The 72,089-nt window shown below is 47.3% G+C and overlaps 1 pseudogene; it reads left to right on the forward strand.

The window, feature by feature from the left end:
- Nucleotides 1–13,600: 13,600 nt before the first annotated feature.
- On the forward strand, nt 13,601–27,929 carry LOC147697079 (uncharacterized; annotated as a pseudogene).
- The last annotated feature ends 44,160 nt before the right edge of the window (nt 27,930–72,089 follow it).

The following is a 72,089-nucleotide window of genomic DNA, read 5'->3' on the forward strand; positions in this document are numbered from 1 at the left end:
CCCTGAATGGGAAACATCACTTACAACGCAACTTTTACAACGAGATACCATTACAACGCAACTTTTACATCGCAAAAACTTTTACAACGCATGTATTTACAACAAATGTTTTTACAACGCAGGTACCTTTACAACGCATACCATTACAACGTAAGTATTGGTAAGTATATAATTATATTTTAAATGTTATATGTTTGGGGTAAAGGGGTATTTTTAGGGTTCAGGGTCAGTTTAGGGTTTTTGGGTAAAGGGGTATTTTTGGGGTTCAGGGTCAGTTTTTAGTTTTTGGGTAAAGGGGTATTTTTGGGGTTCAGGGTCAGTTTTTAGTTTTTGGGTAAAGGGGTATTTTTGGGGTTCAGGGTCAGTTTTTAGTTTTTGGGTAAAGGAGTATTTTTGGGGTTCAGGGTCAGTTTTTAGTTTTTGGGTAATGGGGTATTTTTGGGGTTCAGGGTCAGTTTTTAGTTTTTGGGTAAAGGGGTATTTTTGGGGTTCAGGGTCAGTTTTTAGTGTTTGGGTAAAGGGGTATTTTTGGGGTTCAGGGTCAGTTTTTAGTTTTTGGGTAAAGGGGTATTTTTGGGGTTCAGGGTCAGTTTTTAGTTTTTGGGTAAAGGGGTATTTTTGGGGTTCAGGGTCAGTTTTTAGTTTTTGGGTAAAGGGGTATTTTTGGGGTTCAGGGTCAGTTTTTGGTTTTTGGGTAAAGGGGTATTTTTGGGGTTCAGGGTCAGTTTTTAGTTTTTGGGTAAAGGGGTATTTTTGGGGTTTAGGGTCAGTTTTTAGTTTTTGGGTAAAGGGGTATTTTTGGGGTTCAGGGTCACTTTTTAGTTTTTGGGTAAAGGGGTATTTTTGGGGTTCAGGGTCAGTTTTGGGTTTTGGGGGTACAGGGGTACAGGGTAAAAATAAATTAAAATTACATTTAAATTAAATTACATTAAATTATATTTTTTTAAATTAATTTACGATTATAAAATTAATATATATTTAACAATACTTACGTTGTAATGGTATGCGTTGTAAAGGTACCTGCGTTGTAAAAACATTCGTTGTAAATACATGCGTTGTAAAAGTTTTTGCGTTGTAAAAAATGCGATGTAAAAGCATGCGTTGTAATAACATGCGTTGTATCGACATAGATCCTTCCTGAATCTGTAGGTGCGCACTGTGTGTCCAATATGTAGCGCTTCGGGAGCACGAATGCCAATCAAAGCAGCATTGAGCATTCTCTATGCTTCTGAATTGGTAATTGGCCTGGTGCACAAACAATACTGCGTATAATGTGTAATGTACAGAAGAAAGCTTGTAAAGTAGTTCCAGAAGCTGTACATCATGCCTCTCACCCAACTGTCCAAAAAAACCATAGGTTTCAGGGGTGTTATAGTTAGCTGGGCATTTCACTTGTATAAAACCATTGAAATTCCCCCGTTATAGTTAGTTGTACTAACTAAAACTCGCGTGCCCGCAATCCACTGCTGATGATGTCACATATTACCTTTGAAATTCACTGAAAAAACATAGGTTTCAAACAAGTTATAGTTAGAAATTAGCATTTAAAAAACTTACAAATTTACTGAAAAAACCATAGGTTTCAGGGGTTATAGTTAGCTGAACATTTCACTCGTATAAAACCATTGAAATTCCTCCGTTATAGTTAGTTGTACTAACTATAACTCGCGCGCCCGCAATCCACTGCTGATGATGTCACATATTACATCATTCATGACATGGTCAGTGACATCACTGATGACATCACTGATGACATCTCAAATGAAGGGACACATTCCTGCACAAAAACAATCAGTAAAGGCATTTTTCTCCTTCAATATATGCTGTGCATTCCAGCATATATTGAAAGTGAAAAAATGAGAAGTGAAAACAATTTTTCTCATTGTGCTTTGCTACACCAATAGAACAGTGGTTCCCAAACATTTGACTCCTGAGGACCCCCACTAAATCACTACTGGAAGCTGGGGACCCCCAAGCAATTTGTACAATTTAAATTTCTTTTTAAAAACGCCTTTTGAAGCAGAGGCAATTTCAAGAAGGAGACAGCCTGAATTGGGTCTATTGGTATGGACATATATGCATACAGCAGTGTATTTTTTAGTGCTAAGTGAGTAATTAGACAGCAGTACGAAAATCCTACTGCTGATCCTGGCTGCATCTATTTTTACCTGCCTGCCAAGTAACGATAACCTATACACATGTGCCTTTCAACGTTTTATTGCTTTTATTGTATTGCCTGTATTTTCATTGTTGTGTCTGTGACTGCTGTTGTCTGTCTTCCCCCGCTGCCTGTATGTGTTCCGTGACCCTTTTTCTTCCCTCTGTTCCCCTCGCTGTCCCCGTACTCTCTCTGCCCGGTCTTTCCTTCTGTACCTCTCCCTCCCCTGTGTCTCTGCCCGGTTTTCCCCTCTGTTCCCCTCGCTGCCCCCGTGCCTTTCTGCCCATTCTGCCTTCTGTTCTTAGCTGCCCCTATATATGTTTCTGTATTCTGTATTTTGCCTCCGTGCCACTCGTTTTTGTGCCCCTTTTGCCTTCTGTTCCACTCGTTTTCCCCTCGTCTTTTGTGACTTTCTGTCCCTCTGTTCCACTCGTATTTTGTGCCTTTTTGCTCTCTGTTCCACTCGTTTTTCCCTCGTTTTTTGTGCCTTTCTGCCCTATGTTCCACTTGTTTTTTGTGCTTTCTGCCCTGTTCCACTCGCTTTTCCCTCATTTTCTTGTGCCCTTCTGCCCTTTATTCCACTCATTTTTTGTGCCTTTTTGCCCTCTGTTCCACTTCGCTTTCCCCTTGTTTTTTTTGCCCTGCTGCCCTCTGTTCCACTCATTTTTTTGTGCCCTTCTGCCTTCTGTGCCACTTGTTTTTCCTTGTTTTTGTGCCCCTTTTGCCTTCTGTTCCGCTCGTTTCCCCAGCCGCTGTGCCCCCTGCGGCCCGCCCCCTGACTGCCCACTGCCCATTCGCTGCCCCTGCCTCTTGATTGTATAGTTGTGGTCTTCCCCGCCCCTGCGCCAACATTCACAGCTCTTGTGTGCTGTGAGGACGCATGGGCGTTTCATTTTTTACTATGACAGGCACTTGAGTCCTGCGGACCCCCTGGGAATGTCTCACGGACCCCTGGGGGTCCGCGGACCACAGTTTGGGAAACGCTGCAATAGAAGGATGGTGTAGCATTCACAAACATGCCGAGATTTATGATTTCTGATAAATCTGGAAATGTGTCTTCTTTCATGAGTGCTCTGTGCAAACACGCACAACAAAAGCTATAGAACACCTTTTCAACACAAAGTACTGTGTATAATGAGATTATATTTACATGGAAAAGAAAAGGTATACAGAATGCCTTTTCCTCACCTTATAAATAAGATAGAGAGTTAATGGCTAGGCCATTTGTTATTATAGGAGTAAATTTCGGTACTGATAACAGAGAACAAGATACATTTACAACTATTTACTTTTTAGGGAACTAATAGGACATGTTTATATATTACTGAAAGGAAGAGATGCGACCTAATATAACATTTGCTAAAACATTGACTGATGTGGTTTAAATTAAACAGTTTCATTTCTTTTAAATATAAATTACCAAGACCTGCAAAAGAACCATATTAGTCTAGTCTGTAGTATACCACATATCTTGCAGACAGGTGTTCTGAAGCTGTCCCCTATTTTATACCTTTTTGCATTCCAATTATCTGACAGAAATCTAGTCCATCCATGTTCCTTTTCTTCCACTGTGTGGAAACACAGTTCATTCTCCATTTTAAGACTTACTAAAACTTACCTCAACACTAATACACGTAAAAAACAGAACACATTTTATTCACTTGTTTTTGATAATCTAAATGGGTGTAAATATGATAAGATCTGTAAAGCAAAGAAAAAATAGTTATAACATATAATAATACATTTTTAACAGCACAGCATAATTTGAACATTTTACAAAGTAATTTCTTTGCCTTTTTTGCTGTTCTCAGAATATATTGAATTTCACTAGACACAGTGATTTCAATTGTACTCATCACATGGTATCATCAAAATCAATCAAAAACAAACCAGATAATGTTCTGACTCTGGACAAAGCAACATATGCCATAACCTCTTTAAAAACAGTACTTCCAATGTTCACCAAAGCACTGTCAACACTTAAACCTTGAGATTTATGAATAGTCACTGCATGTGCCAGAGAAAATAGAAACTGTTTTCTACGGACATATAAATCTTTAAGAAGCAAAAAACGAACAGAACAACAACCAATTTGTTTCACTTCTTCAATCTGATCAAATTTAATCTTTAAGAATTTATTACCATCTTTATTTTGATAATTAAAAAATCCACAACTTTGCCCATTGCTCCATTAACTAAACCTTTTTCTACATCCAAATTACGCCTTAAAATGATCCGACAGTTCCTACATGCATAAAGATTCTTTTCTAAACCAGCAGTTTTAGATATTGATTTTTCTAAAGAATTCAATTTTGTCTTCAATTTTTCATTCAAAATGATAGTGATTCCTTCATGTTCTATTTTATCGCTGGCTTCCAATTTTATTATTTCTTCATTTTCCAGTTTCAAAAGTTTTTTATCTGCAATTTCCATGTATATTTTCTCAGGAACTATATTTTTATTTGGAAACTAATTAGAAAGTAATCGAGTCTGTAAAGCTTGTTTGCCATGTTCTGCCAGTAGTCCAATTCTTATATCTTGGAGAATAGTTCCATAATCAACATCATTTGCCTGTCGCATATTTGTAATGAGTTCTTAGTATTCAAAATATGACCAAATGTTCACGTTTCCAACACTACCCAGAGATTTTCTGGTGTCTTCATGCGCAAGTGTTTTAAAAACTGATTGTCCTTTTACAGGAGTCAGTTGCAGTAGATCTCCAAAAACTATGAATTGTTTTCCTCCAAATATTACGTCATACTCTGTTTTAAGAATTTGCTGCATTCTTAAATGCACAAAGGCAAGCATTAAGTTTGAGACCATGCTTACCTCATCAATAATGAGAAGTTTTATTTTCTTCAAGACTCTTGAAACTTCACAGCAAGCTTCTCCAGATAGCTTGTGATATTCCAATTTGTTTTCATGCTCTACTGGTTGCATTAGTAAACGATGTAAAGTAATTCCTTTAATGTTGTGTGCTGCCAACCCAGTTGGATCAGTGACAACACAAAACAAATGTGACTCATTTGTTTTCTGTAGATAACTTGTAATTACTTTAATTAAAAAAGTTTTCCTGTTCCAGCTTGTCCACTCACGTACATTCGGATAGGTTGAAATGACGTACATGAGCACTCTTTCTTTTCATGAAGTAATCCATGGTCAATCTGTTGTCTCACTTGCTCATATATTTCTTTCTGCTCAACATTTAGTTTTTCTTCCAAATTTCCTAAGTTTGTTACATCTTCTTGAGCTTGATACATTGCTGTTTCCACCTCATTCATGGCGATTGCTGCTTCGTTTTCAACAATTGGTTGTCCTAGTGGATCTTGACTCTGCGCAGCAGAACTTAGACTGTCCTGAGAACTGCCTCTAGCAATCTCAGCTGCAATTGTAGCTTCTTGATCAATTTCATCTTTTAACATTTTCACATAATTTGCAAAAGCACTGCATTGTATGCTATCTGTACAAGCATTAAAGGAATCTTCATAGCTCTGGAAATCTCCAAGTAATTTCAGTTCTGAACGCCATGGTTTGAATAGTTGTAAATAGTAAAATTCCCTTTTATCAGCAGTGTCACAACTCAGCTTCCTGTGATTATTCAAATTTCCTTTTGTTTGTTTCACCAAACATCCTTCGGAACCAATGACTCCATATTTTCCATCTTTGATGTTCTCTGTCGTATTCCGTTTAAAAGTGTAGTTTTCCAGCACTTCTTAGAGACACATGTTCTAAAGATGATGACTTCTGTTTGGGTAATATGTGTCCAACATATTCGTTTTCAAAATATCTCTACTTTCTGGATCTTTTATCTGCTAAATATTCAATTTCTTGAACAGATTTCAGTACCCGATTTCGCATTGCTGCAAGACCTAGACTCACATAAAGGAGTCTTCTAGCTTTGGAGTATAGACTTGCCGATGATAATGATCTGAGCATTCATATGCTACGATTTCTCGATGCGATAACATCTTCAAACTGAAACTGTATAATTTCTTACTTAGAGTCTTCTCGTGAGAAATCTCTTCCCACATTTCTCTCAATTCTGTCTTTTCTGATTTTGTAATATAAGATGTTACATGTCGAGCAACATCAATGAAAGTGTCTGCAACATATTGAATGTCCATGTTAGCATTCCACATGGACAAAATGACTAGGTTGCAGTAATTTATGTATTTTGACTCTTCATTTCTTCCTAAGTTGTAGGTATTTTTTGAAGAATTTCTTGTGATAGTATGTTGCAAAGATAACAAAAAACTATTCACTCTTCCTTTTGATATTACAGGACGTGGAAATACAAAGCGACATTTTGGTGTAGAACTTGTCCTTATATTTGTACTTGTCGTCGACAGTATTTTCCACATCGGTGGCTTTGGAATCGTAACACTTGTGCTCTTAAGTTGTTTTCTTCTGTGCATTTGGGTACAGCACATGTTGCATATTCTTCAATAAAACTCAAAATGGTATCATCCACATTTGTTCCAAATTTGGGAGCGTCCTTAATCCATAAGAGCATATGTATATGAGGAGCACCTCTGGCTTGATACTTCTTTCTCAAAAAGAAATCCACAACTTCTCTAAGAGGAGGATTTTTTTTATTGCAGATAAAAGACATCATAGCCTCAAATCTATGATTGAAATACCTGCATACATTAACAGGATCCAAAGAGCACAATTCTCCAGGTGTCTTGTATTGTATTCAATGTTTTTTTATATTCGAATTTGCCTCTTGAAGAAATTCTAGCAAATCATCCCAAGCGTACTCAGCACAGCTTAGGGTAAGGAACCATGTTGGAGTTCCTAAGTTCCGTAGAATACATTTCAGTTCTCCATGACAACGGTACCAATATTCATTAGTCCCACGCTGACATGCCATCAGATTAATGAGCTGAGATTCTAGATGATCATCTCTCTGGTGCACTTTATCCATAAAATCTTTTGTAGATACATTGTGCAGATGTATTCCAGATTTTAGAATATGGTTGACTGCATATGAAAGTCCAGACAAGTCACTTTCAAACAAAAGATGAAATATATAAGGGATACATTGTCGAATTCTTGGATCTTCTGCATATAATCTTGTTGTCCGATATTCAGATGCAGGAATCTGCACAGGACGTTCATCATATCGTCCTCCTTTTTCAGTTGGGAACAACTGTGGAAAACAACGAGCTTCCAAGCTCTCTTCCCATACACTCATGGGACTTCCTTTTGCCTTTTTCATTTGGAACAAATCAAGTGTGTTTCCCATCACTTCTTTTAGTTTCAAAAGTGTTTTTATTGAAAATTTTAACAGGCATATAGTAAGACATCTCTGCGAGAAAAGTAAGCTTGGAGCATACATTGCGGGCGGGACAGACAAGCATGTCTTCCCTTGTGCATCAGAATAAGCAATGAAGATATGCCCAATAAGTGATTTGACATCATGCGTGGAAGGGCAAAAGAGTGACAGGAGAAAAACAACACGAACCAAAAACCCCCTCCCCCTCCCCACGAAATCCCCCTTCCCTCCACCCCGACCAGTGTGCCCATGAAAGTCAGTGTCATCCACATTATGTCGCGGAAGTGCGACGAGACCAAGAGTAAAGTCACCGGGAGTCGTCGGTGGCGTTAGTGAGATGCAAAACCCGAAGGTATTTGGGGCAAGTAATCTCATTGAACTCCTTGGACAGGAGGGTCAGCAATGGAAGCCACGTTTTGCGAAAGGCGTCTGTGGAGTTGGTGAGAGTGGCGTGAATACGTTCCATCCCAAGGGTGAACCATAGTTTGTGGAGCCATCCCGTATGTGTGGGTTTAGTCGTAGTGCCCCATAGCGACAGGATATGTTGTGTGGCTGCCTGCATAGCAATGCCCATCTGTCGACCTCGCAATGACTTGAGGGGGAACATTAAGGCATTGGGTAGGCCCAACACGGTGTATGGAGGGAATCTCGGGACTTCAGTTTCGAAAGTGGAGTCTATCTCGTCCAGGACTTGTTTCCAAAAGTCTTCCAGCTCCGGGCAGTCCCAGAGGATGTGAGTGAGGGTACCCCGGTCCCCGCACCCCCTCCAGCAAAGGTCGCTGCGCTTCGAGTTCCCCTGGTGTAATCGAACTGGAGTAAGGTGCCAATATATGGCGAGTTTGACTGCCGTTTCCCTTGCTTTGGTGTTTCGTGTGGTGTGTGAGGCTCTATAGTAAATGTACCCCCATTCTTTGGATGACAAAGTTCTCCCCAGTTCAGCCTCCCAACGTCTTTGACTGGGTGATTTGGCCTGAGAGGGAGAAGGTGCAAGCATTTTATAGAGTTTGGAGATGAGGCTTTTGTCTGTGGTTTTAGTAAGCAGCCACTTCTCGAAGTCCGTCATGGGGCGGCCTACTAGGGTGACGACGTTTGGGTCAGTGAGCCAGTGTCGGAGTTGAAGGTATTGGAAGAGATGGGGACGTTCTATCCCGTATCCTTGTTTAATATCCTCGAAGGGAAGAAATCCGTTCAGGTCAAAAAGGTCACCCGCAGCTTGGCATGCCGAGCTCCGCCACTGAGAAAATGCGCCCGGGCCTTCCCCTGGGGGGAAGTCAGGGTTGTCCAGCAGGGGAGTGAAAGGGGAAGGGAAAGTAGTCAGCCCATGTTTAAGTGCCACCCGATTCCACACCTGTAGGGTCGTGCGAGTGATGGGGGACCGTGACATGTAGCTAGGCCTGTGGCGTTTAGCCAGGAATGGAACCCGCCACAGCGGCGATTGCGCCATAGCTCTATCTTGGAAGAGCCATCTCTTCTCCCATTCGGGTCTGTACCACTCCACTAGGTACCTGAGTTGGGATGCCTGGAAATACCGCACTAAGTCCGGGACTCCGAGACCGCCTTCGTCCATGCTCCTGTACGCTAGCAATTTGTGAAGTCGGGCTCTCTTCCCCTCCCAAATAAAGCCAGACAGCAAGTCTTGCAGGGTTTTCAATGTGCCTTTTGGGGGCATAATCGGGATTGTTTGAAACAAATATAAAATCCGCGGCAGGACTGACATTTTTACCGCCGCCACCCTCCCTAGCAGAGAAAGAGGTTGTTTGGACCATCTCGTCAGGTCTGATCGTATCTGGGTGTTGAGAGCGGCGTAATTAGTGGAGACCGTGAGGTCCGTTGAGGGAGTCAAGGTAATACCTAGGTATGGTATCCGGTCGGCCAACTGTAGGCCGCTGTAGTGGCCCAACGCCGGGGCCTGCGGGCGCGCATGTTTGCCCAGAGGTAAAATGAGGGATTTTGCGATATTAATGCGGAAGCCTGAGACTGCCCCAAATGAGTCAAGTTCCTCCATGAAGGCAGGTATAGAAGTATCAGGGCTGTTTAGAGTGGCTATGACGTCATCCGCATATAAACTGATAGAGTGGGGTTCGTGCCCAAAGTCAATGCCCTCTATTCTTGGGTTATCCCGGACTTTCTGTGCTAGCGGCTCGATATACATCGCGAATAGGAGGGGGGAAAAGGGGCACCCCCGCCTGGTGCCTCGCTGGATCTCGAACGGGAGCGAGTGCAAGCTCCCCAAGCGAACTGTGGCCTGCGGGTGATGGTAGCAGGCCGCTATACGCGAGCAAAAACGGTCACTGAGACTGAACCGACGGAGTACGTGTTGTAGGTAATTCCAGTTCACGCGATCGAACGCTTTCTCCGCGTCGATAGCAAGAAGCGCAGAGTCCGAAGCTCGAAAATGTGTCTTATCAATAAGGTGGAGCACCCGTTTAGTGTTGTCGCTACATTGGCGGCCAGGAACGAAGCCAGATTGATCCGGTTCTAACAGACCAGGTAGGCACGGGCCAAGGTGGGCTGCAAGAATACCTGTAAAAAGTTTTAGGTCCAAGTTTAGCAATGAGATGGGGCGGAACGCGGAGCAGTGCGTGGGCTTTTTCCCCGGTTCAGGAAGTACCACCACTTCAGCGGCTAGCATGTCCGGAGGTATGGCTGCCGCCCCCTCAAAGGAGTTGAAGAGGCGAGCAAGCACCGGGGCCAAACGCCGATTGAAGAGCTTATAGAAGCCCGCTGAGAAGCCGTCCGGTCCCGGGGATTTGAGTGGGCAAAAACGAGATATGGCAGCTAGGACTTCTTCTTGGCTATGGGGGCGTCGGGAGCTTCCGCAGTAGATTCAGGGAGTGCGGAGATGGCCGCAGTGTTTAGGTATGCCTCAATATCCCTAGATGAGGCTTCCTCCTCCCCGTATAGGGAAGCGTAGTAGGAACGAAACGCCTCGGCCACCTGGGCGTCGTCCGTGAGCAACTCACCATTGGCACCAACCAAAGTAGTGATTTTGGCCCGTTGGGTCTTGGCTTTTAGAGCGCTAGCCAGTAGACGACCCGTTTTGTTCCCTCCGACATAGTAAGTATGTCGTAGGCGGAGAGCTGCAAATTCCGCCCTATCTGTATCCAGACTGGCGAGTTGGGTCCGGGCCGCTTTTAGCTGTTTCCACACGCGAGGGGCGCATGTGCGGCTGTGTACTCGTTCCAGCTCCGCCACCCGCGCCGCAAGGTCCTCTCTTTTGCTTTTGCAGTCTTTAGCTTCCGCAGCAGCAATAGCTATGAGTTCGCCCCGCACGACCGATTTCAGGGCCCCCCAAAGAGCCGTCGCTGAGATGCCCGGTGTATCGTTGGTAGATAGGTAAGAATCAATGCAATCCCCAATACGTTTAGTGACAGCAGGGCATTGTAGCAAGGTTTCACGGAGGCGCCACGGGCCTCGGGGGCGGCGGGGTGCGCTGAGAGCGAGGGAGAGTTCCACCGCGTCATGGTCAGAGAGGGCTGCAGGTATAATGGAAATGTCCTCAAGGATTTTAAGAAGGTCTGAGGAACCCAGGAAATGGTCAAGCCTGGCGTAGGTATGGTGCACATGCGAGTAGAATGTGAATTGTGAGGCAGTCGGGTGTCGCACCCTCCAGAGGTCCACCAGGCCCCTATCCAACAGCCATTCATGTCCGGCAGACGACAAGGCCCCAGTATCTCCGTAGCGGTGTCCAGACCGATCGGCATGTGTGTCCATGACGACGTTAATGTCCCCGCCCAGGAGTAGGGGTGTATGTGGGGTGTGGAGGGCTTCGGAAATGGTGCCTTTTAAGAAAACTTCTTGACCCGTGTTCGGGGCATACAGGGAGCCAATTGTGAGTGTTGTGTCACCTATAGTGAGAGTGTGTGCCAGGAGACGGCCTTTGATTTCCCCCACCTTGTTACCCACCCTCCCCCTAAAAGATCTAGAGATCAGGATCGCAACTCCGGCGTTCTTTGTTGGAAGGGAGGAAAAGAGTTGCTGTGGGAAGGCTCGCGAGCGCATTCTGTGCCAGTCCTTCTGGAGGAGATGCGTCTCCTGTAGCAAGCAGATGTCAGCTTTAGAGTTTTCTAAGTAGGAGAGAACAGCTCTCCTCTTGATCGGGTTGTTAAGCCCCTTCACATTAAGCGTTATAATCTTAAGGGTATTGTCTGTCATCGCGCAGGGGGTGTGTGGTGCAGCGCAGATCAGGCTATGGGCACGCCAAGGGAGCACGTGGTGGTCCTTGGCGAGTAGTGTATGGTTCGGTCTTTAGTTGTATCTGGGTGTGATCCTCGTGTGTGGGTGAGTACCCCAAGTCGACATTTGCACCCCGGTGAAGGGTCTCTTCGCGCGAGGACAGAATTAGCGTGGCACACTGGTCCCCACCCCGGGTCCCTCTCTAACCCAACATCCCCCCCCAAAACAACCCACAGCCACCAAAGTATGCAAGGTAATACATGTAGATAAGGACAGTAGTGGGCCGCAGCATAATAACAAAACCCCCAACCCCGCTCCCCCCAACCCAGCCCCAACAACCCTGAAACCTGTAGTCCCAATCCTGTCAAGGGACACAGGATCGTGGTAAAGAACAATGAAGGGGTCATCTCCGATGGCGGCTCCTCCGGACCCCCCACCCGACCCACCCGCCGGTAAGGCTGAGCAGTTGCGGTACACAGTCTCCCTAGCAAAAGCCATTATCACTCTGGGGAAGAAGTCTCCTTGACCACCTCTGCCACCGCAGTCTCACGTTCCCGGGAAATGACAGAGGCATCTGGTTTGAGGCGCTGAAAAGGGGACCTTTTGCGGTGTACAGTCTGCCAACCCCCCCTGGAAGAGCCCTGCGAGCTTCTGAATACCGGTTCAGTGTCAACTTGGTCTAGGCCCAGGAGATCACATGTGTCTTTAAGAGACTGTAGCTGTTGTAGTCGTCCGTTCCACTTGAATATGATCCGGAAGGGATGCCCCCAGGAATATGAAACTTCCTTTTCCCGCAAGAAGTCCGTGACTGGCTTGAATTCCTTCCTTTTCTGGAGAGTAGTGGCAGAAAGATCTTGGTAGAGGGCAATGGAATGGCCCCGAAACTGAATGGGCTGAGCTCTCCGGGCCTCCCGGAGGATCCGTTCCTTTAGCGGGAAATCCGGAAGGAAAGCCAGTATGTCCGGCGGCGGGGCTGGGGCTCTACGGGGCAGTCCCACTCGATGTGCCCTGTCGATGCAGATGTGGAAGTCGTCTGCCTCACCCAGAATGCTCCTGAAGAGGGTTTGCAGGTACGCGGTGACATCAGCCCCCTCGTCCTTCTGAGGGACCCCCCGGACCCGTATGTTATTCCGGCGGGAGCAGTTTTCCAGGTCCTCCGTATGGGCCTGGAGGTCTAGGTGCTGGTCAGTGAGCCGCAGGACCTCTTGCTGGAGTAGTTCGATTTCGGCGCTCCTGGCTTGATCAGCTTCCTCGACTGCGACCACTCGCTCACCGAGGTCCTCCACATCTCGCCGGAGTTCCCTGACTTCTCCCGCCACCTCCTGCTTCAGAGATTTGAAATCTTCCCGGAGTGAATTGAAGAGCGTCTCCAGGAAGGATTTGGTGATGGGCACTTGGTCATCCGGGGCCACAGGCGATGCTTTCCCGGTCCCAGGGGACGGCGGGTCTTTGCCAGGTCTGGGCTGCGATTTAGCCAACAGTTCAGGGAGGGTTTGCAATCCCTTCTTGCCTCTTTGTCCCGCCATGGTGCGTGAGGGCGTAGGGCCTTGATAGGCCGTAGGGCAGTGGAGCGTGCGTCCCAAGAGGGACCAGAGAGGAGGCGGACGGGGAGCAGAGGGTATGGCAGTGTCCAGGCGGCTATTTGTGCCGGTGCACGGGCAGGGACCAATGTCTCCAGATGACTACACGCCCAGTGGGGGGGCGAGGAATCGGCCGCCGCCCGACCGGCGACAGACCGCGGTGAGTGGAGTGCAGCCTCACCCCTCGGGGAGGCGATCCAGAGGTGACAGGCAGTGTCCAGCCGTGGGGGCCCACAGGGATGTCCGATCGCCGGGGGCTCGACCACGCCCCCCGAGCTCCCCCACTCCCTTCTCAACTCTCCTCACTTGTGGTAGGCCGGTGTGCTCAGGGCCTCCTGTCACCAGGCCGGTTCAACTGTGGTGCCTTGGGTTGCTGGGGGCTATCAGGAGATCGGGGGGGAGGGTCCGATGGACAATCGTGCAAGTGGAAAGTGTGCAGTGATGAATGGGGAGGCAGACGTGATAGCGTCTTGGCAGTTACCCGGCTGGCGTAAGGGCAAGGTCTGGTGCTAGGACTCAATCCCCCTTCGACTAGGGGGCAAAGAGAAGGCGCCCGCCTGGGACTGCAGGCACCCAATTCTGCGTGGAACCCAGGCATAAGGAGTTCTACTGCGCCCCGATGCTAGGGAGGCTCTCCCAGAGTTAGGGCCAGAATAGGCAGTAGGAGCACACACAGTGATCCCCGCACCGGGGGCTCGATCGTGCCCCCCGAGTTCTCCCCGCTCCGCCTCTCGCTCCCCTCACCTGTGGAGTCTGGCGTGTCTGAGAGTCACCGTCCACCAGGCCGGCCCGGCGTCAGGAGAGTGGCCCAGTGATGCTGGATGGCCACTGTGTCAGGTCCGGGCCACCAGTAGATGCGGGGGGTCGGTGCTGGAGCACTCTGCGTGTAGGTCCTTTCCGGCAGGTCGGCCGGTCTCCCAGAAGCAAGCCCGGGCTGGGCGAGTGGTAGGCCCAAGCCGGGACCTCGATTTCCCAACTGCCGGTCCGACTCCCACGGCAACCACCAAGTCCCCCGGCTGGCGACCACCACTCCCCCAGAGGCTATGGCGGCAGGGGGGTGCTCGCAGCGCACTCCAGAGTGCGGGAAGGGGTCCGACTCACCACTGATTGCGCCGGATGGATGCTGGAGAGGGCGCCGATGGTCCGCGCCTAGGCCCGAGGCCGGGGCCTCGCGTATCTATGCCGCCGGTCCAGTGTGTCCCGGTCCCGGTTGGAACGCCGGAGAGGCTGGCGGCGTCTGGGACCTCCCGTGGGAGTGTCGGCAGGAGCATTAGGCAGCAGGTCACTCGCCGGTGCACCGAGACCCCCGCCCCGGGGGCGAGCCGCAGTCCGCCCGGAGGCGCCAAGGGGACCCTCACTTGCTGGCGCGGCCGCCGTTGCTGGGCGCCAAATGAAGTTCTCGGCGATTCCGCCCCTGCCGCCGCCGGGAATCACAAATCCGCGGCGGGGGCTCAACAGCGGTCAATTTCTCCCTGCCCCCAAGTGTAGATAGGGGGGAGATTGCAGCAATAAACGGCGGAACGGCGGGATCGGGCAGGGAGCTCGGGAGACCTGCGTCCGATCACGCCGCCATCCTAGACACGCCCCTCCCATCACTTCTTTTGAATGAAATGGATGCACACTATAATGTTCATAGATTTCTTCACATCTTAACATGTCCACTTTTTCAATTTGTCCACTTGACATTTCAGTATCTTCTTCTAAAAGTATTTCTTCTTCTCCTATATAAACATTCTTATAGTATGCATTGTTTTTGATCAAATACAATGTTGCCTTTTGCACTTTCCTAACATCCACTAACTCCTGCCAGATTTTCTTATTCTTAGTTGGCACACCATTAACAAGAATAACTAGAGGTTCACTTTCTACATTGTCTACAGCAATAGTTTCAATACTTTTCTTTAAATCTAACTGCAAATACCCCACTCTTCCTTTTAATCCTCTTTGTAAATCTGAAGGAGGCAATTTACCTGTTTTAGGCTCCATACGAACAATAGCCTGAAACGGTTGCATACACTGAAGGAGAGTAGACTCATAGGTATTGAGATCTGTCAGTTGTGGAGGAATAGCAACTAACTCTAAATTATTATGCACAGCTCTAGCAGGCATTCTATTCTCATCTAACGTGTTATAACAATATTTACAAATACGCTGATCAGAACCCAAATCAAAACAATTCTCTACCAACAAATAAGTTGCAAATTCCTTCCACTTATCATTATTTTCTTTTTCACTTTTTAAATACAGATCAACACTCGTAGTCTGATTTTTGTAGTGAGTTCGGCGACAACAAATACAAGAAATATTTGGCCTTTCACCTGAAATCACCTTAAACTTTGTAATTTCATTTTCAACATTTTTGGTACAACTATGTTTAACATTCTCTGCAACATTTTCCTCTATTAATGTTTGAGTTTCTTCACTCTGTTCTTCAGGAGAAAATGTCACACAATGTCATCACAAACCTTTTTCACATCTGATACTGACCCTCGCAAAAGAGCACTGTTCAACTCAACTTTTGTGCTGGACTTTTTGCATAATACAATCTTCTCACTAACTTCCACATTTGAGTATGATTTACTGCCAACATCCTGAAATGGTGAAAAACACTTTGATATACTTTCCTTGAAAAGACAAGCCAGAGAATGACCTTGCAAACCGGTATGTTTTCTCACTCTGCAAGGGTCTAGTCCTTGCAACAGCTTAATCTTTTGTTTAACACTTTTTTTTACAATATGCTAGTAAGAAATGACGTAATTTATCAATAGATTCTTGCCGTACACTACAAATACTACTACAATCCCAAGTGTACACTGGGGCTTTAGGACGTCTACCTAGAACTTCATCAGCTATCACTTCTTCTGCATTTCTAGGAACCATTTGCTCTTTCTCAATTGGACAACCATCTCTAACCTCATGAGCTCGACCACTGGTGTCAACTGCATGCAACAAATCATAGGTCTGTAAATAACTCTCTTCATTAAAAAAAGGCTCATGACTTGAACTGTGTTTCCATTGTCCTAAAAAATTATCCCAAAAATTTGTTTTGTTATTTACTCTTTTCCTGTTACTTTTTGCCTTCTTTAAATGTATTGGTTTATCTAATGATCGAGTTTTCTCTTTACTTCAAAAGCCTTTTCAACAATGGATTCAATATACTTCTTCTTTTTATAAAATTATGTTCTCTTTCTATATTTTTTTGTGTCTTTCAGTAAGTTATATGGCCGGGATGCCCGCCACCCCCTCCCAACACCAATTCCCCATGGGAGGAGACAAACACAAGTTTGAGCATTAAGGGCCAACGGCAAGGTCTTAACCGGTGTCAGATCCCTACTACCAAATTCCCGCCCTCACGGTGTGAGTGGCGCATGAGCAGAGGACTTTACCCTCGTTGCCAACTGTAACTTCCCTTGTCGTGGGGGCCCCCTTTCACTCGACGCCATCTTAAAGGTCGACCGAGTTCCCGTGTGAGGTATCTGTAAGAAGAACAGCGTGGACTCCCCCCCCTTCCCCACACTCTCTTCCGCCGTAGTGGATATTCGGCCCCCGGGAAATTCGTAGGAGGGGCATATAGCCGTCTCCCCCCTGGGAGGGGCCTATGGCCGTCTCCCCCTAGGCGACCCATCCGTAGTGGGTGCCGCCTCCCTGTGGGAGGGGCCAATGGCCGCCTCCCCCCGGGCGCTCCCATCCGTATTGGGTGGCGCCCACCCTAGGGACCTTGAAATCACTGCTCACCGATCATGACCTTACCGCCACAGGCCAGATAGTTGACCGACTATCTGGCCCCCACACACCTCCTAAAGGTCATGCCTCCTCAATCCCACTAGCCTTGCTATGAAGTCTCCTATGAGTAAATCATTCCCCGCCCTGGACAGGTGAACCCCATCATTCAAGTAACAGTGATCACCCTGAATACACCCATGGGGAATGCTTTGCAAATGCGCGGAGCGAAACAATTTCCCAATTTTATTGTTGACCCTCTTTACCGAGTGGTTCAACGCCGTTACAGAGAAACCCCCCAGCCAGACTTTCCTGGGGATTATGTGGGACCAGGCAATTGTGCACCCCGGGAGCCTCCTAGCCAACCAGCTGACTGCCAACAATATGTGTTCCACTAACACCCGTCTTCCCAGTCTTACCAAGTCATTGCCCCCCAAGTGCACTATGATTACAGATGGCGGTGACCTTTGCCGCCCTAAGAGTCCCTCCACAAACGCTTGAAATTGGTCAAAACAGAGGCCTCCCTTCCCATGGAAGGTCACTCTGAACCCGTATTCCCCAGATGCGTGAGTCGCGTCACCTGCCATGAATACGTCCCCAGCACGCCTCACGTATGAGTGGCTGTAACGACCGGGTTCTCAGACCAGATGGGATCAGCTCCTTGGAGCCCCTCCAACCCAGCCGGAACGTAACCACCTCCCTCCTCAGGACCCATGTATCCAGGCACCTGGGTACCTACCTGAGGATGGGGAACTCGCAATATACCAGCTCATATCATCAGAAACACCACTAAATCTATAGGGATTACTAGGAATACTCATTGATTACTAAGGACATCCATGCCCTACACCACACTCATACCTCATAGTCTCGCGACCACATGGGTCCAGACTAATCTACCCTGGGGCAGTTCTGATTATCTACCATTACACACTGATTACCCTCAGTGCTCACTCGACACGCAATCCGGCGTGTCTACACACGGTGCTGCAGTCCCAGTGCTCTCTCTTTTATCCGGTCCACAATCCGGCGGACCTACACACTGTGTCCTCCCGGTGCTCACTCACTTACAACATGGTCCACAATCCGGCGGACCTATACACCGTATCCCCCCGGTGCTCACTCACTTACAACATGATCCACAATCCGGCGGATCTACACACTGACTACCCTCAGTGCTCACTCAAGCCGCAATCTTGCGGGTATACACACTGACCACAATCAGTGCTCTCACTAACGCCACTTACCAATGACAACCACTTTCCTATGAATACCTTCAGCTCTCTGTCTCTATGTTGGGAAGTCTCTCTCTCACTATTCACTAAGGGTTCGCTACTACAATAATATTATGGGATGGCCGAATCACTTAGTGTCAATAATTCCCTAGCTCAAGGGCTCCTCTCTCTCCCTAATTATTCAGACTTACCGGATCAGGGGCAGCATCTGTTCTGGCTGTAACATCTGACTAGAAGAAAAAGGTTACCTGTGCTTTAAGAATGATAGACACTCACTGTATGCAGGAGTTATTCCCTGATTTAAACGCTCCTATTTCCTTTTGATCCATCAGTTGCTAAAGCATCTGGTTAGAAGAAAGGCTAGCTTTATCATAAGAATAACACATGCACACTAGTTCACTAAGAACTGGGGTATCTTTATTACAACAACAATACACAAATCTGCGGGGTCTCTACAACTAACAGGAACTTTAACACACCCCTGAAAGAAAAGGATTAGACATACAGTATGAGGACAAGGTTATCTGCGGGGTCTCTTGATAACACACCGCTGAAAGAAAAGGGAGTAGACATACAGTATGAGGACAAGGTTATCTGCGGGGTCTCTTGATAACACACCGCTGAAAGAAAAGGGATTAGACATACAATATCCTAGGGAATAAAGGCACTAATATAACAGGAAAGATATCACCTGATTAGCATGGAGTCTTGCTCTAGCTGTCATCTGGGCTCCTCTCTCGTCTGTGCCTTAGCTCGTCTTAGATTCTCTCCTGCACTCTTGGACACACATCTGCGCTGATCACTTTGCACTGGACTCCTCTCCCCCACGGACTCTCTCCACATTCCAACTTCAGTCTAATGGTTTCTGCCGCTCTGGTAACCGTTCGCTCCACTAGCTTTTTCACACTGTGTAAATGTCTCTGTGCCAATGTCCAATTAACTCCAGCTGCTCCCACAGATTAATCCACGATATAACTTCAGTCTCTTCTAAAAGGCATTACTTCAGACTCCAGCTATTCACAACTCCTCCTGATAAGTAACTGCTTCTGACTGCTTCCTTCAGTTCCAGCTCACTGACTGTCTGTCTGTCTTCTCTTTGTTCCAAGCATCTTCTGTCTCTTCTCCTCCTGCAACTCCACTCCTCCAACTCTACCAACACTCTCCGCTCCTCCAATTCAACTCAACTAACTGACTCCGCCTCTGCACTTCACTATCATAGAATGCTCTTCCCTCATGGAAATTTCCAACAGAGGGCTGCCTCCCACCGAATTCCTGTGCCAGCTCCAGGGCCCCTTGCGCAGCCGCAGTGACCATCTGCATGTTACGTCTGGGCCCAAGAGACAAACACATTCTTCCGATAAGAACCAGTCCTGGCTGGTTTTCCCCTAGCACACAACAGCCTTAACTATAAACATTACCTTTCCCCTTGAAGCATCTCAGCTCTGCAGGGATAGAAAGCAAAATGGAGTCTCTCTAGTTCTGGGCCTTGTTGGCCTGAGAAGGATGAAATAACCCTTAGCTCTGTCAGAGTACCTACATAAACCATACCAATGTATAATATAAAGTCAGGACCACAGGATCCACCCTCTACTATAGGCAAAATAATGAAAGGCAAAGCCAATAGGCAATAGATGGATTAGAGTAAGGGATCTATCATCACATAAAGCAGCTATCCTCTTCTAGGTCTGGAAGAAAGGGCTTAAAAGAGCCAACACAAGCTAAGAATACATATCCTAGATGTGAGCAAGCTTAAAGTCTTTATCACTCCGAAATAGAGCCAAAAAGCCTGTCAAGACAGTGGCCCACGACCCATACCACTTGATCTCCAGACGGTGATCCTTGACCGCTGGTCCTCTGGTGTTGGGTCGATCCCCAATTCCGCCCCGCGTCACAGGCTTGCAAAACTGTAATTCAAACAAAAGACAACAAGCGTGAGTGCATTTCATCAGTCTTTTACAACATGTGCAGTCGCACATACCTCTTGAAACAGTTCAAGGACCAACGGCCCAGCTGCTTAACCTCTTCCGCACCCAGACCCCGGGCCGTAGCCTCAGTAGCTTCCCCTATTCTGAATGAGTGGGTCCCAAAATCGCACAGGTTCTAGCCCGTCGCAGCAATTGTCAGTGTCAGCACCCTCTGAAACTGAAATTTCGTCAATAGGGTGCCGTCCTTGTGTCTAAGCAGGCTCCCTCCCCATGTCGCCGGCCTCTGTGCCAGGTAGTCCTCCAAATACCTTATCGGACAACTGGGGCTCCCTCGGGCGCGCTTTACAACAACACTACTGCCCAAAGCTTCCTGGTCTGTCTTGGACCTGGCTATCGAGATTAACATTGAATCACCCCGTATTTGAACGTGATCCCTGCACAGGCCTCCCTCCACATCCTTCTTGTTCCTCGCCACAAGTTCACTTACCCGCATGGCCCCATGGAATGCCAATGCGAAAGCCGCTCGGAACAGAACTACCTCGGAAGGGGAGGAGCATGTCTCATCAAGTTTTGCTAGTAGCAAAGACAATCTCTCTAAACCAATCGGGTGCCTTGTATCTTGTCTGCGACCCTCCAGGCGCTGCCAACCGCGGAGTGCCTTCCTGACTAGGAAGGAATCCGTCGGGTCCCGTATGCCATGGAGCTGTGCCATGAATGATATGGCCGCCCTATGTCTGTTGGCAGTCGCCGCTGATCGGCATCCTTTATGAAGCGCCACTAAGAACCCCAGGAAGGATTCCTCCTGCCCCCAGCTATGTGTCCCCACCAGCCCTAAGAAGGCGCAGTATGAACGAAACGCTCCCTCATAGGCTTTCCTCGTCCTGGGCGCTAAGCTGGCTGCCACGAGGTCCTGTAATCCGGGGCACCGATCAGCCATAGTACTTCGGGGAACGGTGCCACCACTAGATCCGCTGTAGGTAGATAGCCCCTGAAAGCCTGCATGTGTGAACGAGAGAGTGCATCAGCTGCATTATTCAGTACACCCGGCACATGTTTTGCCCTGAACTGTACATTCAATCTCATGCATTGCAATACAATTTCTTTCAACAGTCTCAAGATCCACTTGCAGCGTGCTGCCTGGTGATTAATGCACTCAACCACCGTCATATTGTCAGACCAAAACACTACCGAGCGGTCCTTAAAATCTCCTGGCCATGCCAACAGAGCCACCCAAATGGGAAATAGCTCCAAGAACCCAATGTTACCTGTTAGGCCACTGGAGTGCCACCACGTCGGCCATACTTGCGCCGACCATCGGTTACCAATGATTGCACTAAATCCCACGCTCCCAGCTGAGTCGGTCCATAAACCAAGTTCGTCAGACGATGCTGGGGGGTTTTTCCACGCCACCCGACCGTTGAAGTCCGCCAGGAATGCCAACCAAATGCGCATATCCTGGCGAACCTCTGCCGACAGTCTTGTGCGGTGGTGTCCCTCCTTGAGGCCGACCATAGCTTGTGCAATGGAACGTGAGAAGGGGCGAGACATCGGTATTACTCTTAAGGCAAAGTTAAGCTGGCCCACTGTTTGTTGTAATTGGTGCAGGGTCACCTTCTCTTTACCCAGGCATTGTATTAAGGAAGCCCTGAACTTGGCCACCTTCTCCATTGGCAGACGGAAGCTTCCCTCAACGGAATCGAGCTCAATTCCCAGAAACTCCAGTGTAGTGGATGGCCCCACTGTCTTACCCGGCGCCAATGGGACCCCAAACTCCTGCATGAGAGTGCAGAATTCCTGCAATGTCTGTGCACATTTCCTAGTGCCTGCCGGCCCTAAGAACAGGAAGTCGTCTAAATAGTGCATCACCTGTCTATGCCCAGTGGCCTCGGTGAACGCCCATTCCAAAAAACAGCTGAACATTTCAAAATAAGCACAAGAAATTGTGCAACCCATTGGCATGCATTTATCCATGTAATACTTCCCTTGGAACGTGAATCCTAGCAAGCGCTGGTCCCGAGGGTGTACCGGGAGCAACCTGAATGCTGATTCTATGTCTGATTTCGCCATCAAAGCACTGGGGCCCAGGCGGTTCAGTAGCTCGACGGCATCGTCGAACGATGCGTATCGAACTGAACATACGTCAGGGTCAATGGCTTCATTCACCGAGGCCCCCCTCGGGCCGACAGATTGTGAATAAGTCTATACTCCCCTGGGCCTTTCTTCGGAACCACCCCTAGAGGTGAACACACGAAATCCGCCACTGGTGGGCATGGAAAAGGCCCTGCTACCCGTCCCAAGCTGACCTCTTTGGTAATTTTTTCGGCACCACTGCCGGGTTGTATTGAACAGATAGCTGGTTCTTACAAAAGGGGCTCCCCCGAAAATTCCCCGCCGGGATGTTGAAGCCATACAAGAAGCCATTCCTCAAAATCCCGGCGGATACATGATCAGGGTATTTGTTCAGCCAGGGAGTCAAAGCCAGGATGTCGATGGGCGAAGATGATTGCTTTCCAGGCATCACATCAATCCTGCTTGGATCCCCCCTTTCCTCCCGAACCACCGCTCTTGGACCTACAGCTACTTTCTGGGTGTGAGGAGTTCCCACAGCCCGCACAAGCATGCTGGAACCTACATGTTCCCTGGGGCCTGTTGCAGTTACCTCTGTTGAAACCCCAACAAACCCCACGCCTGCCCCCATTCCCGCCGGGTTTGGGCTGTGATTCCCCACCGGCGTTTGCACGAAAGGGCAGTGCCAGCTTTGGCTGGACTGTCCCAGACCCGCTCCCACCTGGGGAGGACGTACCCGCCGATCCAGGCAAGAGCTGTTTGTGCCATGACACCGTGCCGAGACAATCCCATGTCAACGTTACATCAAACTCTTTAGCTTTTCGAAAGTGAACATCATAACCCTTCCATTCATTCCCCCCGTACATCGAATAAAAATCCATGATCCTGTTTTGGTAACACGATAAATCGGGCAACACTTTGGGTTTACGTTCCCCCATTACTGCTGTAAACATAGAAAAGGCCTTCACCCAGTTCGCCATGGTCTCATCGACCCTAAATTCCGCCATCTTGGCCCGCCATACGCTGGGGTGCCATAAATCTTTCTGGGTTTTTGCGTACTCTATCTCACGATGGTCGGTCAACAGTGAAAACATATTAATATAATTGTCCCCCCATATAATTTTCTTCGTGGCCGCCGGGATGTGCTGAGACAACCTTTCCCGCCTCGAAGGCACTGAACTCTCCCCAACCATTGGCAATGGGTTCTTACCGGGTTCAACCGCCGTGTCCGCTGTCTTTGCTCGGCCATCCGTCATGACTCCCGGTGCTACCTGTGGGGGAATATAAGGAACATTCGCCGTCCCGGCTTCTCTTGACTGCCGTAACTGCTCAATTATTATTCTGGCTTCCTCGGCCGGATCCCCCGCAGCCACTGTCCCCCCTGCCTTCTTCTTTAGCCAGGGTAACACTGCCGCTAACTGAAGAGCCAGTTCTGGTGGCATCTGATCATCCTCAACTGGTGTTATCACAACGGGGATTGGTAAACCCACGTCTGGACCTGGTACCGGGCTGTCCACCGGTGCGACTGGGCCTGCTGGGGGCACCTCCGGGACTGGGCCCTCCCCGGAACCCGCCCTCCTCTTACTACGCTTCCCCTTACCCTCCGGGGAGACGTCTGGCAAGGCCGGTCCTATCACTTTCTTAGGCCGCCCCGAGAGGTTGTTCTGGGCTGCTATCTGCTTCCTAACCTCTGCTAAGCCCCGACCGATTGAATCCACTTTACCCAGTTTTCGGTCCATCACCGCCATTCGGTTCACCAAGGTGCGTAGCATCTTCTCCATCTCGGAGCTCTTTCCCGCTTTTTTGCCAGACATGCCTTCGGTTACTCCGTCCGACTTGATCCACAAGGTCCTAGATCCTCGACCCGCCTGGCACTGAAAGAGAAACAACAAAGATTACAAGTTCTCAAAATTGCTGCTTGTTCCGTGGAGGGCTCACGAGCAACGAGTGGTGCAGCCTTCCGAGCACTGGAACAAGAGGACGCTTCATTGGATTCCCGCTCTATTTATCTGTCTGCGGGAGGGCGGGGACCCTCCTCGTGTACGCCCATCCGTGCGCGGACTTCCGGGCGGGTGTCTAGGACAACCCCTTCTGGGCGGGAAGGGCGGGCTCCGGCTACGCTGCTTTGGGCATACCAGCCGAACCACGCCCCCGCCCAAAACAGTTTCCCGGGGGGTTCGGGGCACCCATCCATACGTTCGGGGGGACCGAGTGGTCTTCCCTTTCCATTCACAACTCTGTTGTAAAATAATTTTTGGCGGATTTCTTTATATTGATTTTCTCTTCTTTTACTATAAGTTGTATCCTTTGTTTTTACATTGCCTTTTTTGCCTTTCCTATTCTTTTCACTTTTTCTTGTGCTTGGAACATTTTCACTACTTTCCACATTTCTATTTTTTTTTCTCAGTCTAGTTATCTTTTTTATAAAGTCTTTTGAAGTCTTACCAGAAATTGTTCTCCTTTTTGCCACATTATGAGGTCCATTAGGATGGCGGACGGATGCATGACCGCAGTGCTGGAGGCGGCAGAAAATGCACCTCACCGTCTGCCAGCAGCGGGCCTCCCGTCCGCCATATTAGGAAGGCGAACTGGGCGCATTTACCGTCCGCCGCGAAAAAACGTGAACCGCTGCGGGAACACACCAGACACCACGATGGACGGAGCTAATCCAGCCTCAACGCCGTGCGGAATGACGTCCCGATCATCCGCAATATTACATAGTCGCAAACAAACCAGAACCCCGCAGCGGAGAAACCCCCATCCCATAGACGGCGGAAGCACCACAACCCAGAAGGAAAGCAGTGCCTCGAGACCCACCGCACGGACCCCGACAGCCCTACACGCCTTTCTGGCCCTGTTCGTACTTCACTTCCAGCAAGTCATGCACCGTCGTGGACGCAGCCGCAGGTACACAAGCATGCAATACACACATACCACGCCACAGCATGCATGAACACTGTTACCTGTTCTCACCAGCAGCGTAGGATTAGCAACGAGGGCACAAGGGAACTGCCCGAGGGGCCGGTGTCCAGTCCCTGCTGAGGGCTGCTGTTGTGGGCAGCCGTGATGGACCGATTTGGGCAGTCCCTGCATATGTAAATGACCACCAGCGGCCCAGTGGGTGCCTGAGAGGCCTTTCTGTAAGTAAATGTGCGTTCATTGCCACCCTCCCATCAATGGCAGAGGTGTCACTCCCTTTCTCTTGCTGGGCCGGACCAGTAATCTATTTATATTGAGCGGTGCAGGGGGCATAATCAAAACTCGCCTCACTAGTTGTCAGGTGCGTCACCATTGTGAACTAATCGGTGGTAGACAGGGCATGTTGTAAACACAAGAAATCCACAATGCAAGTACACAACAAGCACGGACACTGACAAAGTACACAACATGAGTAACTGCCTTTATGTTATTTATGTTATGTTATTTATATTTTTATAGCGCACAGCTGCCCCAGCAAAGGGGCGTCCTGGCGCTTAGACAGGCACTATAACATAACACACAGTAAAAGAAAAGGGACGACTACTCAGAGGCGGGAAACAGGAAAGTTTTAATCGCCCGCCTAAAGGTGAACAAATCATTGAGAGCTCGAATGTGCACCGGGAGCGAGTTCCACAACCCTGCTGCAAGCACCCGGAAAGAACGGCCACCCATTCTACTCAATTTAAAACGGGGGCAGACTGCCAGATGCAGAGCCTCTGATCTTAATGATCTCAGAGGGATGTAACGAGTGAGTAAATTGGCAAGTGCCGGCGGCGAGGAAAGTTTCAGAATTTTGAAGGCCAGACACAGCGCTTTAAACTTGATCCGCTGTCTGACCGGAAGCCAGTGTAGGGCCGAGATGGTACCTGACACAGAGCAATGTCTGGGGAGGCCCACAATGGCCCGTGCCGCTGCATTTTGCACCCTTTGGAGCCTGGAGGCCTCCGCCTGGTTCACCCCTAACATCAGCGAACTTCCGTAGTCCAGCCGGGATAAAATCGACGCCTGGACCACGAGCTGCCGGGTGGGGGGATCAAAGTACTTTAAAACCAGCCTTATGCCCCGCAGGATGCCATAGCACGTGGCAGCCACCTTCTTAGTCTGGTCCGTGAAAGTGAGCGCAGGGTCCAACCAAATGGCCAGGTTTTTCACTCCGGAGGCTGGGATCGGAGTGACGCCCAGCTCAGGTGGCCACCACTGGTTTCCCCATAGCTCAGCGTGTTTCCCCAACACCAACACCTCAGTTTTGGTGGCATTCAACTGTAGGCAATTGGTGCGAAGCCAGCTTGCTACAGCCACAAGTCCAGCACGGAATCTGGGAGCCTCCACCTCAGGGTCTCTGATGCACCCAGGAGCCAGCCCAGTGGCCAGTAAACATTGCAGAGCATGTCCATGAGAAGCTGCACAACCAAGTGGCATAAGCAGCACAGTTCCAGGCAGGACAATGACAGAGTGCAAAGCATGTCCGTGAGAAGCTGCACAACCAAGGGGCAACAAGCAGCACAGTTCCAGGCAGGGCAATGAGCGAGTGCAGAGCATGTCCATGAGAAGCTGCACAACCAAGGGGCAACAAGCAGCACAGTTCCAGGCAGGGCAATGAGCGAGTGCAGAACATGTCCATGAGAAGCGGCACAACCAAGGGGCAACAAGCAGCACAGTTACCATAGAGCCTGTGGCCAGAACAGAGCAGGTCCATCTGAGGCAGCACAAGTGAGGGGCACAGTACAGCAACAGTCCATGGTACAGAACAGAGCAGGTACATCTGAGGCAGCACAAGTGAGGGGCACGGTGCATCAACAGTCCATGGTACAGAACAGAGCAGGTACATCTGAGGCAGCACAAGTGAGGGGCACAGTGCATCAACAGTCCATGGCACTGAACAGAGCAGGTACATCTGAGGCAGCACAAGTGGGGGGCACAGTGCATCAACAGTCCATGGTCCAGAACAGAGCAGGTACATCTGAGGCAGCACAAGTGAGGGGCACAGTGCATCAACAGTCCATGGTACAGAACAGAGCAGGTTCATCTGGGGCAGCACAAGTGAGGGGCACAGTACATCACATTACTAACAGGGCCAGTGGCCAGAACAGAGCAGGTACATCTGAGGCAGCACAAGTGAGGGGCACAGTGCATCAACAGTCCATGGTACAGAACAGAGCAGGGACATATGAGGCAGCACAAGTGAGGGGCACAGTACATCACATTACTAACTGGACCACTGGCCAGAACCGAGCAGGTCCATCTGATGCAGCACAAGTGAGGGGCACAGTACCTCACATTACTAACAGGGCCAGTGGCCAGAACAGAGCAGGTACATCTGAGGCAGCACAAGTGAGGGGCACAGTGCATCAACAGTCCATGGTACAGAACAGAGCAGGTACATCTGAGGCAGCACAAGTGAGGGGCAGAGTGCATCAACAGTCCATGGTACAGAACGGAGCAGGTACATCTGAGGCAGCACAAGGGAGGGACACAGTGCATCAACAGTCCATGGTAGAGAACAGAGCAGGTACATTTGAGGCAGCACAAGTGAGGGGCAGAGTGCATCAACAGTCCATGGTACAGAACAGAGCAGGTACATCTGAGGCAGCACAAGTGAGGGGCTAGGTGCATCAACAGTCCATGGTACAGAACAGAGCAGGTACATCTGAGGCAGCACAAGTGAGGGGCACAGTGCATCAACAGTCCATGGTACAGGACAGAGCAGGAACATTTAAGGCAGCACAAGGACGTGTGTCATACTGACAGTCCCATGGACAAGAATATTGCAAGTGTGGTTACAATGAACAGTCCAGACATCAAGTACAATGAGATTTGAGTGATGGGAACTGCACCTCACAGCACAGAATCAGGTGGACTGTTGGACCTCGTAGCTTCGGACACAGTGGCAGGACCTGATACAGGAGTGTGAGAAACAGTCACAGCTCTAGTGACTGACACATGAGCGACAGACCCTGACACACTGCCAGGACCTGATACAGGAGTGTGAGAAACAGCCACAGCTCTAGTGACTGACACATGAGCGACAGACCCTGACACACAGCCAGTACCTGACACAGGAGTGTGAGAAACAGCCACAGCTCTAGTGACTGACACATGAGCGACAGACCCTGACACACTGCCAGGACCTGATACAGGAGTGTGAGAAACAGCCACAGCTATAGTGACTGACACATGAGTGACAGACCCTGACACACTGCCAGGACCTGTCCCTGGACACTGACCAACAAATACCATGCCAGCATTTGAGACATGAGATTGGTGGACACCCACAGTGGCAGTACCTGAAACAGGAGAGGGCACAACTGACACAGTGCTACTACATGAGGCATGACAGCGAACAACAGACAGTGCCACTATCTGACACATGACAGTGAGCTGCAGCTGACCCACTAGGACCACTGAAATGATGAGCTACAGGGCTATATGGGCCAGGAGGCAGGGTGGCTCTGGGAGCTGGGGACAGCTGTCCTTGTGCGACATTGGGGTGGTCAGGTGTTACCGGTGTGTGTTTTCATTTCTTGGGGATTTGGAAGGGCATCCTGGACATAAATGGACTGGTAAGTGGTGCGGCCTCATCTGAAACATCACCCATCAAGGTTGGATCATGTGCATGTGTGGGTCTGCTCCCTGGGGACGGGCTGGAACCTGCTTGACGCTTGCTCTGGCCCTGCCTTCTGCCCTCTGCATCATGTGCAATGGGGGATGCAACAACAGTATACTCCTTCCTCTGCTTCACTGGGGTGTGGATGGGAGTAGAGGTATGGGGGGCCTCCACCTCTGACACATGTGGTTTACGTTCCTTCACCACCACCAGCTTCAGGGGACGCATAGGTGATGGATGTCTGTCCTTGGTGGATGTCCTGTCCATGTGAGACGCCTTGGCCCTGGGAGGTGACTGCTCCCCGAGAGTAGCCTTGGCCGTGGGAGGTGCCTTGGCCTTAGGCGGTGACCTTCCTTTGGAATGTGCCTTATCCATGGGCGTTGCTCTGTCCTTTGTAGGGGCCTGGTCCTTGGGAGGTGCCTTATCTGTGGGCAGTGCTCTGTCCTTTGTAGGGGCCTGGTCCTTGGGAGATGCCTTATCCGTGGGCGGTGCTCTGTCCTTTGTAAGGGCCTGGTCCTTGGGAGGTGCCCTGTCCTTGTGAAGTGCCCTAGCCTTTGTAGGAGCCTGGTCCTTGGGAGGTGCCTTATCCATGGGCGGTGCTCTGTCCTTTGTAGGGGCCTGGTCCTTGTGAGTTGCCCTAGACTTTGTAGGGTCCTGGTCCTTGTGAGGTGCCCTGGCCTTTGTAGGGGCCTGGTCCTTGGGAGGTGCCTGGTCCTTGGGAGGTGCCCTGTCCATGTGATGTGCCCTGGCCTTTGTAGGGGCCTGGTCCTTCGGAGGTGCCTGTTTCTTGGGAGGAGCCATGTCCGTGGGTGGTGTCCTGTCCTTTGCGGATGCCCTGTCCTTGGTCTGTGCCTTGTCCATGAGACGTGCCTTGCCCTTGTGAGTACCCTTTGGACGGATGCCTGTGTGTCCCGTGAATCTGTGCCCCCCATCACCCCTTGAGGGTCCTGTGTGTCATCTCCAGGGTAGCTGATGTCCTGTTCCGTGAAAGATTTCCCTTTCCCAGGGGGATGTTGTCTGTGGCCTCCGTTGCCTGCCATGCTGCCTGTGACATCTTCTAGTGCAATAACCGGAAAATGATGCATGTTCAGAAGTGTCACTCTCCTTTGAGACAGTAAGTGGTGTGGATGGGGGAACTGAAGTAGAACCTTGTCCATGTGACTGTTGAATGGCTGCAGACACTGTGTTGGATAAGCACTGTACTGTCCTGTGGAGACCAGCAACATCACCATGCATCCCCTCCATGAATGCTACCACCTGCCCCAACTTTCTATCGTGGTCCAGGAATGCATTTATCATGTTTGTTTGCCCTACACACAGCTGTCGCAGCAGATCAACTGCCTCATCACTAACGGCAGTTTGTATCACAGGGGCAGGGGCAGCGGTGCCTGCACCAAAGGCCACTCTGCTCCCACTACACTTGCGAGCACGAGCAGTACTTTTTGCAGTTGGTGGCAGCGTGGGCCCAGTGTGCTGTGTACCAACTGAAGGTGTAGATTGTCCACTCCCTGTGTCTACCAACAGTGCTGACTCACCACCGCTGTCTGAAGATGATAATGATGGTGTCTCCACATGTGAGTCCTCAGGGATAGTTCTGTCCCCCTCTCCGGGGCTGCTCTGTTCCATCTCAGTCATTGTTTGTGTGGTCTCTGATCCGGATGCATTGCCTCCACTTCCCTCCGTCGTTTGTCTGTCAGTGCCCTCGTCCAAAGCTGAAAGAGAGAGATACCTAAGTGCCACAGTCATTAACTGCAAATTACAAAATCCAAACTTCCTTGACTGCTGGCCAACATGTCGAACCCATCCTGCACATGAACCACCCCTCCCAGACATCCTCATGTCAAAGAATAAGTGGGCCTGTGACACATGTGCCTGAAACAAACAGGGCAAGTGTATGCAGACCACCACACATGTGATGCCATGCGACCACAGACATGAAAGACAGGTCCTGGGCCCCTGCACTACAATGCAACTGATATGTCCAGCTGGCTGACCTGGATGCTGACTCTCACTCCGCTAATCCCCCAACATGCAATAGCAGCACACCATATACACCATGGATGTCACCACTGTGTCTGACCAGCAATACATCAATGCACTCCCAAGTCACAAACCCATGTCAGTGTGCTCACCGCTAGTTTGCTGCTGCTCCCCTCTCAGCCGTGCAGGCAGGTCAGGATGTGTCACAGCTATGATACGTAGCATTAAAGGGGTCATGGTACGTCGTGCAAGCCGGCCTGATCTTGGAATCAGCCCCTGTGTCATCTCCGCCACAGTCTTGCTGAGCCTGGAGATGTCGTCCGACCGCTTGTGGCAGGGTGTGTGTCGCCAGTTGCCCACACCCACTGCCCGTACATCACGTGCTATGGCCCTCCACACGGCGGTCTGCATGGCGGGCCCCTGGACTGAATGGGCATGGGCATGGGTGGTCACCCACTGCCAGGGACGACGGTGGGTACCGCTGTCTGCATGGCAGGCCCCTGGACTGAATGCACATGGTCATGGGCGGTTACTCACCGCCGGTGGGCATGGGCATGGGCGGTTACCCACCGCCGATCCCCGGCAGTGGGTACCGTGGTCTGCATGGCGGGCCCGTGGACTGAATGGGCATGGGAATGGGTGGTGACTCACCGCCGGTGGTGGGTACCGCAGTCTGCATGGCGGGCCCCTGGACTGAATGGACATGGGCATGGGTGGTGACTCACCGCCGGTGGGCATGGGCATGGGCGGTTACCCACCGCCGGGGACCGGCAGTGGGTACGGTGGTCTGCATGGTGGGCCCCTGGACTGAATGGGCATGGTCATGGACGGTTACCCACCGGCGGTGGGTGCCACGGTCTGCATGGCGGGAGATACCAACTGCCATTTCACAATGTAGATTTAAATGTTGTGGAAAGCCTGCCCGGCCCACGCGGCATGCGTGAACCTCCATCGCGGTGCCAGAAACTGGATGCATTTGAAAGATGCACCCTAGCGGCAGCGCACGCATTACCGCGCTGGTGTATCCACGCCATGGCACCCTAGTCAACAGCCAATGGGAAACGCATTTGTGGAGGCTGAATGCAAGTTTTGAAATTGCGCCAGACGTGCACTGCCAGCGCGAGGCCAATTACTGCATGGTCAGGCACACATTCTGTGTTGGCAAGGGGACATGGGTGGCTGAGCAGGTAAATGCTACCTGCCAACACATCATGCAGTGGCGCGGGCGCTGTCCAAGGGTGTCCTTTGGCCACCATGATCATGCAACAGGGCAATGCTAACATTACAAGTTACACACCCAGACCAGTGCTGAGTGCACATGCCAGGCCAGTGCACATCTGTGACAATGTAGTGATGTGGTGGCTCACATGTGACATGGGTTGTTGGTTTACATTTACACAGTTCATTGTTACCATGGACCTGCAGAATGTGTTACATGTGTGTCTGTGCATGGTATGTGCAACGACATGTGAGGATGTGATGGATGCACTATGAATTGGTTGCTGTGTGATGTATGCCTGATGGATTGCCCTCTCATGTGTCCTTGTCCAGCCTATGCAAGTTTAGTCAGAGCTGCATGACCTCATGGACTGTGTATTCATTTATTGGCATGGTGCAGCACAAAGATTGGGGCCTGTGTGGATGCAGATCCACACATGAGGTGTATGTTGCACAATCAAGGCTGTCTGTGCTACATGTGGGAACGTGCCTTTGTGCATACACATGTCGGTGATGTCATTGTGGGGATGTCAATGTGTGGCAAGTCTACAGGTGTGCCATTGTTGTGTGTCAGGGCCAACCCACATGTAATCTGTGGTACCATCACTGGTGATGTCAGTCATTGTTGTTGCTGTGTTTTTCATGATGACAATTGTGGTACAGCTGTGTTGTGTTTACAATTGACATGTGCTACCATCCTAGGAGGGCTCCGAATGTACACCATCCATACACTGTGCTGGAGGACATTGTGGATGACGAGGTGATACACAGATTCCGCTTAGACCGTCCCACATTGCAGATCCTGGTTGCCCAACTGTAGCCCCACCTGCAGCCACGCAGGGAATATCCCGGGGCAATCACACCAACGGCCAAGGTTATGGCGGCACTTCACTTCTTCGCTACTGGCACTTTCCAGCACACAATTGGTACAGCAGGGGGGGATGTCCCAACCCATGTTTAGTGTGGTACTGCGTGATGTCCTGGCAGCCATGATGCTATTTAAGGATGAATATATCCATTTTCCTGGGGCAGCGGAATTGCCAGCTGTGAAGGTTGATTTCTACGCTCTGGGTCGGATTCCACATGTGGTGGGTGCCATTGATGGCACACATATTGGTCTAGTTCCACCACAGGCACGTGAATACATTTATCGTAATAGGAAGCATTACCACTCCATCAACGTCCAAGTGGTGTGCCAGGCCAATCAGATATACTCGCATGTGTGTGCCAGATTTCCAGGCTCAGGAAAAAAGAGGGAAAGGCTGGGTCCTGTCTCTGACCGGCTTGGACCACTCATATGAAATAAACAACCAACGATGCCGGACAGTATAGATTAATAGAAACAAATGCACACCTAGTACAATGAGTTGCTAGGCTGACAAACCATTTGTGTTTAGTCACTTGTTTTTTTATGAAAAAAGATTTTGAACAAATATTTTGGCATCAAGGGATACACCACCGCATTTACAGAGGTTCACAAATGCATTGAAAAAACCATATACAATACATTGAATCAAATCATACACATATAACAATTGTGATAACAATAAATATAGACAACTGTGCAATGCCTCAAAAAGTTACGTTTGTTGAGGCACCAATCCTGGATGAAAAAGAACAAGTGGACAGGCAAAATGACAAACTAGCCTACTTGTTTCCACCACCACTAGATACGCATTTGAATTTGTCATATGGTGCGAAAAATAGGAGGACACAAAACTATGCAACAGTGTAGAGTTGTGTAAGTTCTAGTCCTATTACGCCCTAGTAGTTCAGTATCTGGGTGGAGCAGGACGCCGACGCGTTTCGTAGCTTGCCTCCAGTGGTGTGGAGAGCATGGGACTCACGTCTGAGCATACCCATCTCACTCGGGGTGGCAAATGCAAAAACCACAGGTGATGGACAGAACGCAGAATCTCTGTACTGGGGTGAATGTATGACATTGTTCTGCATTCTGTCCATCAATCGTTGCATTTGTCACCCCGAGTGGGATGGGTATGCTCAGACGTGAGTCCCATGCTCTCCACCCCACTGGAGTCAAGCTATCCTGGCTAAAGACAGCTGATAGCCAGAAACCGGTCCTAGGATGCTTGATTCCGGTCCAGGAAAGACATGGCTTGGCAGTTCGGGCTGGACTGTTCCCATGAGGCACAGGGTCAAGGCTGATTTGCATATGGCCATGTCTGAACTGGGGTGGTGTGGAGTGCAAAAACCGATGGATTTAGGCCCAGATCTCTGTACTGGGGTGAATGTATGACATTGTTCTGCATTCTGTCCATCATTTGTTGTTTTTGCATTTGTCACCCCGAGTCGGATGGGTATGCTCAGACGTGAGTCCCATGCTCTCCACACCACTGGAGGCAAGCTATCCTGGCTGAAGACGGCTGATAGCCAGAAACCGGTCCTTGGATGCTTGATTCCGGTCCAGGAAAGACATGGCTTGGCAGTTTGGGCTGGACTGTTCCCATGAGGCACAGGGTCAAGGCTGATTTCCATATGGCCATGTCTGTACTGGGGTGGTGTGGAGTGCAAAAAAAAGATGGATTTAGGCCCAGATCTCTGTACCAGGGTGAATGTATGACATTGTTCTGCAGTCTGTCCATTAATTGTTGCTTTTGCACTTGTTCTCCCTAGGTCGCTTCATTTTCAACATGAGTACAGACAAGCATTGCTCCTTGGGCATGGTAACGTTTACATCATTGTACACCCTGTGACTTAAACAAGGAGTACACACAGACATGAGTGTTTCAAGGGTGTTTATTTACAATGGTGGCAGTGTTAGTGGAGTGCATATTTACAAGATGGGTGGGTGGGGATCATCAAGTTGAAAGTCATAGGGGATGAGAACATCGTGTAGAACCCACATTGTCGTGGAAACCCAGTACAACACATGAAAGCGATGGCCTGGCGGTGTGGGGGAGGATAGTCAGCAGAGTGAATCGCAGGCTCAAGGCATGGTGAAGTCAGCGCTGGCTCCTCGTCTGGTAGCTGGCTGGTGCTTTGCCACTAGTTCCAAACCAAACAAGCATTGGAAATGCAATAGGTCTCGCATTAGGAAAGTTTGAGCTATTGGTATTGTAAATGACACTTTTTTTTATTTATGTGTTGGTTTTGAAAGTAGCAAAATTAATAGCTTTGTCAGTTACAATGTCAATAGTTTTAACTTTTGCAAATGTGACACCTATAGCATTTGTAATGCAATGTGTGTTGTATTTACGTGACTTAGATGTATTGATATTACAAATAACAATGGCTTTTAATTTTGTAAATAATTAATACTTAAATAAAAGCTATTGTAATTTATAATGGCAATAGCTTAAACGTTTGTAAATAACTTTTGTGAAGATTATGTTCAGTGTATTTTATTGTGACGACAATCCAAGAACATTGCATTTGCACCTACACACACAGAGCCACACACATGTAGATGTGGTGGGTCTGGGGGATATGGTGGTGGTGGATGTGGTGGTGGATGTGGTGGTGGTGGTGGATGTGGTGGTGGATGTGGTGCTGGATGTGGTGGTGGTGGTGGTGGTGGATGTGGTGGTGATGGTGGTGGATGTGGGGGTGGATGTGGTGGTGGATGTGGGGGTGGTGGTGGATGTGGTGGTGGTGGTGGTGGTGGTGGTGGATGTGGTGGTGGTGGTGGAGGTGGTCGATGTGGTGTTGATGTGGTGGATGTGGTGGTTGTGGATGTGGTGAAAGTGGTGGTTGTGGACATTCCACAGAGGTCTACTTTATTTAGACGTTAATGCCCTTCCTCTGATGGAGGGGAAGACAAGTTAGAACTAACAGTTGATGATTATACCTGGTCAGGTTGAAGCTTGTTTTTACAAATTTTATATGACAGATTGTCTTACCAATCAAAAACTGAAATTGATGCATCTTTTATGTTCCCACCTTCAGCCTCCTTGTGGCCCCTGCCATTCATGATAATCCTCTGAGCACTATTAGCATAGTTCATTGCTTGTTCTCCTTCTCATTGTATTAGCTACCACTGATGAGAATATCTGGCACAGAGGACATTGAAAGAGAAGGCTTTTGGCAACGAAATAAACCATATATTTAAATCTTACAATTGATTTAAAAAAAATAATGTTTAGGTCTCACACACATGCACCTGTTGCATTTTTGTTCTATCTTCAACTTTCCCAATTTATATTTAGCATTTAATAATGTTTCAGCACTTGATCTTGTGACCGGGTCCCACCAATAAGTTTATGGACTTGGCTCCTGCAGATGGGTGACTATTAAGGACGAATGACCATGGTAAAATGTTAAAATCGGGGTAGAGATGAGCTGGGAGAATCATCTGAAAACTAGACTGAGCTTTCTGTAAATCAAAGTTCTGAAACACAACTTTTCGTACCTCAGTAACTCATGTTCCTGCATTTTAAATGTTTCTCTTAAACTATATTTCCAATGTGTGTTGTATATCTATATAGTTCTATATCCCCCTAAGGCCGGTGCACATAGACTACACACTGCTGAAGCCACCACAACGCCCCCCATCCCTGCAGTGCATTAAATGAGTAGAATAAACTAAATATGGTAAAACAGATGCACCCAATTAAAGTCTTTATATCCCTTTTTACGATAAGTCAAGCTCAGAACGAAGACTGCGGCATCCTTGTGACCGCGAGTGACGTGTGCATCATATGCCATCCCAAAATAAACAGACCACACAAGTAGAGACAGACAGGCACAGTTTAAAAGTCAGAGAAACTAGGGTACAGCGAGAGGCAGAGGCAAGTTGTGGAACAGATAGAGACGCAGTCTCAGTGGAAAAGATAGAGGCAGACAGCAGAAGAAACAAACAGGCAAAGAAAGAAAGACTCCCTGGAAAACAGATAGAGGCAGAGACTGAGGCTTGTAGAGTGGGTTGGGGGGGAGGGGCGGGGGGGGGGGGTTTGGGACACCGCTGTAGTAGAACGGCGACCTCTGTTCTGTCTCTAGAACCTCAGTGACGACGCCAATAGTTTTACACACAGCAAATGAAATGCGCATGATCTTGCTCTTCCTAATGAAAGGGGAGTTGTGCTTTTTTGGCATGAACTCCAGCGACGCCGATTTTTTGTAGGTACCATGAATAAATATGCTTAAGGAACGGTCTGCGTGCACTGTGACATACCATATGCCGCTGGCCTTCATAGCTCCCTGTTCAAAGGAGATGCTCTTTACAAATGGGCATTCCTGTTACAAAGGAAGCTGTGTGGTCTGTTTTCACAAGATAAATAAGTCACCAGTAATTTACGGCACATTTTGTTGCTTCCACCCATACCGCAGTCCAACATGGGTAACTTCTTCCATACTGAATGCCTAAAGAGTGCTGCACTCATACTCATTTATCGTTTTGTATTAGCCCCTTAACTGCGTATGTTTACTCCAAAAACGAAAAGTCTCCTCCCTTTGCACATGTAAGTGTTCCTTGCTCAATACGTTTACGTTTACAGATCAAACAAGAAACGGTGAAATAAATTAACATAGCCATCTAAAGTAAACAACGAGCATGGCGTCAGTGATGAAAGAGTCTGCACACAGAAAATGAACCAGGGCAAACAAAACACAAATGCTTCTCGCTACAGTGCAGGCTAACATAACAAGAGAACCGCTTGTTACGAAATAAATAAAAAAGTTGTACTTACACAATGGTCTCTCTCAGCATACTGCTTCTTATGCCCTGCAAGACTAAACTCCAGCACTTGTTTACTGAAAGACGACATGGTCGCTGTTATAGATTAACAATACGGACGCACGCTGCAGCCCCCTTCGAATGTGCTTTCATTGCAGTTTAAAAATGGACGTGCGCCCGTGTTAATTTGAAAGTCTGATTTTACGGAGGTCTGCATGTAATTTAAAAAATAAGCACAACAAGAGAAAGGCGTGTTCTGAAAGAAAACAAGAGAAACACCGAGCACGGCGTCAGTGTTGGCATTGCTGGGGGGTAGGGGGTAAGTGGGGATTTAAAAAAAAAATGCGACACGGCGGGCAGGGGAGGGGGCGGAGCGGGGAGAGGGAACAGACGGAGGGAAGGCAGATAAGGGGAGGGGGGAGGAGAAATGCGACACGGCGGGCAGGGGAGGGGGCGGAGCGGGGAGAGAGAACAGACGAAGGGAAGGCAGATAAGGGGAGGGGGGAGGAGAAATGCGACACGGCGGGCAGGGGAGGGGGCGAGGGGGGAGGAGAAATGCGACGTGCAGATGAGGGAACTGATGTGCACGCGCTTTTAAGCTCAATGCGCATGCGCATTGAGCTTAAAAGTCACGGGCACTGCGAGGAATCGCCACGATTCCTTGCAAGTTGGTTCAAGAGTGGATAAGCCCCCATAGTCTCGCAAGCTCGATGCGCATGCGCATCGACAGGCGAGACCTAAAAAGGGAAACGTAGAGGTACTGACAGAATCACCCTCCAAAGCAAGACTTGTTCAACCACAGAGATTCTATCAAAAAAAGTGAGAAATGACGATTTTTATTTTTAACTTATTTGGAAGTGGTACTAGGCTCTCTCTTACACATGGAAAGATGGGAGCACAGTGTGCTTGTTAAAATACCCCTCACACACTAAAAAACCGTTAGTGTCATGCTTCATCATAGGGGTCTTCCCGCCCCTATAACGGGACGGGGCGTGCTACGGCCAGACGGAATACGCGGGAGCACTTTAAGATGTGACAGAGGCTATGTGTAGGTGCATGGGTATCAGTGAGAGTGTAGGGACCTAACACTAGGTGAACAAATCAGAGTCAAGAAGGAGTACCATCACCATGTGCTAGCCTCACATCCCCTCTCACCAAAGTAACAGGTAGGAAGCCATCTTCACAGGGAGGGGTGTACCTGTTTGATGGGCCAGCACTATAATTCCCAACAGGCCACCTTCACCCACAGCCCAGCAAGATGGAGTCCCTCCACCATGTGCTAGCCTCACATCCCCTCCCAACAAAGTAACAGGTAGGTAGCCATCTTCACAGGGAGGGGTGTACCTGTTTGATGGGCTAGCACTAAAACTCCCACCAGGCCCCTTCACCCACAGCCCCGCAAGATGGAGTACCTCCACCATGTGCTAGCCTCACATCCCCTCTCACCAAAGTAACAGATAGGTAGCCATCTTCACAGGGAGGGGTGTACCTGTTTGATGGGCCAGCACTAAAACTCCCAACAGGCCCCCTTCACCCACTGCCCAGCAAGATGGAGTCCCTCCACCATGTGCTAGCCTCACATCCCCTCTCACCAAAGTAACAGGTAGGTAGCCAGCTTCACAGGGAGGGGTGTACCTGTTTGAGGGGCCAGCACTACAACTCCCAACAGGACTCTCCACCCAAAGCCCAGCAAGATGGAGTCCCTCCACCATGTGCTAGCCTCACATCCCCTCTCACCAAAGTAACAGGTAGGTAGCCATCTTCACAGGGAGGGGTGTACCTGTTTGAGGGGCCAGCACAGTATGACACCTAGCCAAGTGGCGTATGCCACCCAAACCCGTCATGATGCCCTGTACTGTGTACCACAACAATGTGATGAGTTTGTCAATCTTGTGCTGCATGATATGACATCCCAATTGTCACAACAACCAGCCTGTGCAGTACACATCAATGACTCTCTATCCTTTGTACAACAGGTGATTGTGAACTGGCAGGAAATGTCAGCAACCGGCAACACCAGGCACCCCCCTCAGACCATGGACTCTCTGGAGCAGATGACCTTGACGCCTTGGATGCTGGGGATGGAGCCAGTACAGCGGTGTCACCAGTGCCTTCATGGTCCCAGGACATTGCTGTCACCACCACCTTGACCACAACACCAACAGTGGCCTCTGCCATCGGGACGTGTACTGCCACTACCACCACCAGCACCACTGCAACAAGTCTTGCCTGTGCCACCCTCCCAGACCCATTGGACAATGAGACACCCTCCACATCCCAGGAGAGCAGGGAGAGTATCTGGGCTCGGACCCAGGTGAGGCAACAGGTTCCAGACAGGAGGGCAGGTGGCCAGCAAAATCCAACCAATTGTGGTGCCGAGGCCCTGGATGCCATCAACAGGGTTGTGGAAGTTTATGAGCGTGCACAGGCACAGGCAAGCGAAGACACACTGGAGCACCGGCAGCTGTTGCGGTCCATCGACAACAGACTGGCACAACTGGTGGACATCATGGGGCAGCAAGCAGCGTCTCAGAGGGAGCAGCCTGCAGCCTATATACCACCTCCCCCTACCCCCAGTGGCCTGCAGGATGTCATTACACAAACATCCCCTGAGGCCACAGAGAGGGATGTGGCCCCCAAGCAAGCTGCCCCCCCAGCAGTCCCCCCTCCGGCCAAAATACAGAGGGGACGTCCTAGGAAACAGCCAGCTGAAACTAGTGGCAAAGCTTGTTCAACCAAAGAGATTCTATCAAAAAAAGTGAGAAATGACGATTTTTATTTTTAACTTATTTGGAAGTGGTACTAGGCTCTCTCTTACACATGGAAAGATGGGAGCACAGTGTGCTTGTTAAAATACCCCTCACACACTAAAAAATCGTTAGTGTCATGCTTCATCATAGGGGTCTTCCCGCCCCTATAACGGGACGGGGCGTGCTACGACCAGACGGAATACGCGGGAGCACTTTAAGATGTGACAGAGGCTATGTGTAGGTGCATGGGTATCAGTGAGAGTGTAGGGACCTAACACTAGTGAGTGTGCAAAAAGTGAAAAAGAATGAAAAAAGTTTAAAAATTCCCTGGCTTAGTAGAAAAAAACAGATATCTGATCACCTGCCCCTGTCATCTGGAATATGTGGGCATGACAAGCAGGGCAGTGAAGGTCAGGATAGGCGAACACAAAAGCACTATAAAATGCAGAAAATCCAGTACGAAACTCACGAACCATTTCCTTGAAAGGAATCACAAGCCGGAGGAAATCACATGGACAGTAATAGAACTGGTCAGCAATGAAAGATTTCTGCTAGAAAAGGAACAGAGATGGGTGTTCCGCATTCAGTCACACAAAAACGGGCTGAACGACGACATACCCTGGAGCCAGCTGTAATGGAATCTTGCCCCCACTTCTTCTGATAGATTTCAGTCACTGCCTCTACATAATCTAATTTTTGATATTGGAGGGTGGAGGCCGCCACTATGAAGACTCTATGTGCAGGAATCCATTCCAAACAACAATACATTTGCTTCAGTATGAATATCATTTATATTTTGAGCATATTGCAATATACAATCGCGTTTCACATTGGGTCTTATGACAGCATCACCTTGTGTAAAATAAAAGTTGAAGTAAATAGAGATAGCGGAAAGACTACCGCTTTTACTCTCTGATCGAGCCAAAAACGCGTGGCCATCTTGAGAAGTTAACGCTCTAGTGTTACTCAGTAGGCGGCACCCACACCGATGACAACGCGGAACTGTAGGGCTTTTAATAACAAACCAGCACTCGAGCCCGGCTATCCTCGGAGGAGCACGGGGGTAGGGACAATGATTTCTTTCTCTGGCAGACATGTGAGTAATAGACTCTGACCTCGAGTCTCAAAAAACGGGTCACAGGAGCAGAGCTAGCAAACATAACCTCGCTGACTCTGAAACGATTAACACAAGGTTTTGTTCCTCATAGTAAACTGCACAGAATACCCCTCGCCTGCAAACTCATGGGGCGATGAAAAATACTGAGATAAGTATGTATTGATTTCCCTGACAAAGCCTTTGTTTGTTCTTTTCCGACATCCTGAATAATTGTTTTTTACCGATATCCTGATTAATTGTCAAAATAATATTGCGAAGGAGGTCCCCCCTTTTCCCTTTCATTTGCTAGTTCGTTGGAAATGCATGGAGTCATGATTGTTGGTGTGTGTGATGAGATGATAGTGGAACCCACAGTGTGAAACCACTATAATTGTTGATTTCCATGTAGCAATACAATGTGGTATATAACTATCTGTCTGTATTATCATTCAGATCAAAAAGAAAAAAATGCTTATTCACGCATTTATGTTGGCTTTTCTCTTCCCATTTCTTTTACAGAGACCACATCTGGTCAATTTTTTCTGCTTCACCTGGGCCAACTCATGCCCCGAAGCCCAAACAGCCAGCCTATTTTTGCTGGTTGTTTGTAGGACAGTAGGCACAACCTCATAGAACTGAGTAGTAATTAGTAGGGATCGTTATATGGTCCTGATGAGTAAGCAGTAGGGGACTGCTTACGAAACATGTCGACTAGGTAGTAGCTAATGCTCTACCCCACAACCCCTTCTTAATGTTCCCAGCTAGAGAAGTTAATAAATCTGTTTTTTTCTACTAAGCCAGGGAATTTTTAAACTTTTTTCATTCTTTTTCACTTTTTGCACACTCACTGGTGTTAGGTCCCTACACTCTCACTGATACCCATGCACCTACACATAGCCTCTGTCACATCTTAAAGTGCTCCCGCGTATTCCGTCTGGTCGTAGCACGCCCCGTCCCGTTATAGGGGTCGGGAAGACCCCTATGATGAAGCATGACACTAACGGTTTTTTAGTGTGTGAGGGGTATTTTAACAAGCACACTGTGCTCTCATCTTTCCATGTGTAAGAGAGAGCCTAGTACCACTTCCAAATAAGTTAAAAATAAAAATCGTCATTTCTCACTTTTTTTGATAGAATCTCTTTGGTTGAACAAGCTTTGCCACTAGTTTCAGCTGGCTGTTTCCTAGGACGTCCCCTCTGTATTTTGGCCGGAGGGGGGACTGCTGGGGGGGCAGCTTGCTTGGGGGCCACATCCCTCTCTGTGGCCTCAGGGGATGTTTGTGTAATGACATCCTGCAGGCCACTGGGGGTAGGGGGAGGTGGTATATAGGCTGCAGGCTGCTCCCTCTGAGACGCTGCTTGCTGTCCCATGATGTCCACCAGTTGTGCCAGTCTGTTGTCGATGGACCGCAACAGCTGCCGGTGCTCCAGTGTGTCTTCGCTTGCCTGTGCCTGTGCACGCTCATAAACTTCCACAACCCTGTTGATGGCATCCAGGGCCTCGGCACCACAATTGGTTGGATTTTGCTGGCCACCTGCCCTCCTGTCTGGAACCTGTTGCCTCACCTGGGTCCTAGCCCAGATACTCTCCCTGCTCTCCTGGGATGTGGAGGGTGTCTCATTGACCAATGGGTCTGGGAGGGTGGCACAGGCAAGACTTGTTGCAGTGGTGCTGGTGGTGGTAGTGGCAGTACACGTCCCGATGGCAGAGGCCACTGTTGGTGTTGTGGTCAAGGTGGTGGTGACAGCAATGTCCTGGGACCGTGAAGGCACTGGTGACACCGCTGTACTGGCTCCATCCCCAGCATCCACGGCGTCAAGGTCATCTGCTCCAGAGAGTCCATGGTCTGAGGGGGGTGCCTGGTGTTGCCGGTTGCTGACATTTCCTGCCAGTTCACAATCACCTGTTGTACAAAGGATAGAGAGTCATTGATGTGTACTGCACAGGCTGGTTGTTGTGACAATTGGGATGTCATATCATGCAGCACAAGATTGACAAACTCATCACATTGTTGTGGTACACAGTACTGGGCATCATGACGGGTTTGGGTGGCATACGCCACTTGGCTAGGTGTCATACTGTGCTGGCCCCTCAAACAGGTACACCCCTCCCTGTGAAGATGGCTACCTACCTGTTACTTTGGTGAGAGGGGATGTGAGGCTAGCACATGGTGGAGGGACTCCATCTTGCTGGGCTTTGGGTGGAGAGTCCTGTTGGGAGTTGTAGTGCTGGCCCCTCAAACAGGTACACCCCTCCCTGTGAAGCTGGCTACCTACCTGTTACTTTGGTGAGAGGGGATGTGAGGCTAGCACATGGTGGAGGGACTCCATCTTGCTGGGCAGTGGGTGAAGGGGGCCTGTTGGGAGTTTTAGTGCTGGCCCATCAAACAGGTACACCCCTCCCTGTGAAGATGGCTACCTATCTGTTACTTTGGTGAGAGGGGATGTGAGGCTAGCACATGGTGGAGGTACTCCATCTTGCGGGGCTGTGGGTGAAGGGGCCTGGTGGGAGTTTTAGTGCTAGCCCATCAAACAGGTACACCCCTCCCTGTGAAGATGGCTACCTACCTGTTACTTTGTTGGGAGGGGATGTGAGGCTAGCACATGGTGGAGGGACTCCATCTTGCTGGGCTGTGGGTGAAGGGGGCCTGTTGGGAGTTGTAGTGCTGGCCCCTCAAACAGGTACACCCCTCCCTGTGAAGATGGCTACCTACCTGTTACTTTGGTGAGGCTAGCACATGGTGGAGGGACTCCATCTTGCTGGGCTGTGGGTGAAGGTGGCCTGTTGGGAATTATAGTGCTGGCCCATCAAACAGGTACACCCCTCCCTGTGAAGATGGCTACCTACCTGTTACTTTGGTGAGAGGGGATGTGAGGCTAGCACATGGTGATGGTACTCCTTCTTGACTCTGATTTGTTCACCTTTGCCTTGAGGTCGTGCCACCGCCTCTGGATGTCTCTTTTGTTGCGTGGTGTGGTCCCTGATGCGTTCACTCTGGTGACTATCCTTTCCCACATTTTGGTTTTGTTGGCCAGTGTGGTCTGTTGTACAAGGTTTCCAAACAGGCTGGGTTCTACGTGTATGATCTCATCCACCATGACTTTCAGCTCACTCTCTGTGAATTTGGGCTGTTTCTTGTGGGCCATGGTGTGTGCTGTGCAGGGTGTTGGGGGTGCAGGTGTGTGGTTTGTTGTGATGGTGTTGTGGTGGATGGTGAGGTGTGTGTGTTGATGTGCAGGTTGTTGTGTGGCTATTGGTGTATGTGGTGCTGTGCTCTGCTGTGTATGTGGTGCTCTGCTCTGCTGTGTATGTGGAGCTGTGCTCTGCTGTGTGCCTGTTCCTCTCAGTTCTGCTGTGTGCCTCTTTCACTCGGTTCTGCTGTGATGCAAAGGATTGTGGGGATGGGAGGGGTTCCTTTTAGTTTAGTCTTTGTGGCTGTGTCCAAATGGGATCTTGCAGTCAGGTATGTTGTTTGTGTAGACCCTTGCCTGTCAGGTGTTCCACCATGGGGGGGTGTTTTTGATGTGGGTTATTAGGGGAGGGGTGTGTTCATGGTAGGTTTGTGTCCTGATTTGCTGGATTGCATATTGCCTTGCAGACGCCATTATTTTTGCGGTCAGACCGCCTCGGAGGATTAGCTTTGGCCCTTCCGCTGTTACTTAACAATTGTCGATGTTATTTTCCGCGACGGTCGTGGAGGGGGATTCTTTACGTTGCCCTGGCAGTGTTATCCTAATCATGCGGCCGGTCACTCTGCTGCTCTGTCCGCGGTTGGGCCTGTTACCGCGGTCACTCTGTCCATAGCGGTCGGTTTTTTCATTGGTTCCGTCCGTGGTCGGCGGACTTTGTTGACATCCGTCCGCCGCGGTCGGGTTTTGCTGGAGCGGAATCATAATTGCACCGCCGGTTTCACGACGGTGCGGTCGGACGGTCAATTCTGGCGGGACTGGCGGTCAGGAGGCTTTTCGTCCGCAATCCTAATCGGCCCCTATGTTGGTCTTCCAAGAGTTGTGCTTGAGTTTCTTTCACATAAGTATCCTTTTTCTGACTTTTTATTCGTCTTTCTTTGTGCAGCATGATAACTTTATTTTAAGGATGATAAACAGTATCTGCAAAAATAAACATATGTAAGTATTTATTAAAAACTTTAAAAAATTATTCATTTTTATTACTATACAAACACATTTCATACAAATTATAACTAAAAAATTGTAGGCCTGAAGCAGAACTGTGAAAGTTGTAAGAGCACTACATGCATAGTGCATACCAGTTTGAAGCACTCCATAACACTAAAACCTGAAGCAATCTATGAGTACATACTTATTATCTAAATGATCACAAAACTATAAGGAAAGACAGTGAGTTAATTCATAATTGGTTCACTTTTACTTTAGTAAATAGATTACTACATGGTACATAAACAGTCACTATGATTTTGGAACACTACAGATTCAGAATTTAGAGTAGTGCAGTGTTGTATGTCTAGTGTAAGGACTCTGGCTGTGGTAATGTTCTAGGGTAGCGCAGTGGTATTTGGGTAGTGTAGGAGATCGTGCTGGGTTAATGTATTAGAATTTAGGGTACTGCACTGGTGATTGCATAGTGTAGGTGATCGTACTAGGGGTAGATTTAGGGTTTAGAGTAGTGCAGTGGTCTTTGTGTAGTGTAGGGGTGTCCTGCTGGAGTAGTGTTCTAGGATAGTGCAGTCGTGATTGGGTAGCGTAGGATGTCGTGCTGAGATTGATTTAATGTTTAGGGTAGTGCAATGGTGTTTGGGTAGTGTAGGAGGTTGTACTGGGGGTAGATTTAGGGTTTACGATAGTGCAGTGGACTTTGTGTACTGTAGAGGGTCCTGCTAGGACGGTGTTCTAGGACACTGCAATGGTCTTTAATTAATGTACAGAGTCATGCTAGGGATAGTGTTTTAGAATTTAAGTGCAGTGGTGTTTGTATACTGTAGGTGGTCATGCTGAGTACTGCTTTGATGTTTAACTAGTGTAGAAGATTGTGGTGAGGTACTGTTCTAGGATAGTGCAGTGGTGTTTATGTAGTGTATGGGGTCATAATAGGGATAGTGTGTTAGAGCTTAAGGTACTGTAGTGGTGTTTGTGTGGTATATGGAGTCGTGCTGCAGTAGTGTTATACATTAGTACAGTAGTGTTTCAGTAGTGTACGGGGTTATACTGGAGTAGTGTTCTACAATAGTACAGTCGTGATTGGGTAGTGTGTGAGGTGGTGGTGAGAAAGATTAAGGGCTAGATGTAGGTAATTCCCATTTACAGACTCTTAAATACGGAATTTTACCGATTCGGTATTTAAGAGTCTGTAAATGGGAAGGGGGCAGATGTAGGTAATTTTAAAATCTGAATTACCGAATCTGTAAAATTCGGTATTTACCGATTCTGTAAATACAGAATCTGTATTTCCCATTGATTCCTATGGGCTTTGAAGCCCATAGGAATCAATGGGAAATACCGATTCTGTATTTACAGAATCGGTAAATACCGAATCCTGCAAGGGTGCAGGGGGTGTCACTTTGACACCCTCTAGCACCCCAAGTACAGGCTTATGTGCAATGTGGCACACATACATGACCTAAGGGCATGTCTGTGTGTCACATTGCACAGGTGTGAATGCACAGATGTGCATGCACACCTTAATTCGGTATTTTACCACACAATAGGATTGTGTGGTAAAATACCGACTCTTAAGAGCCTGTGGCACTGTAAACTGTGCCACCTACATTTGTAATTACAGAATCGGTATATTTACCGATTCGGTAATTTAACGAATCGGTAATTTTACCGAATCGGTAAATATACCGATTCTGTATTTTCCAGCCCCCTACATCTGAAAACTCTAATACCGGTCGGAAACGGCCGAAATCGGCCGTTTCCGACCGGTATTAGGGCTCCTACATCTGGCCCTTAATGTTTAGAGTAATGCAATGGTATTTGAGTAGTGTCCAGGGTCGTGCTGAGTAGTGTTTTATTATTCAGGGTAGTACAGCAGTGTTTATACAGTGTAGGGGGTCATACTAGGGGTAGATTTAGAGTTTAGAATACTGCACTGGTCTTTCTGTAGTATAGAGGGTCGCATTGTGGTAATGTTGTAGAAAATAAACTGGTGTTTGGGTAGTGTCGAAGGTTCTGCAGAACAATATTTAAGATTTAGGGTAGGAAAACCGCAACATTCTATTGCCAATAACTTTGGCGTAGATTGATGACTCTTCTTGAAATTTTCCAAACTTTTGGCCAGCTCAGTTTCGCTCCTTCCTTGAAAGTTTGGGAGTGATTGGTGAAGCGGGGGCCAAGAAAAAAAGGGTCCCAAAACGTGTTTTCCCCATGCAATTTCCCATAGGACCTTTAGCTACGGCTACAGCCCCAACGGCTGAACGGAATTACATCAAATTTGACAGAGAGGTAGTCCTCAGTTCCGAGTTGAGCCTTTAGCATATCTGGAGTCAATCTGTTCAGTAGTTTCTTTGAAAATTACGGTTAAAGTAATTTATATATCTATGGGAGCGAAGGATCCGCGCATTGTGCGAGGATTAGCCTCGTAGGATAAGCGCATCATCCCTATGACGCGCTGAATTCTAAGTGTCTGTCAAGCGGTTGTAAACATTCAAAATCAGCAATTGTTGGCAGCCATTTTGGACCTCGGTAGAAGCGAGTAGAAGCGAGGCTGAGGAAGTCAGTGGAATATGTGTGCAAAACGTAGGAAGGGGCAATTTTACCCTCTAGACCTGCTTAGGGGGTCACATAAGGACACATGAACTACCAAAATACTTCTCTAAGACTGAATCCTAAATGCACAGACTGTGTGATTCTAGACAACTAACAATATTCCTAATAAATACAATAGTAAGATACTATAGTAGTGTTTGGGTAGTGTAAGGGATCCTGCTGTGATAGATTTAAGCTTTAGAGAACTGAAATGGTGATTAGGTAGTATAAGGACTCATACTGGGGTAGTGTTCTAGCATAGTGCAGTGGTGTTTATGTACCATAAGAGATCATGCTAGGGATAGCGTTTCAGGCTTTAAGATAATACTGTGGTGTTTGTGTAGTGTAGGAAGTCGTGGTAGGGGAATGTTCTAGGAAATAAACTGGTGTTTGGCTAGTGTAGGAGGTTCTACTGGTGTAGATTTGAAGTTTAGGGTAGTAAAGTGGTGAATAAGTAGTGTAGGTGGTCATGCTGCAGGTAGATTAAGGGTTTACAATAGAGTAGTGGTGTTTAGGTAGTGTAGGAAATCATACTGGTGGAAGTGTCAGTGTAGGACTACATGTACTTATCTGTCGGCAAAAACATCAACTATACATTATACATATTTCAGAACTGCATTTTACTATTAATACTAAACTCATTTTAGAAACACATAACCAATGACTATTTTCTAATTCTACCAAAATGTGACAACACAATACGTTTTTAACTAATAACATATCGGAAAACACATGAAGGGCATATTATCAATCAGAGCGTTAAAATTATCGCCTTTTTAGTGACAAAAAAGGGCAGCAAAAGCAGCGATAATGGCCTTGATTATATGCCGTCAAGAATTCCAATAGAAGCCCATGTTCACACTAGAACATATGTTTCTATTAGAATTCACAAGTCCATATTATCAAGCCCATTATCGCAGCTTTAGCGGCAGTTTTCTGCCACTAAAACAATGATAATTTTCAAACGTCCTGCTTCATAATATGTCCCGAAGTACCAAAATGGTTCTCTCAGCGTGATTCCTAAATGCACAGAAGACACACTGTGGGGCATATTATCAAGAACGGCAATAACATTATCGCCGCTTTAGCGACAGGAAACTGCTGCTAAAGCGGCGATAATGGGCTTGATAATATGCCCTTGTGAATTCCCATAGCAGTCCAGCTTAACACCACAACCTGGTCTGCTATAGGAATTCACAAGAGCATACTATCAATCCCATTATCGCCGCTTTAGTGGCAGTTTCCTGCCAGTAAAGCAACGATAATTTTATTGCCGTTCTTGATAATTTCCCCTGTGTGATTCTAGACAAACAACACTATCCCTTCTATTTTACTAAAACACATTTCGTAGTCTAGAATGAGTACTACATTTTAATCTACAAATGAGTCATTTTTGCAAATAAATAAAAAATAACTGGTTTCTAAATCTACCAACACAAGAGAACAGCATAGTTATCTGTTTGCAAACACATAAAATAAACAAATGATTATCTCAGAATGCTTTCTAAACGCACACATACTCACAATAAAATTCTAGAGAAAAAATATATTCCCTTCACTTTAGCAGAACAAACATAGTACTCTAATTAAAACCAAAATACACCACATACATTCCCTCACAAATTAATAACTCACCTTTCCAATTGTTTGTAGAATAAAAAGTATGTAAGTCACACAGCAGATTTTCTTATTCAAAATCTCTGTTTTCAACACCTCTCATCAGAACCATCGAATGGCAGAGTTTCCCTCTCATTTTCAACACATATACACCTACACATCAAATCACATTCCTTACCACATTAATACAAAACCAAACACACATTTCTATTGTTTAGACATTTCAATCCTTTCCAAACGACATACATTTGAACCCCACCCCCATTCTGCGTTCTGCCTGTTACCATAGAAACACTTCATGAAACAGTTAACTGAGCACACATGTAAAAAGTTCATCGCACAATGTTACTAATCAAAACAGCAAGTGTGCTTTACTTCTCAGTGTACCAGCTTATCTTATGTAATGTTCCTTTCTATCAATTTTTGTTAAACAATAAGAATCAGGCTTTCAAAAAACAGAAACCTGCACCCTAGTTTTCAATGTAGAATATTGTCAAACAACCAATCATTTCTCTTTTTTTCTCAACTGCATCTTATCCACCATTTTACAGAAATATTACTTTTCAAACTGGCACTTCATTTACAGAGACCATCTGAGTTCAACCAGACCTCGCTTCAACATGCTTAGAGTGTGGATTGTGGGACACAGCTATATTTTCAGGAGCCAAAGGTACGCAGAACAGAAAGGAATTCATAAAGACCTAGCTTTATCAAACGTAGACATTAAGTGGATTGGACAGAGAGGGCCATTGGTGAAATCCTTTTTACATCTTCAACACCCTGACCTCATAATTGTGCACTGTGGTGGCAATGACCTAGGCACTTTGACTGGGGTAGGTCTGGAAATGCTTATCAAGGACACCTATGGAGAATTGATGTCACTTTTCCCCCAAACTGCCTTTGTATATTCTAACATATGCCAAAGGCAAAAATGTAACTGGTCCAATCAATTTTGTCCACAGATTGAGAAAGCTAGAAAACATGTGAATAAATCTGTTTCTGCTTTTCTCCGAGACTATACATTGGGGTCCATATACCTCAACAATCTGCGTTTCAATATGCATGGCATCTATAGGACAGCTGGTGTACTTTTTACAGATGAGGGAAACAGAGTCTTCCTCTTGAACTTGGGCATTTTTATTCTTAATTGCGCTGCTCGCGCTGCTTACTATCGCGCTGCCGCTTTTGTCATCTAATTGCTTGGTGCTTGTTACTGCAGCTACCAGGGACATCTGTAGGCTCACTTGCACTATAATTGTGTCCTCACTCGCATTTTGCGGGATTTTAGGATTGTGATCGTGGTGCTCCGTCCGCCATCTTGGGTGAGTGTAGAAGCTTGGGACACTCTTAGGCGCCATTTTGCTCGGGTGTGGAGGCTCTAGCAGCCGGAAGCCCGCGCGGCGTAATACTATATAGAGGTATGGCGGAACAGGCGCGCAGCGAGTGCGCGCAGCGGACGCGCCGTAGACGCGCCGGAGGTGTGCCAGAGGTAAGCCCGTTTGCGCCCGTTCGCGCAACGGGCGCGCCTAGGGCCGCCGCCTCTGGTCCCTCACATACTCCTCGCCTGGTATATTCCCGGGCTGCTCTACTCGAACTTAGACCGACTCGGACGCTGGTGCCTAAGAAGATCTCTGGTTCCTCTCCATCTCAGTCCCTGTCCTGTGGGTTGCTGAATGTGCGGTCACTGTGTAAGCACCATACAGAGATTGCATTTCTGATCGACTCATTAGGGTTGGACGTGTTGTTTCTTACTGAAACATGGACTCGGGAGGACTGCCTAGTTGAGTTGGGACTTGCATGTCCCCCAGGCTTTAAAATCATTCACACCCCTCGGCTGAAGAACAGAGGTGGTGGAATTGGTATCATCTATAGAGAAAAGCTTGGTATCTTCCAGCTCAAAATCAGGGAGGTGTTGGGTTTCGAGTTGATGGGGTTTTCCATTAGAGGTCTGGAGGGAACGCTGCTCTCAGGCGTGCTCTGCTACCGTCCACCGGGATCGGCTCCCTCTCTATCAGATTTTCTTGACCTAACCTATGACCTCTCCAACACCCACTCTAAGCTGTTGGTCCTGGGTGACTTCAACTTATGGCAGGGGGGTCCTTTGGACGGGGCGTTCACGACACTCTGCCAGGCCCTTGGTGACATCCAGCTGCAACAACTGGTCTGCTCTGCGACCCATAAGAGATGCCATATTCTTGACTTGATTTTTGCTGACGCTCAATCTGCTGCGGTCACTGACATCCTGTGCCAATGCTGGACGGACCATGCACTTGTGGCCTTTTCCCTTTATATAGGTGACTACTCCTCTGAGACCTCGGGGGTAGGAGTGGCAAAACTGGGCAGACCTTGGTCTCGACTACTCAACCGCTCTCCGTTGCCTTCCCTACTACCAGACAATTTTTGTCTGTGTGAATCAGTGGAGGAAAGTTACTCTACTCTCTGCCAATCGATTACTAACACGCTGGACAAGGTGGCCCCATTTCGTAAGTCCCGTGGGAGAGTGAATCGGCCTTCCCCCTGGTATTCGGAAGAGCTTCGACAACTGAAGCTGAGCTGTAGACGTGCGAAGAGGGCCTGGAGGAAGCAATATCTACCATCAGCAAAGGCTTCGTTCAGGCGTATACTGCAGGAGTATAAAGCGCAGATCAAGCTCGCTAAGGCGACCTTTTTGGAATCTACCTTGAATCAGGCGCCTAATAAATCGCAAGCACTGTTTAAAATCGTCAGGGACATGTCTCACCCTATATGTGCCGCCAACACGGTCCCTGCATCGCAGGCCCTGTGCGACTCCCTGGTGGGGGCTTTTGAAGAAAAATTGCCAAGATCTTAGAGGGCTTAAAACATCCTGTGCCCAGTACTGTCGACCCCGGCCAGTTGACTCTTGTCCTGACCCGGAAGCTCCGAATGGGTTATCCAGTCGACCCCAGTCGATCGGACCGTACCTCCCAACTGTAGCTCCTGTCCTGGGAACTCCGGGTGACTTGTCCAGTCGACCCCAGACAGATGTCTTCGACTCTGGTCTGGGAGCTCCGGACAACTCTCCCAGTCGACCCCAGTTGAGCACTCCTCCTTTTAGTTTGGGAGCTCCGGTCTCTCCTTCCAGTCGACCCCAACTAAAATCCTTTCCTTGTCCCTCTTTCGAGGATTTTTGCAGTCTGGCTAACACGGTATCCTCTGGCTCTCCGCGGGATCCGCTGCCTCCCAAATTTTGGAAGGCGTTTCAGGCGGAACTCTTTCAACCGTTGCATTCCATCTGCCTCCAGTCTTTGGAGTTGGCATCCGTCCCTGAGTGCTGGAAGTTAGCAGTAGTATCTCCTCTGCTTAAGAAGCCAACGCTGGACCCGTCTTGTCTGTCCAACTATCGGCCAATCTCCTTGCTCCCCTTTCCTATTAAACTCATGGAAAAATGGGCGCTCTCAGGCTTCTTGGAGAACATCGGGTGGTTCGACGAGGCACAGTTTGGTTTCCGCCCCGGGCACGGGACGGAGACGGCGCTGGTAACCGTATTGAACAATCTTCGTTCGCGTGTCGACAGTGGTCGGGCAGCCTTCTTAGTGCTGCTCGACATGTCGGCCGCGTTCAATACGGTGTGCCATCGAACCCTCATCAAGAGACTTGAAGAGTGTGGGGTCACAGAGGAGGCAAGAGACTAGCTTAGATCTTACCTTGACAGTCGGCAACAGCTGGTATCGCTTCCTCCATTCTGCTCCGAACCAAGGAAAGTAGGGCAGGGGGTGCCACAGGGCTCGGCCATCAGCCCTATACTTTTCAACCTGTACCTCCGCCCCCTGGTCCAGCTTATTAAATCTTTTGGTGTCTCGGCATTTAATTATGCCGATGACACCCAGCTGGTCTTTTCCTTGGAGGGTGATAAGGTGGTCTCGCTGGAGACATTTCATCGCTGCATCGCAGCCACAGCGGACTGGTTACGGGCCAACTCCCTACAATTTAACAGTGCGAAGACTGAGGTTCTTTACTGTTCCACCGACCGGATCTCATGGACACTGCCAGAGAACATTTGGCCAGCTTCCTTTCCCGAGCCAGTCTCGGCTGCACCATCTGCTCGCAACTTGGGGGTGATCTTCGGCCCTAATTTACAGCTTGACCTGCACGTGAATAAAACCACGTCCACGTGCATGATGCTGTTACGCATGTTGCGTAAAGTTCTGCCCCTTCTCCCCGCCCATGCCAGGCCGGAAGTAGTTCGCGGCACTATTCTAAGCCGTTTAGATTATTGTAACGCGCTACTCCTGGAGGCCCCGAAAAATCTGGTGGGGAAGTTACAACGCGTGCAGAACATGGCCGCCAAGTTGGCCCTCTCATGGCCTAGGTCTAGTTCTTCTACCTTGGCTTTGAGAGAGTTACACTGGCTCCCGGTACATCTGAGGGTGCTGTACAAAGCCGCGTGTTTAGTGTTCAAAGCTGTACACCATCAGGGTCCGATCCCTTTGCAGAACACGTTCTCTTGGTACTCTGCCTCGCGACCTTTACGTTCCTCTTCTGCGCAGCTGTTGGTAGTGCCGAGGTTTCAGAGAGTCAGGATGGGCGGCCGTTCATTCAGTGTGGCTGCTGCCAAGCTGTGGAACTCCCTGCCTCTTTCTCTGGGAAGCCACAGCAACTATCTGCCATTTCGGAAAGCTCTAAAAACGCACCTATTTCCAAAAAATTCTGCGTAAGTGATTAGTGCTGTTGTTTAAGCTCAAAGCGCCAGGATGCCCTCTGGGTGACAGGCTTGCGCTTTATAAGTATACTAAGTAAATAAATAAATAAACTTTAGACTCTGCATCCGTACTTACTTGTAGGTACTAAAATCTCTCAATAAACTCAAGGGCTCTTTTTAGAGCCACCCAAGATCTAAACACTTAGCCTTGATGTATATCTCAAAAATACATGCCTCCTTTTTTTTCGGCAGTGAAATGCGCGGATCCTACGCGCATCCCACAACTTTTTTAAAAAAAAGAAAAATAATATCTTACTTTTTTGGCCCTACGGGTCCCTATGTCACCCCCTAAGCAGGTCTAGGGAGTCAGGGTGTGTCTAACTTGACCCTGTTCACGTTTTGCCAACATATTCGACAGACTTCCTCAACCTCGCTTCTACCGAGACACAAATAGGCTATCAACAGTTCCTGGTTTCAAATGTTTACAACCGCTTGACAGCCAATTAGAATTGAGAATGTGATCGGGAAAGTGCGCTTATCCTACGAGGCCAATCCTCGCACAATCTGTGGATCCTCCGTGCCCATAGATATATAAATTACTTTCACTGCAATTTTCTCAAAAACTACTGAACAGATTGACACCAGATAGGCCAAAGGCACAAGTTGGAACTGAGGACTACCTCTCTGCCAAATTTGGTGTAATTCCGCTCAGCCGTTCAGGCATTAGCCGTCGCTAAAGGTCCTATGGAAAATTGCATGGGGAAACACATTTTGGGACCCCCTTTTGTCTCTGCCCCCGCTGGACCAATCACCCCCACCAAATGCTTCAGGGAAGCAGCGGAACTGAGCTGGCCACAAGTTTAGGAAATTTGAAGAAGATTCAAAAGGCTACAAGTCCGTGAACTGCAAGCTTTATTCAAATTACACAGAGGCAGCTATGCTCTTTCCTGACGCGTTTCAACAGTAATTGCCTTGTTCACAGGTGAGCTAAAACTTAGTGCGTGATACCATTGGCCTTAAACCATCATGTGCACGTGACCTAAGTTGCCAGCATATAACATCCACAATGCACCAATGTTGTAAATAAATGTTTATGCTTGTTAAGCTCAATTGCATAGAATCCATGGCAAAGTGTTTTCATAGTGCAAAATGGTTTAAAACAGTCACGTAGAACATGAAAAAGGCTCCCAGAATTATTTGCAGTTAGCTCATAAGCTGCCATATTCAATCTGTTTAAAAAGTGCAGTTGCAAACGGAAGTGACAAGATGAAAGCTTCCATCCTGTCGCCCTTTCTTACCTCCATAAATGCATATTACTAGGAAAGTTCCATTGTGGTGCAAATGAAGCGAGCGGGACATGCTTCACAAATTAAGTCCAAGATACAGTTCTTCACTTTGCTAGGAACCCCCGTCCCTGCAGGGCGGCCTCGTATGAACAGGCATAAGAGGCCTGTTCATACGAGGCCAAAAATATATAAGGTATAACCAAATTAAACTCATAAATGCAACTCTGTTTCATAAATGTCTCTTATAACAGCCCAATACCATTGGAATATTGGCAGTATACCTCCAACCCACTTTCAGTAAACACTTATTCAGCCTAGGTGTATGAAAAGTTCTTGCTCCGTGTTGAGACCAAACAGAATTACAGTCTGTAGTTCGACTATATACCTAGACTCGAGCCTACGTAGTCTCAATTCTCGGTTTCCACCACGTTCACTGCTTGGAATATGGTCAATACAGAAAAATTTCAAGAGGTTGCGATCACTGTTATGAAACTGGAAAAAGTGTCTTGCTACTGGATACGAGGGATCTCTATTCTCAATGACCCGTGCATGTTCCAGAATTCTGCGTTTCGTAGGATGTATATTACTGCCTATTTTAGCTTTTAGCACACGGACATACTAGGCAGTACACGCAGTAGGGGGTGTTTCAAGTTAAAAATGTGTGGATTGTTTTTACCCCCCTCATACCTGGAACCTTATAGGTTAGCACTTTAGAACAGTTTCTACAGGCCTTACATTTTGAACAGGGAAAGAACCCCATGAGAGCACTTATCTAGGGATAAAAGGGACTGACTCATAGTGACTTTTTACAAGGGAATCCTTTGAGGACCTACTTCGTCTGAAGGTATTCTGTGGATATTTGGGTAGGTCCCTCTCTATCACTTGATCTTTTTTCAAGCTATACCAATTAAGGCAAAAAAAATTCCCTTAAACTCCCTGCCTCGCTTGAAAATGATGTATTAAATCTGCAAGACTCTTCATCATGTTCAATAGGTTTCTCTTTTTCTCTCAGTAGGCAGCTTCGTGGTATTTTATCTACTTTTGCTAGTGTTTTAGTTAGTAAGTCATGACTGTAGCCCCTCTCCTGAAACCTATTGATGGCATCTAGTGCAGCAATATCAAAATCCTCCTTATTTGAGCAGTTCCTCTTAATTCGTAGGAGCTCACCATAGGGTATGCTGTCTTTCAGGCTCTTTTGATGGCTACTTCTGGCTTCCAAAATCAAATTGCCAGCAGTCTCCTTTCTAAACAGTGAGGTACAGATCTTACCCTCACAGATAAACACTTTTAAATATAAGAAGGAGACTTCTTTTTGACTCATCTACCCACTGAAATGAAGGTTCAGAGAATTCCTGTTTAACTCACAAATGTACTGCTCAGCTTCCTGTTTAGGCCCCTTCCATAGGATAAACAGGTTGTCAATGTACCTGTGCCAGGATATAATGAAGTTGACCAACTTGCTGTACTTATCCGCCCAGGCCACCTGCTTCTCCCACCAGCCAACGAATAAATTCGCGTAGCTGGGGGCAAAGCAGGTGCCCATTGCGGGGCCCCGTATCTGGCGATAATGCTGCTTTTCAAAGAGAAAATTTCATTATGTTCTGACAGCTGAATTGACCTTCCCTTAAGAAAATATCGTACAGCTTGTAGGCCTTTTTCGTGTTCTATTACAGTATATAGACTGGTTATGTCTAATACAATCATTGTCATATCCTGCTCCCATGTGATGTCCATAATACTTTTGATAAAGTGGGTTGAATCACAAACATATGAGGGCAACGGTCTTACAAAATCTGCCAAAAATAGACAACAAATTGAGATATTACCTCAGTCAAGCATCCAATGGAAGAGACAATTGGCCGTCCGGGTGGCCTTTGGGGATCCTTGTGGATTTCGGGCAAATGATAAAAAGTTGCTGTTACTGGGAATGGACATGAGAGAAATTTTTGTTCATTGGCGTTAATCATGTTCCTATTTGCCCATTTTAGGATGAGATCATGGTATTGTTGGATACTATTGACATATTCACCCTTAGTAATCTTTTGATAACATTTTGTATCAATATATATATATATATATATATATATATATATATATATATATATATATATATATATATATATATATATATATATATATATATATATATGTATGTATGTATGTATGTATGTATGTATGTATGTATGTATGTATATATATATATATATATATATATATATATATATATATATATATATATATATATATATATATATATATATATATATATATATATATATATATATATCAATCCAGTTCCTGGGAGGCTCAAAAGGTTACAATCCAGTTCCTGGGAGGCTCAAAAGGTTACAAGCAAAGACTAATAATATTAAAGACATGCATCCAACAATAATGGCCAAAATTAAATTCTGGATGTGAAAATATTCATCCATCAATGATAGCAATGTACAATTCAAGGAATGTATGAAGGTTTACAAATCCAAATAGCCATATGGTTTTGTACAAGACACAGTCCAATGGGAAAGGCTGTAGAATCAGTCTACCACAATTGCTGTTGTGTTTTTAATATTTCCTGTGTTCTGACACATGCCACATGTTCCAGGTTGTAGTGTACGCTGTGTACGCTCCGATGTGCTCGAGGCAAGCAGTTCATGCACAGGAAAGTGAGGTAGGTCCCACTGTGGCTGCTCGAGGTACAAAGTCAAGCTCAATGCACTCAGAAATGCATGAGGAGATTGGACGCACTCTCCCGTTAAAGAATCATGAGCGCATTGGAAAACAAATAGTCTAGGCGATCCCAAAAGTGAGTTTGAAGAAAATTAAATCACCCACGACAGTAGGTAGGTTCACTAAAGGCTAATCCACGTGCATTCTGTGTCCTCTATAGATGTAGAGTATAGCCCAAAAGGAGTTTAAAGTACAGAATTTCAAGGTTCTAAGTGACAATACTGCTCTTGCGTTGCATAAGTTTGACAGCGTACCTCTGTAGCTCATGACCAATTCTTAATACAAGCATTGGCATAGCCAACAGGTCTCACCTTATAAGTGTTTAGTCAGAGCTATTATCTTTTTCAGGGTTTTTAAGCTATGTCAGCCAAGCGGACAGATATGCCGAAGTAGAAAAGAAAGCGTTTGATGTACCCAATGATTGTAGATCATTTTAGTGTGGAATAAAACCACATTACTGAGACCCTTATGTTTTAATAAAATGTGTTTTTTTCAATATATCAACTTTCAAGGCTTAGTGACTAAGACTGTGCTAAGAGCAATGTACACAAAGTTTGGCTATAGCAAAGTACTGTGATTTCCTTGTGTAGTTTTTAATATTTTTAATACCCCCCCTTTACACATCCAGCACCCATGCGCATTGTCTTGTGTCTGTTTTAACATATTGCTTCAGCATAAACTTTTGTTTGTTAAGGTCCTACAATGCACACCAGTGGACATTTTGCGAAAGCATGTTGTTGCTGAAAATGTAAACATTAAAACGTAATACTGTTGGCAGGCAGGGGAGGGAGTGCTAGACAGGCCAGAGAGAAGTGTGCACAGAGGGAGCAAGAGGGAGGGTTTGGAGAGAGGCATGCAGTTATACAAAAGCAGATAGAGTTATTACTTCCTGTCCAAGACTGCAAGAGTCATAGCCCGTGAGCCCAGGGTCACAGAGTGAATGGCAGGGAGAGCACTGTAACCGCACCTGTCTAGTAAGGCTGTATTGCAGGGATCAGACTGGTGCCGAACAGGCACGGCCCGTGCCGGGCGTTATACTGAGGCAGTGACATCAGGCAGGGGAGGGTCAGAGTGGGGGGTTGTGAAATGCAGGATATGGACCATTAGAGGTAAGTACCGGAAAAAAAACGAATTTCATTGCCCACGCTGCATCACATTTGGCGATGCGGCGTGGGCAACGAAATTCGTTTTTTTTTCCTTTTCGGTACTGATCTGGAATGGTCCATATCCCGCATTTTACAACCCCCCACCCTGACCCTCCCCTGCCTGACGTCACCGCCCCAGTATAACGCCCCAGTATAACGCCCGGCACGGGCCATGCCTGGTGCCGAAGGAAACAAGCATTTGCCATGCAATAGGTCTCGCATTTACTCAAGTTTAAGTTTAAGCTTTTGACATTGTAAATGACAATGCCTTTTATTTCTTTTTCAAAAACCAAAACATAAATAAGACATTGTCATTTACAATGCCAATAGGTCAAAGTCGCATAAATGCGAGACTATTGCATTGCAAATGCTTGTTTTTTTTGTTCTCGCAACATTGATTGTTTTTGCAAAAGAGAGGAACCCATTACCTGTACCTTTCTTTATTCCAGATGTCAGCTGAGATTGGGATCGCTTTTCAATATTTGTACCAATTTTCTTGGTCGTACACTTCTCAACTTTGAGCTACACAAGTGATAGTAACCCACATCATGATTTGGTGAGTGCACCTACTATTCTAACCTATAATCTTGAAGAAATTCACCTCACTCATGTCAGATTTCTCTGCCCCCTATAGGCTGTCCACATCTATGTTCTCTGTCCTGAGGAAGACTCGATGTGACGCTTGAACTGCACACACCTTGAGTTGAAATGTCGACGGTTCTTCAGATCATGTCCACCAGTTCCCTTGGCCAAATGGCAAATATTTTGTTGTTAGGGTTTTTTAGGAGAAACATGTTATACAGAATTGTGAAAGCACAGATCCTGATTGAATTATTGGATATATGTGTGTCATTTTCATGTCTGTGTACTTCATTCTTCACTTATGATATCACGTTGTCACTTTATTGCACTTGACTTACTTAAGTCACTTTCTGTTAATATTGATGACATTATTTTTGTGACAGCCATAAATATAAATATATTTTTTCATAAAATCAAAAAGTGAAGAGTACAAATATTTGAATAATTTGTTTTTCTTTTCTTGGTGTGTTCTTGTTGTTTGTCCTAAACAAAGTATGGATAAATACTTATTGTTGTGACATTATTAATGAATGAGATACTAAGCAATTGATCTACCCGACAGTACCAACTGTAGATTTACCTATCAATGCCTAGGTGATGAGGGACACAGGGTCCCCCCATTACCACATATGGAGTCTAAAATTTACAGGCATACTACAGGCAATCAAACACCAAAAGGCGATAGTATGAATTCTTGCAAATAATGTAACTAGGGGCATTTGCTTGGGGAAGCATTCCAACCCATCGTTTTTCACCCACTGTGCCCCTCACTACCCTCCAATGCAAATCAGTACTGACTTGTTCCTCGTGGAAACAGTCCATCCCAAACCTTGGTCATCTCAACCTCCTGCCCTGCAGGCCACCTCTTCACCCCGCCCCTATCCCCATCTCATTGACCAGATACACCCCTGTCTGTCCACGACCGACCATCAGTCTGAGAGTTGAGAATATCAGCCAGCTGCGAGAGTGATGAAAACATCAAGGACAAGCAGTGTGAGGAACAAGAATGTCGCAGGACCAGCCATGTGAGAGATGAAAATAGCACCAGTGTGCAGAATGGGATTAGCACACGACCTGCACTGTAAGGGAGTGGAATATTGCATGCTTATCTGAGAGAGGGTGACAATGTCACAGGATCAACCATGTGAGGGATGTGAGTACCGCAGGAACAGGAGTCAGAAAATACAATATCACACAGCCAGCAGTGTGACGGATAGCAATACCACTGGACCAGCCGTGTAACAGACGAGTATATTACAGGACCAGCAGCGTGAGCGAGTATATATCACATGGCCAGGAAGGAGAGGACTAATACAGCCAACACAGTGAGGGTTGAGATTATCACAAGGTCAACACTGTCAGAAGTGTGAACACGGCCAGCTAAACTATAAGATTACTCTGCCAGCGAGGTAAGAGATAAGAATGAGGATTGATATTATCACATGATTATCGCTCGATGTGCTTGCCTTTACTGGAACCCTTTCACAGATATCCAAATACCACAGCCTTCCCTATCGCTGTGACTCGCATCCGGCCTGTTAATGCAAAACCAATGTAAATCTTTAAAAAACCACAAAAATCAGAAAGACATGTGCTCATGATCACGAGCTTCCCGTCGTAGTACAGCAAAACTGCAAAAAAAAAAAACACAATACTTCACTCAACAGGTGACTGTCTGGTGACGATTAAAAAAAAAAAAAAAAAAAACAATCAGTGGAAAAACAACAATGAGATAAACAAAAGGGACAGTATAAAAGCATCAGCACAGAAAACAAGAAAAGGTACTAGTCCCTTAGCCGTACCTTTGCTGCTTCATTCCCTAATAAGGGGACGGGCCCTTTAACAATCGACTACATTGGCGTTGGGTATTTAAAATCATCACTAAGACAAATAATTCATAGTCCTGCTAATAGTGTGGAATATTGTGGGCCCAAAAACAGAGTGGGTGTCCATGCTGAAAAGAGCAAACTGCCAGCAACATTCCACACAGCTGCTGCTTAAAACAAAGGCTTCATTTGTTGTGAAATATGTATTTACAACAGTCTTTTCCTTCACATAAATTAAGAAAAGAATGCCACTTCAATTAAGTATATCGGGGTAACGTTGCGCTTAACACCGGCTAAAATAAATGTTACCCCTTCTACAAACAAGGCATAGTCTGCAGCCAAGGTCTATTTAGATCTTCGTAGTTCAACTTTGTTTCAGTAGCGGTGTCATGTTCCATGAGCTGTGTAGAGACGGGGGAGGCAAAGTGAAAGCACGCGATGCTTGCGCTGTGCAGCCGGTTTCTCTGCTTGAAGGGAGACAGGAGTTGGCATGCGCCGGCACACGTACGGAGTACACATCTCCTGTCCGTACGCGTGCACATCTCCTGTCCGTGCGTGCCACCTCCTGTCTCCCTTCCAGCACCAAAGCGGCAACAATAGTCTTGCTAGCGAAACAGCGCATGCGCGGCATTCACACGTGAGACCTAAAAATGAAGGACACTGTTTAGACGTTTAACCGAAGAAGGCACATAGAGAAACAAAACCCTTAGACGGTTTAAGCTTAAATGATGTGTGTTTCATATCCAGCTATAGGTTGCAAATTGCATCTGTTTTGAACATTTCATCTGCAGCCATCCAGATATCAGCATGCCTTTCAGTGTGTCTTTTAGAAACGGTGGTCAAATATCACTTTCACACGTACACATATAATTTCACAGTTTACGGCAACATTGCGCCCAACTGACCGTAGTTATTGTTGTGCACACGTCATGTGGGGTGGCTTGGCAGTTTGGGCTGGACTGTTCCCATGAGGAGCAGGATCAAGACTGATTTGCACATGGCTGGGTCTAAACCAGGGTGGCATGGTTAGCAAAAGACCAATGGATTTAACCCAGATCTCTTGACTGAGGGTGAATGTATGATTTATTCAGCATTCCATCCATTATTTTTTTGCGTGGCACTTTTTGCCCTAAGTGGGACGGGTATGTCCAGACGTGGGTCCCTTGCTCACTGTGCCACTGGATTTAAGCTAGCATGGCTGATGAGGGGCAATACACCGAAACTAGAATCAGGATGCCTGTTTCTGGTCCAGGGAGGTACTGGCTTGGCAGATTGGGCTGGACTGTTCCCATGAGGAGCAGGGTCAAGACTGATTTGCATATAGCTGGTTCTAAACTAGGGTGGCATGGTGAGCAAAACAACAATAGATTTAACCTGGATCTCTTGACTGGGGATGAATGGATTATTTATTCAGCATTCTGAACATCATTTGTTTTCATAGCACTTTTCGCCCTAAGTGGGATGGATATGCCCAGACTTGGTCCCTTACTCACTGTGCCACTGTATTCAAGGTAGCCTGGTAGATGAGGAGTAATACCTCGAAACGGGTATCAGGATGTCTGTTTCCGGACCAGGAAGGACCTGGCTTGGCAGTTCCAGCTGGACTGTTCCCATGAGGAGCAGGGTAAAGACTGATTTGCATATGGCTGGGTCTAAACTGGGGTGCATGGTGAGCAAAGGAACTATGGATTTATTGCCTATCTCTTGACTGGGTGTGAATGTAGGATTTATTCAGCATTCTGTCCATCATTTGTTTTTGTAGCACTATTTATCCTAAGAGGGATGGGTATGCTCAGACGCAGGTCCCTTCCTCACAGTGCCACTGGATTCAAGCTAGCCAGGCAGGTGAGAAGGAATACCTGGGACACGGTCCCAGGATGTCTGTTTCCGGTCCAGGAAGGACCAGGCTTGGCAATTCGGGCAGGACTGTTCCCATGAGGAGCAGGGTAAAGACTGATTTGCATATGACTGGGTCTAAACTGGATTGGCATGGTGAGCAAAATAATTATGGATTTAACCCAGATCTCTTGAATGAGGGTGAATGTATGATTTATTCAGCATTTGTCCATCATTTTGTTTCGTTATCTGTTTTTGCCCTAAGTGGGATGGGTATGCCCAGACTTGGGTCCATTGCTCACAGTACCACTGGATTCAAGCTAGCATGGCTGATGAAAGGTAATACCCTGAAACCATTCCCAAGATTCTTGTTTTCGGTCCAGGAAGGACCTGGCTTGGCAGTTTGGGCTGGACTGTTCCCATGAGGAGGTGGGTCAGGAACGATTTACACATGGCTGGGTCTATACCGGGGTGAAATGATGAAAAAAGAGCAATGGATTTAACCCACATCTCTTGACGGGGGTGAATCTATGATTTATTCAGCATTCTGTCCATCATTTGTTTGCGAAGCACTTTTCGCCCTAAGTGGGATGGGTATGCCCAGACGTAGGTCCCTTGCTCACTGTGCCACTGAATTCAAGCGAGTCTGTCTGATGAGGAATAATACACTGAAAATGGTCCTAGGGTGTTTGTTTCCGGTCCAGGAAGGACCTGGCTTGGCACTTTGGGCAGAACCGTTCCCATGAGGAGCAGGCTCAAGACTGATTTGCATATGGCTGGGTCTAAACTGGGGTGGCATTCTGAGCAAATGAACAATGGATTTAACCCAGATCTCTTTACTGAGGGTGAATGTATGATTTATTCAGCATTCTGTCCATCATTTGTTTGTGTAGCACTACTTATCCTAAGTGGGATGGGTATGCCCAGACGTCGGTCCTTTGCTCACAGTGCCACTGTATTAAAGCTAGCCTGGCTGATGAGGGAGTAATACCCAGAAACCGGTTCCAGGGTGCTTGTTTCCGGTCCCGGTAGGACCTGGCTTGGCACTTCGGGCAGGACTGTTCCCATGTGGAGCAGGCTCAAGACTGATTTGCATATGGCTGGGTCTAAACTGGGGTGGCATTGTGAGCGAAAGAACAATGGATTTAACCAAGATCTCTGAGGGTGAATGTATGATTTATTCAGCATTCTGTCCATCAATTGTTTGCGTATCACTTTTTGCCCTAAGTGAGATGGGTATGCCCAGACGTGGGTCCCTTGCTCACAGTGCCACTGGATTCAAGCCAGCCCAGCTGATGAGGGGGTAATACCCTGAAACTGGTCCCAGGATGCTTGTTTCAGGTACAGGGAGGACCTGGCTTGGCAGCTTGGGCAGGGTCAAGACAGATTTGCACATGTCTGGGTTTAAATCAGGGTGGCATGATGAGCAAAAGAGCAATGGATTTAACCCAGATCTCTTGACTGGGGGTGAATGTATAATGTATTCAGCATGCGGTCCATTACTTGTTTGCGCATGACTTTTCACCCTAAGTAGGATGAATATGCCCAGACGTGGGTATGTTGCTCATTCTGCCACTGGATTCAAGCTAGCCTGGTTGATACTGGAACCAGGATGTTTGCTTCCGGTTCAGGGAGGACCTGACTTGGCAGTTTGGGCTGGACTGTGCCCATAAGGAGCAGGGTCAAGACTTATTTGCATATAGCTGGGTCAAAACTAGGGTGGCATTGTGAGCAAAAGAACAATGGATTCAACCCGATCTCTTGACTAGGGATGAATGGATGATTTTTTCAGCATTCCGTCTATCATTTGTTTGCATAGTACTTTTCGCCCTAAGTGGGATGGGTATGCCCAGACATGGGTCCCTTGCTCACTGTGCCACAGATTCAAGTTAGCCTGGTGGATGAGGGGTAATACCCCAAAACCCGTCCCATGATGCTTGTTACCAGTCCAGGGAGGACCTTACTTGGCATTTCGGGTTGGACTGTACCTGTGAACAGCAGAGTCGAAAATAATGCGCTTATGGCTGGAACTAAGCTGGTGTGGCATGGTGAGCAAAAGAACGATGGATTTAACCCAGATCTCTTGACTGAGGGTGAATGTATGATTTATTTAGCATTCTGTCCATCATTTGTTTGCGTATCACTTTTCACCCTAAGTGGGATGGTTATGGGAGGTATAAATCACAACAATGTAAACAGAAAGATATGTAGTATAAGTAAGCAACACATAGGCGTGGAGTCGGACAGTACAAAGTAAGGCAAACACTACATTAGTATAGGTATCTGCACCCAATTTACTAAAACTGTGAGATGTGACCCCCCATTCCAATTCCCCCATCCTACAGTTCACCCCCCCCCAAGAGTTAGCATGTTGTTATAGTTGATACAGCATGTACATCTCGTCCGACATTAACTGGAGTGATGGCATGCTGATATAGCAGTTGGTGTACATATCTCTTGCTAAAAATAATCTAAGATGTTGTAAAGACATTTTCTGTGAGCTACATGATTCAACTGAGGGAGACACAGGTATGCAATTTCCATTATTGACAACTGCTGTAGTTCATGTAAAAACCAATAAAGAAAAAAACAAGTGGGAGGGTATGCCCAGACGTTGGTTCCTAGCTCACAGTGCCACTGGATTCAAGCTAGCCTGGCTGATGAGGGGTAATACCCCGAAACCGGACCCAGGATGCTTGTTTCCAGTCCAAAAAGGACCTGGCTTGGCAGATTGGGTTGGACTGTTCCCATGAGGAGCAGGGTCAAGACTGATTTGCACATGGCTGGGTCTAAAGCAGGATGGCATGATGAGCAAAAGAGCAATGGATTTAAACCAGATCTCTTGACTGGGGTGAATATATGATTTATTCAACATTCCGTCCATCATTTGTTTGCGTATCACTGATTTGCATATGGCTGGGACTAAACTGGGATGGCATGGTGAGCAAAGGAAGGATGGATTTAACCCAGATCTCTTGACTAGGGGTAAATGCTTGATTTATTCAGCATTCTGTACATCATTTGTTTGCGTAGCATTAAAGCTCTGTGGCACAGGCATGAAAGGGGGAACGGGAAGTTTGCACACTTCACTGAAGGGGTTTGGATGGGTGACTAATGACTAATAGGCATCAAGATGTAACTGTCTGAACAGTTTTGTGGTGGCAACACTAGGAAAGAAAAGGTATTTGCAGATGGAAGTAAATTCCAAGGCTGTGGGCTTTATAGAGAACACTGAAACACTTGTGTATACAAAAGATCTGTTTTCAAGGGATAACATATCTTTCATTGGTGGATCATACATTTTGAGAACACAAATATTTGATTTCTTCTGCATTCAAATCCCTTATTTTTATTCTGTTAATGAATACAGATATTACACTGTGAGGTGTGATAATGGAAGTGAGATTAGACATTTTGTAGAGTACAAAATAACACTGCATACACCTAATGGAACATTGGGGACACCAGGCATGAAAGTACAAGTGCAACATCACAGAATTAGCCCTCGAGCTAGAACCGGGTGAGTCAATTACACAAAACAGAGAACATAGCAATATGTGGTTGGGGAAATGCTATAGCAGCCAAATCTCATGCACGGCCTCCTCACCCGGCACGTTGATGAATGGCACACCACACCAGGCTGGGTTCATACGTGCACTAGCCTCGAGCGGCTTCAACACATTTATTAATAACCTGCAGACAGTACCCAGCCCACAGGGTGTAAGTTGCAACATATAATATTAGTGGCTAGATGGCTCACTACCACAATACAACTGAAAGCTCCACCGACTGCTGATCCTGGAGGCTGCTGGAGCATGGTTGGGCTCTCGCTTACCAAATATTCGGGGCTGATAGTACCAGCGTCGCGATCTTCCGCAGCTACTCCTGGTGGAGTTGTCGTGCTTCCACATCCAGCTCTTGCACATGGCAACCAAGACACAGGCAGCGACAAAGGCATACAGTGCACTGACTGAGCTGTAATGGTGAGCTACCAGTACCGACCTTTAAAAACAAACAGGCAGAGCCGGTCCTAGGCCTTCTGAGGCCCGGGGCGAAAGGGAAGATGTGAGGCCCCTCTAAGTGCCTTACTGCCTGCGCGAGTGCGCTTTTCCCGCATTTCATATCGGGCCCCCTGCTCTGCGGTCTACTCTGTGGGCCCGGCAGCGGGCCCCCTGAGCGCGAGGCCCTGGGCAGCTGCCCATACCGCCCATGCCTAGGACCGGCCCTGCAAACAGGGGAACACACAGACAAAGCTGTTCAAAGGGGACTAAAATCTCAACGCATCAAAATAATTTCCAAAGGATTTTCTGATCTGTATGAAGTATCCCTAAGCAATTATAAATGCAAAAGAAGACTTGCTACCTTAAAGCACAAAAAGACAGAGGATTTTACGCCAAGTGAAGCAGAGTGCGTGTTTGCTAGCTGTGCGAAGGTGCTCCATAGTTAGGTTCCTGGCACATAAGCTGATTATTCCTGTGCTTACTAACACCAAATCAGATGTGCTGATGCACCCACCCACCCTTTAACATTGGGAGATCGCAGAGAAACCCACCTTTGTTTCCTAGCAACTGCATGCAGCTTGCAGCAGAAGACGCCCCTGCTGTCTTCTGATTGAGCTGTTTGTGCTATCACTGAGCAGCAAGCTTTCTCTTTGAAATGTTAAGTGAAATGAAAGAAGCAGGTGGCCTGGTCGCTGCAGACCCCTCACCAAACCATTTAATGTTTTTTAATGGAGAGGTGTTACAGGAAGGGTAAACAGTCAAGGGGGGAGAGTGGCTATAGAAGCAGGGTGAGGGTGTGTGTGAAAGAAAGTAGGTGGCTTGGTATTGTTGTGCGGCTGCCGGGCGCACACCTAAGCAAACTTATTTTTTTTTAAAGGTTTTTTTTTTAAACTTCAAGAAAGGAGCAGCCCAGTGGCAAATTGCACTTGCTAGGCAGTAAAAAAAAAGAATAACAACAATATTCAAGGAGGGGAGCAACCGAGAACCTTGGGTGGGGAAGTTTATGGAGCAACAGAGGAGCTTGGGGAAAGTGGGGGTGAGAAGTAAAACACAAATTAAAACAGTCTGGGTGGCTTGTGGGAAGCAGCAGATGTGTTGGGGCAGCGTTGGGGTGAGCAGCACGGAGAGCACCAGAGTAGAGAGGCATGTTTCGAAGGGGGCATAAGAAGGAGGGCACATGGAGTGATTAAATAAAATGAAAAGAGTAGTTCCTGACTGTGTCCAACAAGGGTCAGTGTGTGTTAAGTTAGGTTGAGCGAGGGAAACTTGATATAATACTTAATCCCAATAGTCCTGATCCCGCTATGGTTAGTGAGGATCAGGATGGTATTGGAGAAGTCATGTTAAAAAAAATTCCAGGGGGTTTTAGAAATGAAATTGGAAAATTATCAGATTTCAAACATGAAATCCATTTGATGGAGAATATTGTCCTAAAATATACAAAGCTCGAAATATTCCCATCATAGTACAAGATGAGATGGAAATAGAACTTAAAAGTTTACTTGATGAGGACATTATAGAAAAAATGTAATTGTTTGAGTGGTTTTCCCCCATTTCAGTGGCCAGACGGTCCAATGGCAAGATTAGACTTTGCATTGATTTAAGCCACTTAACCAATAATATTTTAATCAAACAATTCTTATTACCACGCTTTGCAGAGACCTTAGCAGTGGTGGGTAAAGTGAACTTTTTCTCAACAAATGACTTGCCCGCAGCCTACCACCACATTGAATAACACAAAAAATGCAAACATTTAAATGCTTTCATCACACTTTTTAGCTGCTATCAATATAATAGGATGCCTTTTGGGCTGGCGTCTGCAGCTGCTATTTTTCAGCGTATTATGCACTACCTTTTTGGAGATTTGTAAAAATGCTGTTTGTTTTCAAGGCAACACCCTAGCATTTGGGAATGACAGACATGAGCACGATTGCATGCTAGAGAAATTTCTCATGATTTTATGTGAAAACAGATTGACAGTGAAGCATTTTAATTGCAGATTTGCTGTTAAATCTGTCACTTATTTGGGGCACGTGTCGTGTGAAGAAGGTTTAAAACCCAAACCTGATTTGGTAGAAGCCATAAGTGCTGCTAATTCTCCTGGTTCTAAAGGTGATGTAAGTTCTTTCCTAGGGTTGACTGAGTTTTATTTGAAATATGTGCAACATTTTTCTTGCAGAATGTTGGAATTGGCTCTTTTTGCAGGGTCATCCCAGAACCCTTTGCCTTGCTCTCTGCACCTGAATAGGCCTGGCCTGCCCTGAACAATGCTGTCTCTACCTCCTGCCAGGAAACTACACCAGTGAGGACAGAACTGGTTTCGACTGGGCTCAAAGTCTGTCTACCACAAGAGAGCAAAGACTTTGGGACTATAAGTAAAGGGTCAGTGACCCCATGTAAAGAAGAGAAGAAGACGCTGCTTGGACTGTATCCAGGGGACTGCTGGGTACCAGGAGGAACCGCCATTTTGGACTATCTGTTTGCGAGACTGACCTGCTGCCTGCTAGGTGTCTTAAGGGACTGCCACTCTGCTGGGCAAACCTGTGTGCTGGCCTGCCTGTGCCCTGTTCTCTGCCCCCAGTGACCTCCCAGGGCTTTGTGGCCGCCCTGTGTGATTTGTACCCCGCGCATGGTGAGCTCTGTATTTCCCCACCTGTTGTTGTAGAGGGTGTGTGTTGTGCTAAGTACAATTCTACCAGTAAGTATTGTTTATCCTAACTGTGATATTTATGACAATTGCCCGATTGGCAAGGTGATTTGTGTAATCCCTGTGACACCATTACAAGTGCCTAGCGGCACAGTAATATATGTGATTGTGATCTAATGTGTTTTTATGAATAATACAAAGGATTTTTTTTATATCCTTGTGTGGCGTCTCTTTTGTGGTGTGCCTGGTGAGTGGCTGTTGGGTGAGTGTGTTGTGCAAACGCTTTACACATTGCCTCTGGAATAAGCCTGTCTGCTCTGCCAAGCTACCAAGGGGGTGCGCAGGGGTTATCTTCAGTGTGTAACTCCCTTGTCCTGACTAGAGTGGTGGGTTATGCATGGCTTAGGTGCATACCCTAGCCAACCAGAAATCCCATTTCTAACACAGAACATATAACATTACGCAATTTGTCAAGGATAAAAACAAGTTTGTATGGAGTCCCGAGTGTGAGAAAGAATTTCATGATGTAATAATGGCATTTTGCGAGGCCACAGCCCTCTGCAATTTTGAACCCTTAATCACTTGTATCATTGCTGCTGATGCGAGTTCAAAGGGTTTAGGTGCCGTGCTGGCACAAAAAGCAAACTGTGGTAAAACAATTTATTATAGCATATGCTTTTAGAGCACTTTCACCTACAGAGGAAAAATATTCCACTATTTAAGGGAAACTCTTGCCTGTGTGTCTCAATTAGAACATTTTAGAGTTTATATATATGGCGCAAGCAACATGTAATAAGTGACCAAAAACCTTTAGCGCGCCATCTTACCACTGAAGGAGTGTTCAAAGAATCAGCACGCATTGCTATAATGTCCATGAGGCTCCAAGACTTTGTTTACAATGTAGTGGATGTTCCTGGAAAGGATAACGGTACAGCTGATTTCTTGACCAGGATGCCCTTACCTATCAAAAAAGACATTCATAATGAGTAGGATGATTATCAAATTGCTTTACTACATAATAAAGGAACCATGTCTATTGATAAGAATGTTTGGCGCAAGGAATTTGTTGTGGATAAAGTGCTACAGGAGGTGGAGAACTGCATTTTAAGAGGGTGGCCCACTAAAAGCTCCATGAATGCTGACCTACCGTGTTTTGGGGAAGTACAGGATGAGTTGTTGTGAGAAGGTGGTTCTGACCATCTGAGGCGCCTGGATTTTTCGCTTTTTGAAACACCTCATTTTGGAGCTTTTACTCTGGGAGAGCCTCATATGTTGGGAACTCACCCACAGTAAACTCATGATAAAATGGACTGCATCTGGGTTCCATCAGTGTCCGCCTTGTGAGATGACGCTGCTGCGCTGCAGCCAGGGTGAGAGGCACCGGACTGATTACATGTGGACATGTGTGAACATATGTGCACCCGTGTAAGGACTGTGCAGAGGAGATCTCTGTTGTACAGAGCCCAGGAGCAGGGTGCAAATAGAAAGGTATGGAAGGGACTATGCAGAGTTGGGTGATGATATGGAATAGGCCTTATAATGTGGGGAGACACATGTAAGGGATAATCAGTGTGCTTTACTGTTTCCCTGTAGGAACACTCCATTATTCTCCTATGGAGACAGAGACCACATGGGGTAG

The sequence above is a fragment of the Lissotriton vulgaris genome, chromosome 8 (assembly GCF_964263255.1).
Source record: "Lissotriton vulgaris chromosome 8, aLisVul1.2, whole genome shotgun sequence".
Classification (NCBI taxonomy): Eukaryota; Metazoa; Chordata; class Amphibia; order Caudata; family Salamandridae; genus Lissotriton; species Lissotriton vulgaris.